General features: G+C 37.3%; 2 protein-coding genes across 3 annotated transcripts; one reads left to right on the top strand and one right to left on the bottom strand.

Moving 5' to 3' along the window:
* The first annotated feature begins 916 nt into the window (after positions 1–916).
* On the top strand, positions 917–1,783 carry LOC149558252 (uncharacterized). The gene is made up of 2 exons (XM_089786110.1): positions 917–1,429; positions 1,541–1,783. The coding sequence occupies exons 1-2, from the start codon at positions 1,208–1,210 to the stop codon at positions 1,727–1,729; spliced, it is 411 nt and encodes a 136-aa protein (XP_089642236.1). The 5' UTR covers positions 917–1,207; the 3' UTR covers positions 1,730–1,783.
* Positions 1,784–47,347: 45,564 nt separating this feature from the next.
* On the bottom strand, positions 47,348–56,493 carry LOC149558251 (uncharacterized). Of its 2 annotated transcripts, XM_089832552.1 has the most exons (12): positions 56,188–56,493; positions 55,350–55,432; positions 55,156–55,249; positions 54,730–54,863; positions 51,304–51,424; positions 51,156–51,212; positions 50,919–51,063; positions 50,256–50,327; positions 48,557–48,853; positions 48,321–48,445; positions 47,950–48,226; positions 47,348–47,842 (listed from the first exon to the last, which is right to left on the bottom strand). In XM_089832552.1, exons 9-12 carry the CDS (start codon positions 48,644–48,646, stop codon positions 47,456–47,458), a joined length of 879 nt encoding a protein of 292 aa, XP_089688678.1. In that variant the 5' UTR covers positions 48,647–48,853; positions 50,256–50,327; positions 50,919–51,063; positions 51,156–51,212; positions 51,304–51,424; positions 54,730–54,863; positions 55,156–55,249; positions 55,350–55,432; positions 56,188–56,493; the 3' UTR covers positions 47,348–47,455. The 2 variants fall into 2 exon arrangements, with proteins under 2 accessions (XP_089688678.1, XP_089688677.1); XM_089832551.1 differs by lacking the exons at positions 47,348–47,842; positions 47,950–48,226; positions 50,256–50,327; ... (5 more) ...; positions 55,350–55,432; positions 56,188–56,493 and adding an exon at positions 48,982–50,245 and having other exon boundaries at positions 48,365–48,853.
* Between the last annotated feature and the right edge of the window lie 15,596 nt (positions 56,494–72,089).

Below are 72,089 nucleotides of genomic sequence, written 5' to 3'. Positions count from 1 at the left end.
ATTTTTGCAACATACAACATAGAAGCTCCTATTCCCGAGTGAAACTACATTTTTTGGGCCCTGCGGGTGAAGGAATTCACATGTGTCAAGGTAGTGATAAGAAGGGATTACCAGCTGCACAAATAGCAGCATTAGAAAAAGAGCAAGATGATGCTGATAGAGCAGTTGCAAAAGCAAAACGTGGTGCTTCCCAAAAAACAAATATACCAACACCATCATTTGATCAAACAAACACAAGAACACATCCTTTTTTGCCTATGCCAACTACAAATGATGAAGATGAAGACCCATCTCCACTCACCCGCAAGAGAGGCCCACTAGATAGGGCATTCCAAATTGAAAAGAGAGACATTGCTGATCACAAAATTGGACGTTGTTTAATTGCAAATGGTGTTTCATTTAATTTTGCTAGATCACCTTATTTTAGGGAGATGGTGGAAGCAATAAATGATGCACCCCATGGTTACAAACCGCCTCGTTATGAGAAGTTGCGCACTACCATATTACATAATGAGAGGAAAAATGTAGAGGCTCAACTTCAACCAATAAGAGATTTTTGGGTTCAATCGGGTGTGTCTATTATTTCGGATGGTTGGAAAGATTGTAGAAACCATCCATTGATCAATGTTATTGCTGTATGCCCTAAGGGGGCAATGTTCTTGAAGGCAGTTGATTGTGAAGGGCAAGTGAAAGATGTAGAATTTATTTCACGCATTCTCATTGATGCCATAGAGTCAGTGGGTCCTGATAATGTTGTTCAAATGGTCACAGACAATGCAAAAGTTTGTAGGGCTGCAGGGATAATTGTAGAGTCTAGATATGATCATATCTTTTGGACACCATGCACCGTCCACTCTCTCAATTTAGTGATGAAAGCAATTGGCACCGAAATAGATTAGGTGAAAATGATATATGAGGAAGCTGAAGAGATTCAAATGTTTGTGACAAATCACCACATGTCACAAGCAATTTTTAGGAGTTTCTCGGACTTGGAGTTATTGAAGGTAAATTTTTATATTTAATATATAATTGAATATTATTGGATTCCACAATTATTAATTTTTGTTGTTGTTTACATTAACATGTTTTAATTTTTAAATGTTTTACTAACTTGAGTTTAACATGTTCTTAGGTTGCTGAAACCCGCTTTGCCTCTCACACAATCGTCTTGAGACGACTTGTGAAGGTAAAAGAAGCATTGAAGCATATGGTCATTAGCCCCCAATGGGGCATTTGGAAGAATTCCAATACAGCAAGGGCTTTAAATGTGAGAAGAATGATACTAGATGAGGATTGGTGGGGTCTTGTGAGTTATGTGTTGGAAATCACTGATCCAATAATGGCAATGCTTCGCTTCGCAGATAGTGATGAGCCATGCCTTGGGGATATTTATGATTCCATGGATAGTATGCTGGAAAAAATTAAAATGGTAAGTTTTACGCTCTTTTACAACAATTTTTTATTTGAGAGATATCTAGATTCTAAAGTTTAAATTGACATATTCACTAATTATAATTATTATTCATATTTCATATCTTAGGTCATACAGAGGAGGGAGAATGATCCTGAGGACACCCTTTACAAGAAGGTGGAAAAAATTGTTCATCATCGATGGAACAAGATGACCACACCTTTGCACCTCCTTGCATATGCTCTATCCCCGAGGTACTGTAGTTCTTATCAAATGTTTGTGCTTATTTTATCCAATGTTTGTGCTATTGATATTTGATAGTGTTCAATTGTCTTTTGTTATCCCCAGGTACTATAGTGCAGATGTACTTCGCCTTCCAGGTAGATTGCCACGATTTAGAGATGCAGAGGTTGCAGATGGGTATAAGAGGGCACTAGCTAAGATATTCCAAGATCCAGAGATTGGGGCAATTGTGAGGAGTGAATTTGTTGCTTTCAACTCAGGTGAGGATTTCGACCCTATTGCCATAGCAGACCAAAGCAGGATGGGTGCCATCAAATGGTGGTACCTTCATGGGCAAGCCTTCACGTACCTCCAACCTCTTGCCATAAAGGTCCTATCCCAAGTAAGTTTGTAAAATTAAGCTTAAGGTTAACATTCTCAATTCCTTGAATTTATTATTTAATTGATTTATCTTGATTGTTGTATTGATAATTTTTAATTTCTCTTTAGGTTGCCAGCTCTTCTGCCGCTGAGCGGAATTGGAGTACTTACTCCTTTATCCACTCAATCAAACGCAACCGGTTGGCTCCAAAAAAATCAGAAGACCTTGTGTTCATTCACAACAATTTGCGCTTGTTTTCACGGAAGGATCCTAAGTACAAGAAGGGGCCCAAAAATCTTTGGGATGTAGCACCCGAGACTCCTGATTTAGATATGACCATTCGAGATCTTGCTAGATCCACTTTGATTGATGTGGATGATGAGGAGGAGGATTATGAGTTAACAATCCCCTCTACTACTAGTGGTTTGGGTTCCTCTACTAATACAGATGCAGCACTTGCAGCTCACCAGTACCCCTCTGATGCGGATTTTCTTGAAAATCCATTTGATGATTAAATAAAAAACTTTAGTGTTGACTCTTGACTCTTTTATGAGTAAATCATGTTATAAACTTTAAGTTTAATGATCTATATTTTGAATGTTACAAGCTTTCACTTTCAGTAATTCAATGTGAATGTGTTGATTTTCTTTATAATCGTGAAAATAGATTAATTATCAATGTCATTGATCAAGTATACTAGATTCATACTATGAAATGATTTAGTTTTAGAATTATGTATATTTCTCTTTTTTTTAGTATATATAATGCATATATATATATATATATATATATATATATATATATATATATATATATATATATATATATATATATATATATATATATATATATATATATATATATGCACGAATCCTCCACGAATCATAATTGGGAAAAAAAAAATCTTGAATCCACGGATCCGATTCATGTGCCCGAATCGGATTCGTGTCACGAATCAGCAACTAAGCATTTAAGCCTTCAATGATGAGTCTGAAGTTTATATACCAAAATTATAAACCAAAAATCTGCAATAAATCCATAAATACACATGATATGGCACTGAGCCTCATTTGGTAGACTGAGTCTCTTAAATTGTCTCTTAAATTAGGACATTTTGAACTTGTATGATTGACTTACTAAGTAGCAAGCTTCCATAGACAACAACTCTGCATTAAGACAATTCCTATTCAAACAATTGAAATGAAATATTTTTGGGTGATGCAAGACTGCTCTTACACCCAGCATGCTCCTGCATCAAATAGCAAAAGGCTCTTCACCAAGGCTTCATATTCTGCAATGTTATTTGTACGAGGGAAGATCATCTTGTAAGCCTTGGAAATTTTATATCCTTGTGGAGTGATGAAAAATAACCTTCTCCTGATGGTTGTTGAGTAAAGGAGCCATCAGTGTACATCTTCCATGTGTGTTTCGTTAAATGCATGATTGTTGCCTCAAGAAACTTTTCATGCAATGGTTCATTATCTAGCATTGGTGACTCTACCAACTGATCTGCTAGCACTTCTCTTTTAATTTCTTTTCTCTCAACATATTCAATGTCAAATTCACTTAGGATAAGTGCCCACTATGCTAGTCTTTCTGTTAATATAGCTTTGAGTGGATCAATCTTTGCAATTTAATTTTCTTTTAAGAGCTAGCATGTAGTGCTTTAATCTTTGTGATGCAAACAAAGACAATCGCTAAGCATGCATTTTCTATCATGGAGTAGTTTAGCTCATCAGACATAAGAGTCATCCTTATATAATAAATTGCTCTTTCTTTGGTGGTGTTGGTGTTTCAAAACTACCAAGCAACAAAACACTTGATACTAGGATTATGAAGATAAAACTTAGTCTAAGGGTTAGCAACCTCGTATACTCAACTAAGAAAACTTCAGATCTAGACCCAACTTAAACAAAATCATAGGGATTCTCTACTCTTTAGGTTCTGCAAAACCAAGGTAGGTGCACCTGAGGGATATATGGACATATAACTGGTTTATGGTTCTTGATTTCAACATATTCTCATTAACATCATTTTTTATTTCACTTATATCACTCTTCATATTTATGCTTCATGTAGCTTCATGATTTCTTCAACATGCAACTGAATAAATGATCAATTGGCATTCGAAGTCTACCAAGCAATTTTGACCTAACTAATTTCCTTACAATCAATTATATTAGCAATTAACCCTAAACCCCATTTCTTATGAATATCCTTCCTGTGTAACTAAAAATCCTATCAATTGCTTCAACTCACTCAAGGTCAATTCTGACTTGTTTTCACATTTAGAGTCTACCAAGCAATTTTGAACTAATTAATTGCCTTACAATCAATTATATCAGCAATTAACCCTAAACCCCATTTCTTATGAATATCCTTCCTATGTAACTAGAAATCCTATCAATTGCTTCAACTCTCTCAGAGTCAATTCTGACTCCTTTTCCCACAAGGAGTCAATCCTATGTAACTTACCCTCTATGATAGAAAATGTGCATTTTCTGCAATTCAGAGATATACCAAATTTCAATGCTCTAATAAATACTTTTTCCAGATGCTTGCAATGATCATTTGCATCTTTTGAATAGGCAGTCAAGTCATCTTGGTATACTGCCAAAAACTTATCAATGATATCCATAGCCCTTTGAAAAGTAGCACCAGCATTTGTTAAGCCAAAAGGCATTCTTCCATAAACGTAGGTGCCCGAAGGTGTTGTGAATGTAGTCTTATATTCTTCAAATTCCTTAACAACCACTTGATTATAACTTGAGAACCCATCCATCATAGACATGAGTTCTAATCTAGTAACCCTTTGTAACATTGCTTCAATATTAGGTAGGCCATAGTTATCTTTCAATGAAGATATGTTTAGATTTCTAAAATCTACATACAACCTTATATCTCCATTCTTCTTTCTAATAGGGACTAGATTTGATACCCAAGATGAATGACCAAGTTTGATAGCCAAGATGAATGTCTTATGGGTTTGATGATGCCAGCATCTCTCAACTTTATTAGCTCTTCTTGCATCTTAGGTGCAAGAGTAGGGTTGATTGGCCTTTGCTTTTTTCTGAAAGGCTTGGCTCCCTCTTTCAGTGACACTTCATGCTGAAAGAGATCTTCTTTATATGCTTTTAGATTGTCATAAGACCAGGCAAAGACATGTTTGAATTTTCTTGGTAAACTAATCAACTCTTGTCTGATTTTAGGGGCTAATTTCTTTCCAATGAAAACTTTTATGGGTGCCTCATTAGTCCCTATATTTATTTCCTCCAGATCCTTGGCATTTGATTCTCTGCTTTCTATTTTAGATTTGTCCTGACTGTCAAAGACAGTCTCCAAAACTACTAGCCCCTCTTGGATCTTATTTGTTTTTAACTGGACAACTTCTTGTCCAAATACTATATCTTTTCCGTCTATATTCTCAACATAGGCTGCACAATCAAATTCTTGTCCACAAAATTTATCTTTACAATTCAGAAAATTTATGATATCCCTAACTTCTTCGAAGACTTTCCAATTTTGGACATTATCAAGAATTGATAGTCTATTCTACATTTCAATCTGTGAGATACCAGCAAAAGATATATCTTTAGGCTTAATGGTTGCATTAGCTAACAGATCAATCATCTTATTATTACTTCTTTCCATCCAAGATATGCCAAAGGCATCAAACAATTCAATTTGGTCCCAAACAACATTCTAGTACTGCTTCAACCTTTTATTCTTGGATGCATAAACCTCTCTTATCTGAGAAACAACTAACTCAGAATCACCAATAACATGCAACCTCCTTATTCCATGGCTAGTTGCAACTCTTAATCCTAGTAAGAGTGCTTCATATTGAGCTATGTTAATGGTACATGAAAAACTTAGGGTAAATGAGTATTTGAATGTATTATTTTCTGGAGATAGTCTAGAAATTCTGTGAATCCAGGCAACACTCTACTTCTTGTGCAATTACTAGTGGGAGTTTCTCAACTTCTTGAATAATCAATTATGCTCTAAATGCATTTACATTAGTGTCTAAGAAACAAGTAGCATCCTTGTCAATATTATCCCAAAAGATATAGTTAACCCTTGGCTCCTTGTCAACCATGATAGCCTTGTCACCTATATGAAAAGTGGCATAGGACAAGTCACATTGTAGGCTACCTCCCGTTGCATTTTCTGGAGAGTAGCATTTCATAGTGAGGAGGAATATCAACTACAAGAACTGACATGGTTAGCTCTACATCAGGATAAACAACTAGTTTGAAAGGTAAGACATTAATGGTACTTATAACAGGCACTTCTCTTGCATCCATGGCCCTACACCTACCTTTTTTGGTGTCTACCTCTAAACCCAAGGCTTCCAGACTTTGAAAAGCATTATGGTATTGGATGCCCCTGAATCTATCATGCAATTCTTTAGGGTTCTACCTTTTATAACTAGACTAAGGAAAAAATGATAAATATCCTACAAATAGGCTACAGATGAATTATCTAAAAACATTTGAGAAATTTAAGACATAATACCAATATCTTCTACTACAACAGGATTTTTTTCTATGGCCTTTCGTTCAACAATATTGTTGTTACCTATCCCACTCAACCATGATAAAGCCTTGTCTTTATGCTCCTCTATTCTAAACAATTCCGATAAAGGAACTTTCATAATTATTTGAGACAACATAGATATCATATTAATTGGATCACAGATAGTAGGTTTCACAAGAATACCTGGAGCTGAGACTGTTTGAAAAATAGGGCTTGCCACTTGGTTGGTGGGACTAAGCTCTGACTTCTTATCTTGTACATTAGTTTTCACTATCTGAAATTCTACTTTCTTCTTAGGCTCCCATTTCTTATTCTTACTGTCCTTGACCTTTGATGTTACTGTACTGTCCTTCTTACTATCATCCGTCATCTTGTGAATAATATCTTTTATGAAGAGGCCAGATGGCTTACTAGTATCATTGTTGACAGTCCTATTTCTCAAATTATAGTTACTATGAACTTGAGATACCATCTCTTCTATAATTATATCAATCTCTTCTTTAGAAGGCTTTCTCAGGTTTATATGACCAACATCTAAAGATGTAGTACATACCTTATCTTCAACACAATCTTCATTATCTGAGAATACTTGCTGATGATGTAATTGGTAAACATTTCTTTGATCAGCAACATCACTTTCTTCTAGATCAAAATCATCATAGTCATCACATAGACTCACCATGTTGCAACTAATATTCTCATGATCTTTTTCTTCTTCTCCCTCTTCATTTTCCACATTCTGATTTACAACAAATGATTGACCTCTTATGCAATAATCTGAGGAATGAGCTGACTAGCATATGATGCACAATGGTACATCATCTGTCATATTGATAGAATTTCTTTGCAGAGGGTCAGGGGTACCCTTTTATCCTTGGTATTTTGGGCCAGGTTGGTGATAGGCTTGCCATCTTTACTTTTTATTGTCCCTTGGGTTGAACAATTTGGGGTCATCTCTTCTTCCTAGCTTACTAGAGGCCTGTCTATTGTTTTCAATATTAACTGCCATCTTGTAAGCATCTCTTAAGGTTTTGGGATGTTACTATCAAAAGTATTGAAATATGTAGTAAGACATACGTCTTCGTTGAGTCTCATCACATGGAAGAGCTTATACATTCCCTTTTGAAATCTTACATTAAAGTCAAAAGTAGACTCATTAGGGCTCTTTTTTATGTTGTTGAAATCATTCAACATGAAAACAACATTAGTATTATCTCCATATTGTTCTTTAAATAACTTTTCCAAGTCATTCCATGAACTAATGTTGTCATCTGACAATCTCGTAAACTAGTCCCTTGCATCTTCAATCAATGAATGTACAAATAGCTTCATAACCACATCTTCATGCTCCACCTCAAAATCATTAAGCATGTCTACAAATATTCTTAAGTGTTCTTCACCTATAACAACATTATTTCCTAGGAAACTAGTATGCGGGAAACTAGGGATACCTGAGAATGACATCTGTCTATATTTCTCCATGTATGTAGGTTTTTTCCGAAAACCAACAGCATTTGATGTGCTTGTTGCATTTGTTTGGCTTTGGACAATGCTTTGAGGCTATTGTATTTGAACAGCAGGAATTTGAGTACTAATGGTAGATGATGATGCAAGGGTTGATTGAGACACATTTTGGCTTGGGATTATTGGTCCGCAAGTGGGCATAGAAGTTGTGGCTTGCATGGACATTGGCCATAAAGCTAAGGTAGAATTGGATTTAATGAATTGGATCTTCCTTCTAGTCTCTGTTGCATGTGCTTCATTCTCAACTTCTCAAGCTCCTTTGCTAAATCCTCCCTCTCCTTTCTAAATCCAAATCTAATTTAGACATAGGAGGATTTGCAGACTCGTTTGGGACAGTGGCTTTTATAGTCAAATCTACAAGGTCTGTCTAAACAAACTTGTAGGGTTAGACTTGAGATATAACAAGTTCCTGTCTCTGACTTTAGAGTTTTTCTTGTTCCTAGATCTTGGACCTTAAATTGTCTATATTTCCAAAAACATCAACATGCAGAACATAAGTTCTTTTTTTTGGTTTCTTGTTCTGCTCTTTCAAAGCAGCCATCCTTCTAAGCAAGTTGTCTCTCTCAATAAGAGCATTCATGATTGACTTGCTCTTTTTCCTTCTCCAAACGAATGCGTTTGGCCTCTTCTTCTGCAACCCACTTCTTAATGACTTCTATTTTTTAATACACTTCCTTTGGGTCTATAGAAGTTTCTTCTGAATCTACTGGATCATCAAGATCTATGAGGTTTGTTTCTACATAAGGAACTTGCCTAAGATTGAAAGCAGTGTCCATAGCATTCCTATATCCCAATCTATGATTCATTTCTTTTATCACATGTAGTCTACAAAGCACATCCCCTACTAAAGACACATTCTTATCATGATATGCTCTTTCTTCCTATAGTGGGGTGCTAAACATCCCTCCCAAAAGCCTTGTGGTTTCTGATTCAAAATTTTAAAAAGAAGATTCTCTACCACAGGTTGGTATTGAGAGTTTACTGACACACTACCTCTAGGTTTCCAAGTAGTATTTGGATCTACTTTCTTTTTGTTTTGATTCCTCCTTCTTGCTTGAGGTAAGTAAGTATATAATGGCACTTCTGGATTGGCTCTTGTATAGGCTCATGTATTTTTTCTCTTGTCTTCCATTTGTGGAAATCACTTGTAAATAAGCACTAGCTTCAAAACCTTAACCGAGTCCCCACCCTATTCTAGGGAAAATATAATATGAAATAGCTTTGGACTAAGAGAAAATATCGTAGTAGAATATAAAAATAGATCTAACACACAAAGGGGCCAATCAAAAAGACTTTTGGAACTGCAACTCTTGCTTGACAAATAAGACACTTTACAATGATGGTATACATCAGTATGCTCCTGTAGTATTGAGAAATTTATAAATTCTCAAGGTTTGTCACTAGAAAAATCAAATACAAACACGGGCAATATTATAAAGCAACAGAAAATAGATGTATAAAGAAAGCACCAGAGATTGCAGTACGTTTTACACAACTACATTTTTTGGACAACTCCCCAGCAGAGTCATCATTTTGTTAGTGTTTCAAAACTACCAACAAAACACTTGATAAGCATCCTGGTATCAAGTTTTACATCTTAATGATCCAATAGATTCAGAAGCAACTTTTGCAAACCCAAAGGAAGTGTATTCAGAAATAGAAGTCCTTAAGAAGTGGGTTGCAGAAGAAGAGGTCAAATGCATTCTTTTGGAGAAGGAAAAGAGCAAATCACCATGAATGCTCTCATTGAAAGAGACAACTTTCTTAGGAGGATGGTTGCATTGAAAGAGTAGAACAAGAAACTAGAAGAAAGAACTTTTGTTCTGCATGTTGATGTTTTTGGAGATATAGACAATTTAAGGTCCAAGGTTCAGGAACTTGTTATATTTCAAGTCCAACCCTACAAACCTATTCAGCCAGACCTTATAGATCTGACTATAAAACCCACTGATAAAGGAAAGCAAAAGGTTGTAGGGATTCAAATAAATGAACCTCAAGCTGTCCCAAACAAGTTTGCAAATCCTCCTATGTCTAAATTAGATTTGGATTTAGAAAAGGCTAGAAAGGAGAGGGAGGATTTAGCAAAGGAGCTTGAGAAAATGGAGAATGAAGGAAGCACAAGCAACAGAGACTAGAAGGAAGATCCAATTCTGCCTTAGCTTCATGGCATAATATGTCCACGCAAGCCACAACTTCTATGCCCACTTGTGGACCAATAATCCTAAGCCAAAATGTGTCTCAATTAGCTCCTGCATCATTATCTACCATCAGTACTCAGATCCCTGTTGTTCAAATACAACAGCCTCAAAGCATTGTCCAAAGCCAAACAAATGCAGCAAGCACATCAAATGCAGCTGGTTTTCAGAAGAAACCTATATACATGGAGAAATATAGATAGATGACATTCCTAGCTATCCCTGGTTTCCCACATCCTATATCCTTTGAACTTAGAGATAATGTTGTGAAGTTTTCAGGAAATAATGTTGTTATTGGTGAAGAACACTTAAAGATATTTGTAGACATGCTTAATGATTTTGAGGTGGAGCATGAAGATGTGATTATGAAGTTGTTTGTGCATTCATTGACTAAAGATGCAAGGGACTGGTTTAGGAAATTTCCAGATGACAGTTTAAAGAACAATATGGAAATAATACTGATGCTAGTTTCATGTTGAATGATTTTGACAACATAAAATATAGCCATCATGAGTCTACTTTTGACTTCAATGTAAGATTTCAAAAGGGAATGTATAAGCTCTTCCAAGTGATGAGACTCAACGAAGACGAATGTCTTACTACATATTTCAATGCTTTCAATAGTAAGATGTCTTATTCTTTGAGAGACAAAGATCTCAAAACCTTAAGAGATGCTTACAAGATGACAGTTAATATTGAAAACAATAGAAAGGCCTCTAGTAAGCTAGGAAGAAGAGATGACCTAAATTGTTCAACCTAAGGAACAATAAAAAGAAAAGTGTTAAATCTTCTAAAAAAAGATGAACCCACCAGCTTTCAATGCAAATAAGTCTAATGGTGGTGGGAAAGCTCCAGTGAATAATAATCATTTCATTAGGTAGCCTAGAATGTAAAATTATCCATATACTATTCAATGGAAAAATAGTAAGCCTATAACCAACCCGACCGAAAATACAAAGGATAAAGGTACCCCTGACCCTCTGCAAAGAAATTATGTTAATATGACAAATGATGTAACATAGTACATCATATGCCAGTCACCTTATTCCTCAGATTATTGCACAATAGCCCAATCATTTGCTACAAATCAAAATGTGCAAAATGAGGGAGAAGAAGAAAAAGATCTTGAGGATATCAGTTGCAACATGGTGAATCTATGTGATGATTATTAGGATTCTAATCTAGAAGAGCCTAAAAGTGATGTTGCTAATCAGAGAAATGTTTACAAATTACATCATCAGGTATTCTCAAATAATGAAGATTGTGATGAAGATAAGGTATGTACTACATCTTCAGATGTTGTTCATATAAATCTGGGAAAGCCTTCTAAAGAAGAGATTGATAAAATCATATTAGAGATGGTATCTCAAGTTCATAGTAACTATAACTTGAGAAATAGGATTGTAAACAATGATACTAGTAAGCCATCTGACATCTTTATAAAAGATATTAATCACAAGATGACAGATGATAGTAAGGACAGTACAGTAACATCAAAGGCCAAGGACAATAAGAATAAGAAATGGGAGCCCAAGAAGAAAGTAGAATTTCAAACAGTTTAGCTAGTGAACCATAAACCATAAACCATAAACCATAATCCAATTATATGTCCATATATCCCTTAGGTGCACCCGCCTTGGTTTTGCAGAACCTAAAGAGTAGAGAATTCTTGTGATTCTGTTGAAGTTGGTTTCAAATCTGAAGTTTTCTTAGTTGCTAACCCTTAGACCAAGTTTTATCTTCACAATCCTGGTATCAAGTGTTTTTTTGCTTGGTAGTTTTGAAACATCAATAGGTTGTTTCATCCCTCTGTGACTAATAAGATTCCCAAAGATGTGTTTGTAGCTGATATGTATAGAAGTAATGGTTTCCCTTGAATAGGAGCCATCAAAATTGGACAATATGCTATATAGTTCGTGATTTGGTTAAAATTCTTTGTTGTTTACTAGATGAATATATACAGTTGGTAAAGTTAAAATGATATACAACAAGAAATCTTTGAAAGAGAAAAGGATGGTGAATGGAGTTGTGCCCAAACACTATTGAAGTTTCCATTCAGCAATTGGATTAGATGAAAAACTAGCTAATAGAGAGCAGTTTGTGAGTGACAATAGTGTTATGAAATACATAAATTCATCTATGTTTTCTCTACAGAGGAACATAATATCAAGAGGACTCAATGCTTGAGTTGATTACATGTGTTGGAGTTTGTAGTTGCAATAGAAATCTTTATCTATGGATGTTTATTCCGATATAGTCACCTTTAGCTACAAAGGATGTTGATGATAATGGTAATATTAAACATAAAGACATGTTTCATTAAACTTGCATTAAGCCATGGAAATTTGAAGAGTTATATTTGTAATAAAGAGTTGTGTTTAGGAAATTGAAGAGACCTTTGAATAGAATATGGAGTGTCTCTCTTTATGTTATATATATATATATATATATATATATATATATATATATATATATATATATATATATATATATATATATATATATATATATATATATATATATATATATATATATATATATATATATATATATATATATATATATATATATATATATTGCATCATGTGAAAGACATTGTATACTTGAATTCATATTATCAATAAAATGAGCTTTTGTTGTGTGGCTGGGTTTTTCCCTTCATTTTCGAGGGTTTTTCCTAGGATATCTTCTGGCGTTGATTATACCTCTTTTTTGTTTTCTTTATTTTTGTTTATCATCTTATTTTATGTGCTCTATCTCTAACATGGTATCAAAGCTTTGGTTGGTTTGATAATGGTAATAAAGGAGAATGGGTGAAGATTTTTTTTACTCTACCCCAAAAGCAAAGGCAGGCAGATGTTTGCATTCATTAATGAGAACTAGTGAAAAGTAGTGTGATTCAAAGAATATGGTTAATAACAGTTTGATTTAGAGCGGAGCAAATGAGAAGCTAATGTGTTAGTGTTGTATGATCATGGAGATCACAATGCATTGTTACCCCTCTGTTGATCTCAACAACCAACTTTAGCTGAATTTTCTCAGCAAGTTGTTCGAGGCCCTAATCTGTAATCTTTCACGAGCTTTCCTAGCTTCAGGCCGTGTAAAGAATTCTCTCCCAGAAAGGATAGTAGGTGTTGTATCTAAGCATTGTCAAGATTCATATCTGCAGAAATTGATTGCCAGATCTAGTCGTGTCATCAATTTTTTTTAAGATGCTCAGTTTTTTGTTATTAAAAGTTGTTGCTTCTCATAATAATGCTTTTGATCGTCATTATGGATACTTCCATTCATTTTCAATTCATTTAAAGTTGATTTCATGTTATTTTGTTTAAGTTCTAGCCGCTGATGTCATTAATGTTTTCTGGCATTCTATTCCTGGCTGTAGAGTGAGCATGGGCTTAGTTCTCTTGACCAAAACTTTGATGCATAGTTTGAGTTTTTTGGATTTTGTTTAGCATTTTTGATAGATTTGGGCTTCAAACTTAGATTCTCGACTCTTTGGAGAGAGAAGCAGGTTTTGTCTCATTCTGTATCATGCCTTCTTATCATTATGCCTTCTTGTCAAAGTAAATTTGATTCTTCTGGCGTTGTGCTTTCTTTGCGTTGTGCTTTCTTTGCATTATGCACTCTTTCCAATATATGTTACGAGTTATACTTTCTTGGCTCTATTCAATCAAATTTATTTTATTGGGTTCCATTACTTCCTCTTCTCGTAAAGAAAGCATAGGTGGTCCTTCAATGCTCGTTCATCTCTACACTCAACTCTTCAAGTAGCTCTTATAGTTCATTGTCGACATTGTCCTCTGAGAATCGATCATTTCAATGCAAGGTAGGACATTCTTTTAACTAATAGAGCACTATTTGTGTGGATAGGGTCGACTCTTTTATGACTAGAAAAGTTGTTGTGTCGAGAGTAATTGATGCTCCATCATTAAGGAGTGATTTGTATTGACAAATAAATAAATGTGAGAATGGGCGTTATGGAAAACTAACAAATGATAAGGGATTCAAATGCTACTGTTGTCGAGCCATTATTCTATGTTAATGCGAATGACAAGCTGAGGTTGGAGAAAGGTAAGTACTTATTTATTCCGATAAGCATATACTTGATTTATATGCTTTAGTTAATGTATGCGTGAAGATGTGACTTCTGTTTAACACACACACTTCAACACGGTCATTGTATGCAGATTCATCCTGGAATGAACATGAGATTATTCACCCAAGAATAGTCCTGCAAGCCAACCTGTTGCCTTCTATCTAAAGGGATTTTTCTTATTAGATATCCTCAAATTCGAGGTGTAAGCAACCAGACCCTCTAAGAACGAAGGATTTAAAGAAATGCAACTAGTCTAGGTGAATGTGCAAAGTATTCTAAATGTGTTATGTAATTAAGCTAAGAACATGTAAAATGAACTAGATTAAGCATATACATAATTAAACTAAATGAGATCAAGCTAGGAATATAAATGTGTGCAAATATGTGAGTTAAGTGAGTATGAATTTCAACAACAATTCGATAGCAACAAGATTCAACCCCCTTGGTGAGAATTTATGAGTCCCTTAAATAGAATCCCTGGAATCCATCAACAGGTGAGATCAACTCGGATTGATGGTCAGGATTGAAGCAAAGATTCAGTTAAGATAGAAACTTCCTTGTGCAGGTGAAGTGAACTGTCTTTGATCTAAGTGTGATGAGCAGTCAACTGAACTTGTCGTGAGTGAGAGCAAGTTAACTAGATTGTTCCAATTTTGAGAAGTAGTTCAATCAAAGTTTCCATTTTGAATTGAAGAGTAGAATTAGGAAGAATATTTAATTTAATAAAATGAGATATGCTCTCATAAATACCTTTTCTATTTAATTAAATAATTTCATTTAATTAATTAGGAATGACTTCCTATTTAATTAAATAACTTCGTTTAATTAATTAAAATAAGCATATTTATTAAATTAAATAAATTTAACCCCGTAGTACATTAGCCTTAGGAGATAATTTAATTTAATAAAGTATGAATACTTTTGATTAAATTAAATTTAAATCAAATAGGTTTAATGTGGCTAATATAAGTGAGTACTATAGGGATAAAATAGGAAATATGATGAATGCAGATTAGGGTTTTTTGCATTTGACAATTAAGTCAATTAGCGAGTAGCAGAATAAGAATTGCCTATTAGAATAGGTCTTAGGATTGATCATAATAGACCAGAATTGGTATAATGGCAATGAGCCAATTTTGGGGCATTACATTTTGCCCCTCCTTGACTGAATGTGGGAGCAGCACGTTCGATTCAAAGAAAATTAGAAAGCATGATGCGAAGATGAGATTGGTTCTGAAGTTGATGATACGAAGACCAATTGATAAGCTTTTAAGGACTATCTCCAAAATAGAGCTTAATTCCAAGGAATCCAAGCAAGATACCTAGATACCCAAAATTGATAAGCATTTTAAAGGTTTCCTTCAGAACAAAGTTTAACCTTTAAGGATCCAGACAAAATGTCTAGATGCCTTAGAGTGATAAGCATTTAAAAGACTATCTCCAGAATGGAGCTTAATCTTTAAGGATCCAGATAGAACGCCTAGATACCTAAGAGTGATAAGCATTTAAAAGATTATCTCCAAAATGGAGCTTAACCTTTAAGGATCCAAACAGAATGTCTAGATACCCGAGATTGATAAGCATTTAAAAGATTATCTCCATAACGAAGCTTAACCTTTAACGAAGAAAACAGAATGTCTAGATACCCGAGATTGATAAGCATTTAAAAGATTATCTCCAGAACGGAGCTTAACCTTTAATGAAGAAAACAGAATGTCTAGATACCCGAGATTGATAAGCATTTAAAAGATTATCTCTAGAAGGGAGCTTAACCTTTAAGGATCCAAACAAAACGTCTAGATACCCGAGATTGATAAGCATTTAAAAGATTATCTCCAGAACGGAGCTTAACCTTTAAGGATCCAAACAAAATGTCTAGATACCTGAGATAGATAACATTTAAAAGATTATCTCCAAAACAGAGCTTAACCTTTAAGGATCCAGATAGAACACCTAGATACCTGAGATTGATAAGCATTTAAAAGATTATCTCCAGAATGGAGCTTACTCTTTAAGGATCCAGATAGAACACCTAGATACCTGAAATTGAAAAAAGATAGCAAGATCGAATTATGAGTCATAGAATCATCCCTAGAACGAGGCTTGATCCTTAGGAATCAAGGTTTAGATAGTCTCAATACCTGTAATCAAATGATGACAAGATGAAAAAGATGCCAAAAAGAGGGAAACAAGATGCCCCTAGTGGTGAGATGCCCCAAATGATGAGGACATAAGATGGAAACAAGATGCCCTGAGCAATAAGTATTAAATGATGTAATCATCCTGCCCCCTCGGGAGCGAAATTGAAAATTGACACACCAGAAATGTGACATAAAGAGTAGAAGAAATCTAAGATTAAACAGAATGTTTGAAGAAATTAGAAGAAGATTCAGAGTTAATTTGCAATGATTTTGAGGTCCCGAAGACCAAGTTTGACCAAAAGTTGACCATATTTGACCACAGTTGACTTGAGTTGACTTTTTCAAAAATAAATTTTGAAAATATGAAGAATTTTGAGTTGAAAAGATTCCAATAATCAGAAAGTTTCACAAAAATTTGGACTGCACAAGCGTTCGATCGCGTCAGTCCCAAAATTTAAAAATGCTTTTTTGAGGCACTAAGGTCTGTCAGATTTTGAATTGGATCCCGAAAATGGATTCAAAACAGTCAAATTAACCAGGGGACAATCAAATTAGCCAAGGGATGCCTTTCGCGCAAATCGGAGCACTTTGAAAAATTAGGTCAACAGCTATATAAGGGCCTAAGGGGTCATTTTCAAATCATTTGTGCATTTTGTCTTTTGTGAATAGTAGCTCTGAGAGGAAGATGGCAGTGAATGTGAGAGATCATCATTTTGAGCGCTCCCAACAACACAGCTGGCCAGTAGACTACGGACCTCCAATGAGTCATCGATTTCCCACCTCCGCACTTTCATTTGCACGCATTACGATGTCATTTGTTGCATTTTTAGCATGCTTTAGGACTTGGTCAATCGATCTTCGCACGAGATTGTCCTTTCTCACGTGAAGAAATAGGACCCGCTAGACCTGTTGTTTCTTCACGCTCACGGTGGGTGTTCTCGCGCAGAAGATACTCACTTTTCGCGCGAAGAGCAAAAAGTTTCTCTCAATCTTCGTGCAGTAGACTGTTGTTCTTCGCACAAAGAAATGAAACTTCGCGCGAGACCTTGACATCTTCGCACAAAAATCTGTGACAGCGGAGTTAAAATTTTCATTTTCGAGCATGAAATTTGCATTTTTGTTTGCATTGTTCTGCCATTTTGCCCTGGTACTGATCAATTGCTTATTGTTGTTGTTTGCGTGTGTGCAGGTCTTCGATGATGTGTCATTTAGATCGCACTATCCACCATATGGAGATTTGTTGCGGAGCCTCGATGATGCTAATAGGGCACATATCGCTCGATTGGGTTTTTCTTCTCTATGCTGCATCCCAGCAATGCTAGTGAATCACGGCCTACTCACAGCCTTGGTGGAGCATTTCCATTCGGAGACGAACACCTTTCACCTACCAATGGAGGAGATGACCATCACCCTAGAGGACATATGGAGGATACTCAAGATCTCATTCCATGGAGCACGTGTGATTTACGATGTGGTGCCTCGAGCAGGTATAGAGGCATTGTCTATAATGTTCGAGAGGGAGCTACCGAGAGGTCGAGCCATTAGTTGGGATGAGCTTGTGCACACCTATGGGTGGACACACAGATTGGCATCAATGTTGGCGATATTTCTGAGTTTCTTTTTAATGCTAGACAGGGGGCAGCACGGCTTGGAGTGTGGTTGGGGGGTCATGCTTTGCCGGATGGTAGAGGCCCCTGAGATATTTGGGTGGGGTCAGTGCATGCTAGCCAATATGTTCCATGAGATGCACGAGATAGTCTTCCATGGGAAGAAGACTATGGCAACAGGAGTGTACATTTTGCAGATCTGGGCATGGGAGCATCTTCTCGTATGTAGGCCCATTCACGAGGAGGCCCGAGAGCCTATGGAGCCGTATATCTGCAAGTATCGGGGTCACACTACCCAGGTCTTCCTGGGTAAGACAGAGCCCTGGCAGACACGTCTTGATGACCTTGTCTCCATCGTATGGCTGCCTTGGCGAGAGACAGAGGATTGGGATGATTCCTCGAGGGAGCTAGGCTGGATGTTCTTCTCATGACCATTGTTGGGCCGGACATCACAGATTATAGAGCGGTTTGTGATTTCACGGTGTGGCGGTAGTATGGTCGACCACAGGACATTTCACAGGAGTACTGTGCATATGCCAGACTGGCGAGGGATGTAGAGCGAGGGTGGCCCCCATGACTGGACCCAAGCCGATCCATGATAGATGTGCGCAACTTGGTTGTGACATAGTGGGACTATCTCCCGGAGATAGCAGATGCAAGGGTGACGCCTGCATATCAGGCTCATTTGATTAGTCACCCATTTCCGAGGTTCACAAATCCTTTAGGGAGAGCAGGGCTAGTTTCAAAGCAAGTACCAGTGCAGCAGTAGCAAGCTTCGCCACCGCAAGGACCACAGGATCCATTACCAAAGGTGCAGCATAGGGTGAGGCAAGTAGAGATCCTTGCACGACAGATAAGATCATACCCAGGGGTTGGAGGTAGCGGGGTAGAGCATGGTCGGCAACGGAGGCCGAGGACTAAGGAGCAAACACCACAGCAGCAGGCACCGCTAAAGTAGCAAGCACCACCGCAGCAGCAGGCTCCACCACAGCAGCAAGCACCTGAGATACTGGATGAGGATATGCCTGATCAACCCGCCGCTGGGACACAGGACATAGTGCGACGCTACCGAAAGTGGATTCGTTAGGCCTCCCGGCAGTTGGGAAATTTGCAAATACAAGTAGCTATCTGAGATGCACAGCTTGTGGAGCGGCAGCAGGAGATCGATAGATGGAGAGAGTGAGCCGAGACTACTGAGCGGAGAGCAGAGACGCTGCAGGATGAGGTTTGCTTACAGTCGGCCCGGGCAACGTACTATTTTGTTGCATATTCGATAGTGGTGCCTGATGAGGCTCTGCAAGTACAACAATTTTCTCAGTATGCGCAAGAGTCGGGAGGTGCACAACCTCCTGTGAGACCTGACATGCCACCACCTACTCCTCTACTTGCTACTCCTGCTCCTGCTCCTACCGGAGATGAGAGTACAGGACAGAGTTAGATGTTGTGTGCTTGGCTCTTGATTTTTTTATCTCTGGCTATGTGTTGATTGGTGTGCCAGCACTATTTTGTATCATTTTGATCGATAGCACTCGAGTAGTGCCCATTTTTGTACTGACCCATCATTGTGTACACATCGTTGTCTGTGTCTGCTTCCGTTTAATGTACATGAGATGTCAATATGATGATTATGAGATGTATGTTTTGCTTTGATATGAATGCATATGTATTTTGATGTGATGTGATGTGATTATGAGCATGTAGAGTAGATATTATGAGTATATGGATGCAATGCATATGGAAATGGATTGACATCTCATGTGGTGTTGCGTGTTTCGCTTGACAGTGACAGGTATTCCATTGAGGAGTGTGAATCAACTAACCAAATGCTTGTGCAGCCGTGGAGAAACATGATATGTGTGAAGATGCCCCCAATCCTTCCTCACACCGGGGAGAAATAAAATCACAACCGAATTGCATGCTTATGCATGTGAAGCATGTAATGCAAGACTTATGTTATATGCAATCCTAGGTCTGGTTATGTAATGTCCCCTCTTTAGTTCGACATGGCATTGATCATGGATTTGCCTATTTCAGACTCTCGTAGGCAAATGGTGTGGAAAGAGAGTCAATTCTGCGGATCAGATAGTCATATCTTGCTCTTGAAGAAGTGTTAAGAGGTTATATTTTATCATTATGTGATATTGGGGCCCACATGTTATAATTTTAATTTGAGTTGCACTTTTTATTTTATAAAATTACTTTATTATAAAAAGTGCATTATAATGAGAAATTATAAAGGATGTTTCTAGAAGTTCTAGCAACTTCTTAGAAAAGTGAATAAATAGAGGGCTGGGCCTCTCATTTGGACATGCTTGGATTGGAGAACTCTTCTACTTCTTCATTGTGAAGACATTTGTGGACTTTGGATCTGCAAATTATTCGATCTTTGGGAACGAATCACTCCCTTGGATTGGCGACTTTGAGGGTGTGAAATATCACCTGAATTGTTGCATAATTGGAGTTGGTATTCAGCCATCTCATTGGAGCTTATTGAGAATTCGTTGTTAGGGTTTGTTTTTGGTTGGAATAAGGATTTCAGATTTGCCCTATCATTGGAGAAGCATTTGACAAGAGTTTGAAGACAGAATAAGTGCATTTTCAGAATTGGCAAAGCAGGGTTCGGAACCACATAATTGCTCATATCTCCTCAACCCCTTGGAGTTATTTTTTATGGTTTTACAGGGTTACTACCTAACCCTAGGTGCCCATTTTCCTTGCATTTGGGGGTCCCAAAACCCTAATATTATTTTATTTCAGCAGACGTACAAGTACGGCTTGGTACGGCCCTGCTAGTTTGGGCAGCAGCAGCAAATTGAGGATAGTTTGGGGGTGCGGTTGGAGGTCTTCATCAACGATCTGCAGCAAAACATGGTGTTCTTCCATAGTTCTTCAAACCAGGTTCTTGCATTCTGAAATATATGTCAATTTTTGGGTAAATTTTCTGTCATACAGTCATTGTAATAATTAGACTAGAATTGGTAATAAAATAATTTCAAAATTTATGGCATTGTAATTGAAATATAGTTCAATGGCTTTATATATATTGTAATTCTGTGATTATATTCTAAAAGTATCAAATCTGAAATTACCATATTCTGAATATTGTTACTGTTACACGCCAAGTGTTTGACAAAATTCCTAAGTTCAGTTTGAGGGTTTCTGTGGCCTTTATAGAGAGGGTCATTACAGTGGTATCAGAGCTATAAGTCATGCCATCCTGTGGAGGTCTTATAGGGAATTTGGAACAGCTAGATAGGAGGGAAAGTGTTTGACGAAATGTCAAAACACTAAAATCAGAGCATGCGACAAAGGCCTTATAATTTCCGCAATACCAAAGCAAGACAAGATAGGATTTCTGACCTGCAGAGCGAACAGTCTAGCTCATCTATCCAGGTGGACATAGAATCTAGTCATACATACACAGGGGAGGTATTTTTTGATCAAGACTACGACTACAATATGGATAGAGGCAGGAATGCCGGTCCAGATCCACAAGAGGAAATATTTTTACAGTTATTAGACACCCTGGCACAGGGACAGCGATTAGCCGAACAAAGAGCACAAGAACAGAATCAGAGAATGGAGCTTATGATGCAGATGATGGCTCGACAAATGGGGTTGAACGCTAACATAGGTGGAGGAAATAATCAGAATGGTCACAATCAGAATGGGAATAATCAGTATGAGAGACATAATGTAGGCGAACAAATTGGGAACAATTTCGGTCGTGCGCCCCATCAAGCTCGGACAGTAAGTTTGAGGCCTATGATTCCTACGTTCCTTCCTAGAGCTCCAGAGCAGCCGGTACCAGAACCCCAGATCACTGACATACAGGATCAGCTGAGGAGAGATTGGGAAGCAGGAGGACCAGATTTTACAGCTGCAATCACCTTTAGAGAGTATATGGATGTGCGGATGAAGCATATGCCCCGTGGACAAGACAGGACTCAGAACTATGAGCTACGAAAGAAAGTAGGAAAACTACAGTTACCATATTATGATGGCTCGGGGAAGTCTACAGCAAGAGCTTGGGTTCAAAAGCTTGACACATACTTTCAATTGAATCCTATGTCTGAGGAAGAAGCTATTAAGTATGCAGCAATTCACCTGGATGGGTTAGCACACGAATGGTGGCATCATGGTATGATCACTATGGGTCATGCACACATTACCTCATATGTGGAGTTTATGGAGAGACTGATTGAACGTTTTGATAAGAAAGATCCAGAACTCCATTTCAAGGAATTAGCCCAGCTTAAACAGTGGGGCTCATTGGAAACATACATTTCAGAGTTTCAAAAACTTGCAGTGTTAGTAACAGATGTATCTGAACGAAGGCTATTGGTTTTATTTATGGATGGGTTAGTTGATCCGTTGAGAGGGTGGATTAAAGCTCTCAACCTTCCCACTTTGCAGGAAGCCATTAAGAAAGCTCGTGACATGGATTCCTCTTCAGCTTCTAAAAATAAATTTCAGGCAAAGAGTTTCCCTTCAGGAAAAGATAAGGACAGGAAACCCTTTCATAGAGAGGCACAGCTACCTAAGGAAGAAAGTAAGAGGTTGGACAAGGAGACACTTAATGACTTGCGTAGGAAGAAGCTATGCTTCTATTGCAAAGGCCCGTATGAGTACGGCCATGACTATCCTATGAGGCCAAAAGGGAAGGCCAACCGGGCAATGTGGGCTTATTACGAAGCCTCAGATTTAGATGGTTCAGAACATCATGATGAGGATCCTGATGAAGTAGAGGGAGAGCAGGAGATAGACAGTGCAGGGCAAAGGCAGGAAACAGAGCTACATTGATGGGGGACACAACCCAACAACCAGAATAGACACAATAGAAAGGGGAAATTATATTAACTGAGAAAATAAGCTGGTACAAACAGTGCAGAGAAAATAAACTCAAAACATGCCCTGCGGGCTTACAATAGCATAAATCTGGAGAATATTTCTCCTTTTTGCACCTCCTCTCAAGCTCCAATCCGAACTGCCTTTTACAATGCCAGAAATCTCCTTAAATAGACCCCGGAGGGTTAAGGACTAGGAGTACATTCTAGAAAGTGCTAGTAGGCATCCACCGACAAAATAGAAGGTTCCGGAAGCTGCGTTAGAAGTCGGTGCAATTCTAAAAGAATCCAGAAACGGTAGCTGAACTTTCGGGAGGCATAACTTTTGAACCGTAACTCCGATTGACGAACCGTTTACATTTTCGGAAAGCTCTCGAAGCGCTCTATAGCCCTATGACCAGCTTCGCTCGTCCCCCATTTTTTGACCCTTTTCGAGGTCATTTAATGCCCCAAACCTGACTTTGAAGCATTCTTAGGGGGTCTCCAAAACCCGAAAAACTGCAATAACTTTCAAACCGTGGGGCCTTTTGACCTGATTCTTTTTCTGGAATGCTCTAAATCTCGATTACATTCATCTGGCCAAGTCACACCTTCTAGGTCACCAAAATGATGGTCAAATTGCATGCTCCTATTTTTTCGAGATTTTTAAATGCACTGATAGTTGAACTATGAGAGTTGGAACCTTTATTTGAGCCAAATGGGTATCCAAAAATGTAAAGACATAAAATAGAAACTAAGTCTAAGTACATTTTTTTGGGTGACACAGGATTGCCCTTATACCTCTGGATGCTCTTGCATCAGACACCCAGGGTAGATTGAAAAGTGACCCTGTCACTTTATGGATGGTAGAGGAAATCCCAAATGGGAAACCTTAGCTGCTGAAATCCAAGTTGAGTCTTCGATCGGTCGTCCTTTCCATTTGACCAAATACTCTTCATACTGCCTGTTTCTGGTACTCCTACCCACACGATGATCTAGAATGTCTTCTATCACCTCCTTCTTAGAAGCAGGAATTGGACATGGCTCTAAAACCAGCTCCTCATCAGCACCATCATCATGATACTCTGTCAAATCTGCAATGTTGAAAATGGGAGAAATGTGAATACCATCTGGCAGCTCCACCTCATATGCATTTCCTGAGTTATGTTTCTTCAAAATTTTGCAGGGGCCAAATTTCTTCATTTTCAGCTTGTTGTAAGTACCAACTGGAAATCTTTCTTTTCGTAAGTGCACCATGACAAGATCCCCTACTTGGAATTCCTTATGTCTTCTCCTTGCATCAGCCCTAGCTTTATACTCTTGATTCATCTTGATAATGTGTGTTTGAACCTCCTCATGTAGACACTTGATGTGTTCAGCAAATTCCTCAGCTTCAGCACTTGTTCTCTCCCCTTGTTCTATCTTCCTCAATTCTGGTGCAGTCCTTGGGCTATTTCCATATACAATTTGAAATGGTGATTTTCCAGTACTCCTATTTACAGAGTTATTATAAGCAAACTCTGCTTGTGGTAGAATCAAATCCCATCCCTTAGGCTTATCTCCAACTAAACATCTCAGCAAATTGCCCAAACTTCTATTTACCACTTCTGTTTGGCCATCAGTCTGTGGGTGATGCGTGGAACTGAATTTCAAGTCTGTTCTCAACTTCTTCCACAATGTCCTCCAGAAATACCCCACAAATTTAGTATCTCGGTCAGAAACTATACTCCTTGGAAGACCATGTAGTCTTACCACCTCTTTGAAAAACAAGTCTGCAATATGGACAGCATCATGAGTTTTGTGGCATGGAATGAAATGTGCCATTTTGGAGAACCTATCAACCACCACGAATACTGAGTCATTACCCCTTTGGGTCCTTGGCAATCCAAGAACAAAATCCATACTTATGTCCTCCCATGGCCTTGATGGAACAGGCAATGGCTGATATAGGCCAGTATTTTGACTAAACCCCTTGGCCACTTGACAAACCTGGCAACTCTGTACAAACTTCTTCACATCCTGTGTAATTTGAGGCCAAAAATAATGTTCTCTAAGAATGGCAATGATCTTATCCCGACCAAAATGTCCTGCCATCCCTCCACTGTGTTTCTCCTTAATCAGATTTTCCCTCATGGAACTCCTTGGAATGCACAATTGACTACCTTTGAACAACATGCCATCCTGAATCAAATAGTCTAACCACTTGGTTCTATCTACAACAACAGGTTCTTTACAAGCTTTCCATGCTTCAGCAAAATCAGGATCCTCAGGGTACAAATTCATGAGTTCATCAAACCCAACTACTTCAACCTGCATTGTTGTAAGCAATAGTTGTCTCCTACTTAATGCATCTGCAACCCTGTTAGATTTTCCACTTCTATGCTTCAACACAAATGTATAACTCTGCAAGAATTCTACCCACTTCATATGCCTCTGATTCAATTTACCTTGGCTATTTAGGTACTGTAATGCCTGATGATCAGTATACAAAACAAATTCCTTTGGCAATAAATAATGCCTCCATTTCTTTAAGGCTTGAACTATTGCATAGAACTCTTGATCATAAACAGAATACTTCTTCTTTGCATCATTCAATTTTTCACTAAAATATGCAATAGGCTTACCTTCTTGGCTTAATACAGCCCCAATAGCGCTACCACTAGCATCACAATCCACCTGGAATACTTTTCTAAAATCTGGAAGTGCCAACACAGGCTGTTCAGTCACCTTCTTCTTCAGCAATTCAAAACTTCTCGCAGCTGCTGCAGTCCATTTGAACTCTTTTCTATCCCCTCTTATTGTATCAGTTAGAGGTGCACATATGCCACTGAAATTCTTAATAAACTTCCTGTAAAAACTAACCAGACCATGAAATGATCTTACCTCAGTAGCAGACCTTGGAGTAGGCCATTCCAAGATGGCTTTTACCTTCTCTGGATCCATTTTGAGACCTTCAGGTGATATAACAAATCCCAAATAGACTAACTCCCTTTTTACAAAGACGCACTTCTTTAGATTAATTAACAGTTTCTCTTCCCTTAGCCTTTCAAGGACACTACGAATATGCAGTAAATGTTCTTCCAAAGTCTTGCTGAAAATTAAAATATCATCCAAATAGACAATAACAAATTTTCCCAAGAACTTCTTAAGTACCTCATTTATGAGCCGCATGAAGGTGCTTGGGGCGTTCGTCAATCCAAAGGGCATGACTAACCACTCATAAAGACCCTCCTTGGTCTTGAAGGCTGTTTTCCACTCATCTCCTTCTCGAATCCGTATTTGATGATAGCCACTCTTCAGATCTATCTTTGTGAAGTACTGAGCTCCACTCAAGCAGTCCATAAGATCATCCATCCTTGGTAAAGGAAACCGGTACTTGATGGTTATCCTATTTATAGCTCGAGAATCTATACACATCCTCCACTCTCCATCCTTCTTTGGTGCAAGTACTGCAAGTACTGCACATGGACTCAGGCTCTCTCGAATCAAGCCCTTCCTCAACAGCTCCTGAACCTGTCTATTTAGCTCCTCTGTTTCAGTAGGAGTCATCCTGTGAGCAGCCTTGTTAGGCAAACTAGCTCCTAGAATCAGATCTATCTGATGACTGATTTGCCTTACTGGTGGTAATCCATCTGGAACATTATCAGAGATAATATCTCCAAATTCTCCTAGTAAATCTGAAACTTCAAATGGTATTTCACTAATACCTTCTTTATCTTTCCTAGGAATCAAAGCATAGCACATACGCTAATGTTTCATGCCATCTAAAAACTTCCTTCCATCAACAAGACAAATCCTAGGACTGCTACATACCTTTTCACCTTCCTTTTTCATGGGCTTCAATTTGTGGCGAACTCCATCCTTTATCAGAGAGTATGTGTTTGCATGTCCATCATGTATTGCATGTCTATCAAACTGCCATGGTCTACCCAACAATAGATGGCAAACATCCATCGAAATAACATCACAAAGAACTTCATCATGGTAACGCCCAATTTTGAATTTTACTAAACATTGTTCACTTACCAGGACCTTATGATCATCTTTTACCCAAGAAATCCGATAGGGCTGGGGATGTTTCTCCCTCTTGAGCTTCAGCTTAGAGACCATCTCTTCGGATACCAAGTTATCAGTGCTACCACCATCAATGATCACATCACAACATTTATCCTCACACTTGCATCTGGTACGGAACAAACTCCTTCGTTGCCCTGGTTCATTCTCACCACTTAATAGGACTCTTTCATTTACCAAGGCCTCTCCTCTTTCTGCATCTTCTGAATGTGATGATTGTGCATCCTCATCCACATGAGCAACCCTAGCTTAGCCCTCAGCTCTCCTATCTGTCCTTCCTTGTCATTGAGGGCATTCAAAGGCACGATGACCTTCTTCATTGCAATGGAAATAGGTACCACGGAAGCCTCCTCTTCCCTGTCCACGTCCTCTACCTCTTCCTCTTTGGTTTCCAAAATCTTGATCACAGAAGCGGTTGAAACCCTCATTCCTCTGGTTCCTGCTAGTACCCTCATCTTCATTTTTCTTTTGAGTTTCATTGCGGCCTCCAGATGATCTACCGCTTCCCCTTCCTCCTTGACCGCGCCCTCTTTGTCTTCCTTCAAACCTTTTACTCAGCTTCTCTTCAACTCGTAGGGCAAACTGGTATGCTTCTTCAACGCTGGTCATTCTTACCAGACTTAATTCCTCCTAAATGCTAGGTCAAGGACTAAGAGTCAAGGTAGCTGATGGATACACTCTTCGTTGTGACAGGATGGTACGAGACTTACCTTTGCGCTTGAACAACTATGAGTTTAAGGCGGATTATAATGTGGTCAACATGGGTGACATGGACATAGTACTTGGGATGCAGTGGCTACATTCATTGAAGGTGGTTACCCTGAGATTAGAGGATATGGAGATACAATTCGAAATGAATGGTAGGATTCATGTGCTAAAGGCTATCCGTAATGGAGACATCAGGACTATCTCATTTAGGCGGCTGGAGAGATTAACTAGGCATAATGATATAGAGTGGGCAGCAGTTTGTACTTTGATACCTACACAGGAGGAGCAACATAAGGTGGAATATCATCCTGATATTCAGAAGTTGAGGATTAAGTACGAAAAGGTATTCAGTGAGATTCCACCAGGCAGGCCACCGGACAGAGGTATTGAGCATATTATTGAACTGGAGGAAGGTGCTAAACCTATCATGATCACACCATATCGACATCCAAAGCGACTCAAGGATGAGATCGAAAAGACCATTGAGGAGTTGCTAGCTATGGGGCACATCTGACCTAGTAAGTCACGTTTTGCATCTTCTGTTGTTTTGGTAAAAAAGAAGGATGGAACGCTTCGGATGTGTATTGATTACAGGGCATTAAATAAGAGAACCATTAAGAACAGGTATCCTATTCCTCGCATTGATGAGTTGATAGATGAATTGCATGGGGCCTGTTATTTCACGAAAATTGATTTGAGATCAGGATATCACCAGATCAGAGTCCGTGAACAGGATATTGAGAAAACTGCTTTCAGATGTCATTGTGGGCACTTTGAGTTTGTAGTCATGCCTTTCGGTCTGACCAATGCACCTGCCACTTTCCAATCCACTATGAACAGAGTTTTCCACCATCAGTTGAGGAAATTCGTGCTGGTGTTTTTTGATGACATTTTGATCTATAGCCGATCATGGCAGGAGCATATAGAGCATTTGGAGACGGTGTTGAGCATTCTACAGAAGGAGTCCTTGTATGCAAAGGAGTCCAAATGTGACTTAGGGATGACCGAGCTGTTATATTTAGGACACATCATTAGTGCAGAGGGAGTGCGGATGGATCCTGAAAAGATTCGCGCTATTGTTGATTGGCCTCCACCAGAGAACCTTACACAGTTGAGGGGGTCCCTTGGTTTATGTGGTTTTTATCGCAGGTTTGTCAGTGGCTACTCACGACATGCAGCTCCCATGACAGATTTACTGAAAAAAGGGGAATTTGTGTGGACTCAGAAGGCACAGGACTGTTTTATGAGATTTAAGGAGATAATGACTACGTGCCCAGTTCTAGCATTACCTGATTTCATGAAGCCATTTGAGCTTCAATGTGATGCATCTAGAGAGGGAGTAGGTGTTGTACTTATGCAGAATAAGCACCCCATAGCTTATGAGAGCAGGAAGCTAAGAGGCCCTGAGCATTCATTCAGTATATATGATAAGGAGATGTTGGCCATCATGCATGCTTTGGCCAAATTCAAACAATATCTTGTGGGTAGCAAGTTTTGTATTAAAACCGATCATAACAGTCTGAGGCATTTCTTGGGACAGCAGGACCTGAATGATTGCCAACAAAAGTGGGTAAGTAAGTTGCAGGCATATGATTTTGACATCTCATATGTCAAGGGAACTCAGAATGTTGTTGCAGATGCTCTATCTCGAAGGCCACACCTCACTCTTATGGTTCAGATATCAGAGGATTGGCGACACTTGATTATAGCAGAGTATGCCAGGGATACATGGGCCTCCAATATAGTAGAGGGAACAGTGATTGATACCAGATACACACTTGTGGATGATTTGATCATTTACAAGAACAGGATTTACCTGGTCCTAGGATCGAAGGTTAAGCAACTGATTATGAGAGCACTTCACGACTCACCGACAGCAGGCCATCCCGGGTACTTCAAGACTTACAAGTCAGTTCGAGAGCGGTTCACTTGGAAAGGGCTGAAAGCTGATGTTTTGCAGTATGTTCGAGAGTGTCTTGTTTGCCAGCAAAACAAACAAGAACACAGCTATCTGGCAGGGCTCCTACAGCCACTTTCGATTCCCGACAGGAAGTGGGAATACATCTCCATGGACTTTATCACAGGTTTTCCCAAGGTACAAGGACGAGATTGTATTTATGTGGTGGTAGATAGATTAACGAAATATGCTCATTTCTTTCCTATCACCACTACACATTTAGCAGCTCAGGTGGCAGAGGTTTTCTTTCGGGAGGTTTTCAGATTGCACGGCTTGCTTCAGAACATTGTGAGTGATAGGGATAGCCATTTCATGAGTCACTTTTGGCAGGAGGTATTCCGGTTATGTGGCACGGAGCTTACACCCAGCACTAGCTATCACCCACAAACCGATGGTCAGACAAAAATTGTGAACAAATGGGTGGAAGGGTATTTAAGGAATTATGCGGCAGCTCAGCAGCGAGCTTGGGTCAGATGGATATATCTCTGTGAGTATTGTTACAATACTACATATCATATGACTATACAGATGACACCCTTCATGGCACTTTACGGTTATGAAGCACCTAGTTTCTTGGATTTATTGTTGAGCGAAAGCCGGGTACCCAGTGCAGGTGAATTATTACAGGAGAGTAAGGATATAGTTGCTACCCTCAAAGATAATATTGCAAGAGCTCAGAACCAGCAGAAGCAGTATGCAGACCAGAAGAGAACTGAGTGTAGTTTTGAGGTAGATGATATGGTTTACCTCATGTTGCAGCCATACAGGCAATCTACTCTTAAGAAGAGTGGGGCAGAGAAACTTAAGCCACGCTATTATGGACCATTCAGGATTATCAGGCGAGTTGGTGAAGTGGCTTATGAGTTGGAGCTTTCCGCAGACAGCAGAGTGCACAATGTGTTTCATGTGTCACGCCTCAAGAAGGCGTTGGGTCAGAATGTGGTGCCTTCTGCAGTATTACCTCCTTTAGACGATGAGGGAAAATTGATTTTAGTACCAGAATCCATCCTGGAGAGCAGAGAAAAGCAGCTTCGTAGAAGGGTGATCAGAGAATACTTGGTTAAGTGGAAAGATTTACCTGTTGAGGATGCTACTTGGGAGGGGGAGGCTATTTTGCAGCACCCGACGTTGAGATTGCTTGAGGCCAAGCAATTTCAGGAGGGGCGGACTGTAATGTCCCCTCTTTAGTTCGACATGGCATTGATCATGAATTTGCCTATTCCAGACTCTCGCAGGCAAATGGTGTGGAAAGAGAGTCAATTCTGCGGATCAGATAGTCATATCTTGCTCTTGAAGAAGTGTTAAGAGGTTATATTTTATCATTATGTGATATTGGGGCCCACATGTTATAATTTTAATTTGAGTTGCACTTTTTATTTTATAAAATTACTTTATTATAAAAAGTGCATTATAATGAGAAATTATAAAGGATGTTTCTAGAAGTTCTAGCAACTTCTTAGAAAAGTGAATAAATAGAGGGCTGGGCCTCTCATTTGGACATGCTTGGATTGGAGAACTCTTCTACTTCTTCATTGTGAAGACATTTGTGGACTTTGGATCTGCAAATTATTCGATCTTTGGGAACGAATCACTCCCTTGGATTGGCGACTTTGAGGGTGTGAAATACACCTGAATTGTTGCATAATTGGAGTTGGTATTCAGCCATCTCATTGGAGCTTATTGAGAATTCGTTGTTAGGGTTTGTTTTTGGTTGGAATAAGGATTTCAGATTTGCCCTATCATTGGAGAAGCATTTGACAAGAGTTTGAAGACAGAATAAGTGCATTTTCAGAATTGGCAAAGTAGGGTTCGGAACCACATAATTGCTCATATCTCCTCAACCCCTTGGAGTTATTTTTTATGGTTTTACAGGGTTACTACCTAACCCTAGGCGCCCATTTTCCTTGCATTTGGGGGTCCCAAAACCCTAATATTATTTTATTTCAGCAGCCGTACAGGTACGTCCTGGTACGGCCCTGCTAGTTTGGGCAGCAGCAGCAAATTGAGGATAGTTTGGGGGTGCGGTTGGAGGTCTTCATCAACGATCTGCAGCAAAACATGGTGTTCTTCCATAGTTTTTCAAACCAAGTTCTTGCATTCTGAAATATATGTCAATTTTTGGGTAAATTTGCTGTCATACAGTCATTGTAATAATCAGACCAGAATTGGTAATAAAATAATTTCAGAATTTATGGCATTGTAATTGGAATATAGTTCAATGGCTTTATATATATTGTAATTCTGTGATTATATTCTGAAAGTATCAAATCTGAAATTACCATATTCTGAATATTGTTACTGTTACACGCCAAGTGTTTGACAAAATTCCTAAGTTCAGTTTGAGGGTTTCTGTGGCCTTTATAGAGAGGGTCATTATAGGTTACGAAGCCTCGACAATTTATCATCACTGGATATAGAACAAAGCTTGTATGTTATACAATTCCTACTGAAATTGCAATCATGGGAATATGAATAGACCATACGTCATAGGCTTGTCAGGATTAAATGTAAGCATTCGAGGCACAAGAAGTCAGGATGACCAGAACATTTGTCCCTTTTAATGTAGCAAGTTAACATAAGTATCAAAGCATAAACACTAGGATGACCTAAATGTTGCTTGCATGATAGGCACACCAAACACATGGAAGATCCTTCTTATGCTAAGCAATCAATAAATAGTATGTCCACAACGACCTTTGCATCCGTATCCTAGGACAACATTCGTAATTTGTACTCGCAGTGTCCTGTACGTTCACTTAGTAGGATGAGTATTAGATATTACTAAAGCATGAAGAATTCACTCAACTAGACAGGGAGAAGAACCAACATTATTGATGTATTCATATAAAAGAAGTCGAGGTACACCCGACCATCCAATACGAGATGGAGGCTCTTATAGTGGACACCCCTCTTATAGGAATTTGTCAACTAATTGGAACTAAACCATAGACAGAAAGAAAAGAAAAGATCATGCCCCCAGTCATTACTTCTCTAATCAGAAATGACATCATCGAGCTGCTCGAAGTGACATGATAAAGCGAAAACAAAACAAACAAAGAAAATGCTCAACATATCCAAACAAGTATATCACTTTTGAGTTCAATATTTTTGGGATTGATGTGAAGTGTCAATGTCTAGAACATGTTTGAAAGAAATCTCTTCAGTACGGTGACAACAGTAGGCAAACATAGTCAGAACGACTGGTGACTGAGGTCAAAGGGGAATCTTCACGATGAAGAACCTAAGAAGGACTGAGCGACAGTAGACAGACACAGCCAAGAAGACTGGTGATTGACGCAAGAGAGATCTTCCATAAAAGAATCTGGAGACGTGACCCAAGCAACAGTAGATAGACACAGCTAAAACAACTGGTGACTATTGCGAAAGAGATTCTATGAGGAGAATCTTTCAAAACGAGGGACACTGGCGATAGTAGGCAGACGTAGTGAGGAGCACTGGTGACTATCGCGAAGGAGATTCTATGAGGAGAATCTCAAAAACAATGACACTGGCGAGAGTAGGCAGACACAGTGAGTAGCACTGGTGACTATTGCGAAGGAGATTCTATGAGGAGAATCTCAAAACCAGTGACACTGGCGACAGTAGGCAGACACAGTGAGGAGCACTTGTGACTATCGCGAAGGAGATTCTATGAGAAGAATCTCAAAAATAGTGACACTGGCGACAGTAGGCAAACATAGTGAGGACCACTGGTGACTATCACGAAGGAGATTCTATGAGGAGAATCTCAAAAATAGTGATATTGGAGGGGAATGCCCCCGAGCTATGACAAGACTCAATCCATGGATACATGAGCGGAAAGCAAGAAACTTAGGAAAGCGAAAGCATGAAAGCAACTTTACAGAATAGCCAGAAGATGCGTTGCAAGATGGAGCATTGGGAACAAGAGATGCTTGTTTACCAGGTTTTCACCTTCTTGGCAGAATTTTCCTTTTTTTGCTACCATGAAGCCTGTTTCTAGGTTTTCACCAATGGCACTTTTCTTGTTTTTCAATTTTTTTGGTATTTTTCTTTTTTTATTTTATTTTTGTATTTTTGAGATTTTTCACTTTTTTTGGTGTTACGAAGGTGCCTATTGCTAGGTTTTCACCAGGGTAACAATTTTTTTCAGAACTTTTTTTGATTTTTAGGATTATTTTTCAGGACATATAGATATGTACAAAGAGCTTACTGATATTAGATCAACTATAAAACCACTTCAGGTGGAGAGTGTTGACAGGTTCTTTAAGCACTTCTCCTTCGGTTGTGGAAAGCTGATAGGCGCCAGATCCATATACTATAGTAATGATGTAAGGGTCGGGCCAGTTTGGTTCAAACTTTCCTTTTTGGACTCACTGTTGTTGATTCTTAGGGTTCTCTTGCAGGACAAGATCACCCAGTTGGAAATTACGTGGCTTGACCCTCCGATTGTAGCTTTTTGCCATTCATTGTTGATATGCTCGCAGATGATCACATGCCACTTGTCGTCGTTCATCCAGCAACACAAGCTCTTGAAGCTGAGCTATCTTGTAGTCATCATTAGTAATAAGGCCCTTCATAGATATTCTCAAGGTAGGAATCTCGACCTCTATTGGAAGCACAGCATCCACGCTATACACCAAAGCAAAGGCAGTCGTGCTTGTTGGGGTCTTGATGCTTCTCCTATACGCCCACAGGGCTAGATTGATCTGGAGATGCTAGTCTCTCCCTGATTTGTTGACTGTGCGATGAAGGATTTTGAGGATCGTCTTATTGGATGCTTCAGCCTAGCCATTACCCTGGGGGTAATAAATGGAAGACCAATGTTGTGTGATTTTGAATTTCTTGCATAGTTCCTTGAGGTCTTTGTTCTTGAATTGTCCTCCATTGCCAGTAATGATTGAGGACGGTACACCATATCTGCAAATGATGTAGTTTGTGATAAAAAGTGTTACAATTTTCCCATCGGCAACTGTGAGAGGTACTGCCTCTACCCACTTTGTGAAGTAATTTGTAGCCGTGATAATGAACTTATGTCCATTAGAGGAGGTTGGGTGGATCTATCCCACCAAGTTGAAGGCCTCTTGTTGAAATGGCCATGTTGTAGTAGAGGGAATCAGCTCTCTGGCTGGAGCGTGGATTAGATTCCCATGTAGCTGACACTGCTTTTAGGACCTAGCATACTTGATAGCTTCTTGCTCCATTTTGGGCCAATAGTAACCAGCTCTAAGGAGTTTGCGAGCTAGTGTCAGGCCATTGGAATGAGATTTGCAAATGCCCTCGTGAACGTCAATTAGTGCGCGTTTGGACTCTTCGAGTTCTAAACACCTAAGGAGTGTTTCGTTGAAACCTCTCCTATACAGATCGTCAGCAATAATGACATAATGCGAAGCATTACGGATTAGGTAACGTTTCTCATTCCGAGTCAGACCTTCCAAAATGGTTTGATTGCAAAGGTAGGAATAAATGTGATCGCAGCGGGATGATTCTTGTCCTATAACAGAACAGATCATCTTAGAATCAGGGGTGTCATAGGCTGGGTAGTGTAACACTTCCACCACGAACTCATGTCGGAGATCATTTTCAGGCATTTGTAGCAAGGAGGCCAAAGTGGCCATGGCATCAGCCGCTTTATTATCTGCTCGTAGAACTTGCTGGAAGGTGATGTGTGCAAAATACTTCTTTAAGTCATCAACCATGCGCTTGTAAGGAATTAGTTTCTCATCCTTTATTTGGTACACATCATTAACCTAGTTGATGACACACTGAGAATCACCAAAGATGTCTAACTGATCCACTCTCCATTCGGCCACAATTTTCTTGCCATTGATCAAAGCCTCATATTCAGCAATGTTGTTTGTACAAGGAAATAGAATCTTATACGCTTTGGGCAATGAGTATCTCTATGGTGTAATAAAGAGTAATCCAGCACTTGATCCTTGTTGTGTGAAGGACCCATCAAAGAACATAACCCATGTGTGGTGCATCAATGTCAGAATCGACTCATCTAGGAAATCAATGTTCATTGGCAGAAGACTATATGGGTGCATCAGCCAGCTGGTCTACAATTGCCTGTCCCTTTATAGCTTTGCGTTCAACATATTGAATGTCAAACTCACTGAGTATCATAACCCATTTAGCCAATCTTCCTGTGAGAGCTGCCTTACTGAGCAAGTACTTTAGTGGATCTATTTTAGCCACGAGCCGCGTAGTTTGGGCAAGCACGTAGTGTCTCAACTTCTGGGAGGCAAAGACAACTGCCAAGCAAGCTTTCTCAATAATGCTATAGTTCTTCTCATAAGAGATCAATGTCCGACTTAAGTAATAAATAGCCCTTTCTTTGTTGTTATTGTCTTCCTAAGCCAACAGTATTCCCAGAGACGTTTCAGTGGCTGAAATGTATAAAAACAAAGGCTTCCTATGAATAGGAGGCATCAAGATTGGCAGATTGACAAGATATTGTTTGATCTATGTTAAGCTTTGCTCACAATCCTGGCTCCAATTAAATTTTACACCCTTATGTAAGGTCTTTGTGAAGGGTTGTGATCTATCTGCCAATTGTGAGGTAAAACTACGGATAGATTGGAGCCTTCCCTGTAGTCCTCTCATCTGGCTGATGTTCTGAGGTGGTGGCATGTCCATTATTGCTTGTACTTTCTCCGAATCTACCTCAATTCCTTTTGTAGAAACGATGTATCCCAGCAACTTCCCTGATGTGACACCAAATGCGCATTTCTTAGGATTGAGCCAAAGATTGAATTTTTCTATACGATCTAGGATGGGCCCCAAATCTTGCAGATGAGTATTGCGTTTAGCACTTTTGACCAAGGTATCATCAACATAGTCTTCCATGGTCTTATGCATCATATCATGGAAAATTGTAGTAACAACCCGCTGATATGTAGCACCAGCATTCTTCAAGCCAAATGGCATCACATTCCAACAAAAGGTTTCCCATGCACATGTGAAAGCCTTTTTCTCTTGGTCTTCTGGCACAATTTTTATCTGATTGTATTCAGAAAAACCATCCATAAGTGTGTACATCTCATAGCTAGCCATCATGTCCACTATCATATCAATATTAGGAAGCGGAAAATCATCTTTCAGACATGCCAAGTTGAGATCACGGAAGTCAGTACAAACCCTAATAGATTTATCGTGCTTGGAAATTGGAACAATATTGGATATCCATTCAACATAATCAATTGCAAATATGAAACCAGCTTTTAGAAGTTTCTCCAATTCTGCTTTGACAAGCAATGCAACGTGAGGATGCATTTTTCGAAGCTTCTATTTAACTGATTTGATGGCTGGTGCTATGGACAAGTGATGCATGATAAGATCAGGATCCAATCTTGGCATGTCAGAGTATGTCCAAGCAAAATTTATTTTCTTTTCTTTGAAAAAGGCAATGAATTCTTCCTTTTCTTCCAGTGACAGGGACTGTGCTAGATGTTGATATCATATGACGATGTTCTTCTGTGCCCAGATTAATTGGCTGTGTTGGCTCTATCAACATTGATGATCTCTTCTGAAAGTGATTGGGAAGTGCATCAAATATCTCATCCGCGGGCGCCTCAGAGAGGTTTTCACCCTTGGATACATATTTTGTTTTTACTTTTTTGGATTCTGACATTGCCACAATGTGGTTTTCACCATCGGACCTTTTGCATTTTTTCTTTTTAATTGTATGACTGAGATATTTGATGTCAGCCTCAGTCATGTTGACACTCTGCTCATTGGTGGAAGACGTTATAGGTTCGATAGTGTTTAGGTAACAGGCGAGAGCATAGTCATTCTGGAATGTAGAGAATTCACTAGATGCATTAGGGTTCCAGTCTATAAGCTCAGGATGTGTGAGTGAGAGAGTAATGGTTGGTTCAATTGCATTCACAATATAGTCATTAAGTGCTTGGACCAGCAATCCGAGACCTACAGTGACTTCGTCCACAAATGTGTTCGAATGCCTCTGAATACAAACGTCAGCAATTGGCGACTCTAGGACACTAGTTGGATTAGACCCATGCGACCTAACCCTAGACGTTTCACCCCCTTTGATTTGGTTTTCATAGACAGGCACTTGATCAATGTCTTTATCAATAGTTGCTTCTGAAAGAGAGTCAAACTCATATTCCTTAGAGTCAGTGCTGCATGGCGAGAGATTATAGAACTCCCCCACAGTGATAGGGGCATACTCGCCTTCATCCTCTGGGTTCTTACACAAATACTCAATACGGAATGACTGACTAGATTCTCCCTTTTCTGAATGATATTTGAGTTGCTTAGTATTGTCCTCAGAAGAATCACTAGTATCATCCATAGTGCTAACATGTGGCACAAAGTCATCTGGCTCAGTGAAGAATTTAGCGAGATCATGAGGAATAGGATGAGGATAGGAATCCTCATCATCAGATTCTTCCTCTCGAGTATCTAACTCAGCTGGTGACTCGTTTCCAGATGAACTCTCAGGTTCTGGTATGAATTTATTTGGTCCCAAATGGAAAGGAACCTTCTTAAATCCTAGGCCAGTTGTATCACTGTTGCTTCGAGTTGTTGCTTTGATGGGATCAATTAGGCCATTATTATTGCATCCAATAGGGCCAGTTCCCTTGTAACCAAAACGCTTCATAAGCCTAAGACCAGGCCCATATTTCTTAAGAGTTATTTCTCTGTAAAGCCATGCAACAATGGCTCTGTTTTCACTTTCATCTTCTAAGGGAACTATAGCCTTGACAAAAGTGCCATTATCGTTGGTTTGGGGTGTCAGCACAAACGACTTCTTTGCCTCTGAGGGTCTCCCATAATGACAAGGAGATTCTGGAAGAGATGTCAATGACAGCATTGGTTCAATGTGATACTCTCCCATGCCAGTTTCTTTCAGTTTGAATGATTGCTCGATTTGTTTCAGCTTATTGTCATGATAATCAGTGGATTCACGGTTAGCAGGGACGAAAGTTTCAGCAGCCTTGAGCATATTGCAAGTGTAGCTAGTAGTGACAGGAATAGTAACTTCGGAGCCATGAAATGGGAACTTGATGCATTGGTGGTATGTGGATGGTACAGCACGCATCTCATGTATCCATGGCCGTCCTAACAAAATCTTGTAAGCCAAGGGAATGTCAAGCACTTGACAAGTGACATCCCTTTCTACAGGACCGACGCGAATGGGTAAAACCACAAGACCTAGAGACTTTCATTCCACTTCGTCATACACTTTGATAGTGATCTTTCGTTGAGGATCAATAAGGTCCTCAGAATAATTCAATTGTCTAAGGAGAGCAGCAGAGACAATATTTAGACCAGCGCCGTTATTGATGAGTACCCGACAAACACATGTCTGATGGATCATAACCTCGATGTGTAGAGGTTGATTGTGTGGGTGACTCAGCAAGTTATCATCCTCCTCAGAGAAGGTCATAAGATAAGGCGAGGTCAGGTGACCTACCATGGATTGGAATCGCTCAAGATCAAGAACTTGAGGAACATTTGCCTTAGTGAGGGCTTTGTCCAAAATCTGCCTGTGAGCAGGCAAGATTTTAAGCAGCTCAAAGATGAAAATTTAAGCATTAGTTCGTTTCAATTGATCGAGAACACTATAACTAGTTGTCGTCGAGTTCGTTGTGGGTTTTCCACCTTTACTAGATGGAGCAACAAGGGCTTTGTCTTTGTGTTGTTCAAGATCGGAAGTAGAAGGCACAGGGCCTTTGAGCACCAACTTGGCGTGAGAGCGAGTGACAGCGTTAGCACAGTGTTGCAAGGGCGTATTATCCATTACATTGAGAGTAGGGGCCCTCAAGACAAATGATGTCTTAGGCTTGTTGTTATCTTGTTTTCCCTTAATGGTAATAACGTCATAATATTCAGAATCCATAGGTTCAATCATGTTGATGACATTGTCATTATTGGATAATTGACCTTGTTGTTGGATTGTGGTTTCGAAGTCTCTCCTTTTTCATAAGCTGGGAAAGGCTCTTTGAACGCCTTGTGGTCCGAGTTTTTGTTATGTCCATCTACCACAAGATCACCAGCGTCAATCATGTCCTGGACTTTATGGCGCAAGTTTATGCAATTGCTAGTTTTGTGTCCCTTATTTTGGTCATACTCACAGAATGAGGTTTCATTCCACCATGGTGGATGTGGTTGTGGATCATAGGGATGAGGATTGTCCATTAGAGAAATAAGCTTGTGTTGTAGCAATGTTGTGTAAACCACATCCAGAGGTTCACCTAAGGGTGTGTATTCTCACTTAGGGTGTGTGGCCCAGGAATTTCTCAATTTCTTCTCGGATGTCTTGTTGTCAGGAGGAGGTTTCTTAGTGTTTTTGGCCGCTTTGAGGCCATCTGTGAGATTAAAAGCCACTTTAGCAGATTTGGGAGTAACATTGCCAACGACTCCATCGTGTACAATTTCTCAGTTCTTGTTGACATATTTGGTTTTATCCCTATTGGAAGTAGAACCTTGTTTTGCGTCCTTCTGAAGAGTAAGTTCCTTTCTTGACCATAAATTCCTCGATGCAGATAGCCTGTGTGATCATGTCTTCAAAGGTACATGGACCTTGAAGTTGGACTCTATATCCGAAATTAGGTATGAGGTTATCAATGAAAATGTCAAGCTTCTCCATTTTTGGAATTTTACGGGAATACTTAGTGTATAGTTGTCTCCATCGTTGGAGGAATGTGAGAAAAGGTTCTCCAACTTTCTGTTTACGGTTAAATAGATCTCGAATATTGACAGGGTGTTGTATGTTATGAGAATACTGCTAAACAAATAGATTGGCAATTTCGTCAAACGTCTTGATACCAAAAGGCAAGTGTGAGAACCATTCCAAAGCCTGACCACCTAGGCTTTTAGGGAATAAACGCATGAGGTATGTTTGATCGTGTATAAACTCCATAGACAAAGCGCCAAATTCCCGCAAGTGATCTTGGGGATCGGTGGCACCAAAGTACTTGTCATACTTGGGTAGCTCTACGCCTCGTGGGAAAGGCGGCATGTTTATGCTTTTGTTAAATGGAAATGGACAAAGAGCATCTAATGTATATGTTTTCGTGGGTTTCTCTTTCTCATGCATCATCTGAGCCAGTTGGTCTTGCATAATTTTCAATTGTTTTTGGAGTTTAGAAGTCTCAGTTTCTTCTTCAGGCGTGATAATGGTTTCCACATTGAAATGAGAGGACAGCTTAGCTCCCTCTTGGGCAAGTTTGAGAAAGTACTTTTCTTTCTCTTCGTTGAGTAGGATTCCCATGACCTTTTGAAAGTTTTTGTCTCTTCGACATTTTGCTATGTGTTCAAGGAGTATTTCCACCTCTTCCTGTTCCTCATCGATGTCGTGGTCTTTCTCTTTCTCTTTATCATTCCTGGGTGGTTCTTGATGTCGACTATAACTACCATATTCAAGTTCACGATTAGTCATTGTAAGAACGTGTTCAGTTTCAGTGTGTTGTGTTTGGAAAGGTCCTTTGAAAAAGGAGTCAGACATCGTATTTGGTGATACAGGACCTCTACATGTCTCAGTGTCCTCTTGGTACAAAGGATTCTTAATTTGTTGCAGATTTATGGAAAATGTTCGCTGAATTCGAGGTGACCTAACAGGTGAGGGAGATTGTGAAGATGCCTCACTAGCCGAACTAGATATAGATTGTGTAACGAAAGGTAAGTGACCTCTGCCACGATTACGACCCCTACCACGAACTCGCCTAAGTCTAAGAGGATAAAACATGTTTCCACTCCTAGTTGCGACAATCATAGACAAGGCCAAGAAGCAAGAACCTGGACAAGGACTGCACTAAACTGAGTCTCAACAGGGTAAGACAAGAATGCTATATACTAAGGCACGAGTAGTCTGATTTGAAGGCTAGAATAGCCAAAGGTTATGACTATCGTAACATGAAGTATGACAAGCATTAAGGAACAAGAATTCGAAGAAGTAATAGATAAGACTAGTCAAAATGCGGATCACAAATCTTTGGTTCAGCTAAATGCCACTATTTAGGACTATGTACAGACAGAAAAGGACAACTCAGTGCAGGAAACTGACTGGACGAAGATTGCAGATTGGTCAAACTAATTGGACGAAGATCACAGATTGGTCAAACTGACTGATTTGACAATTTTAGAGCAAGATTTTGTGTGAAGATTCTCTGGAAGCCGCGCGAGGAAGTTCACCAGGTTGCATGAAGACTCATGACAGTAGGTTAATTTTGTGCGATGACTCTCTATGGCTCACGCGAAGAAGTTGCAGGATAGCTAAGACAGTGACAAGATCTTGCACGGGTATACACAAGATCTTGTGCGAAGACTTGAACTGGCTTGCATGAAAAGATGAATTCTCGTGTGAGAAAGTACAAGTTTGTGCGCAAAAATCAGGACCAGATTAACAACAGCGTTGGATTTCGAAGAGATTTTCAAACTGTTCGGACAGATTGGACAGATTTGTCAGACAAATTTGATTGGACAAACAGTGAGGTTAACAGTAAGACATTTGAATAATGTTTCAGGATTCAATCAAGGCAATGTGTTTGAACAAGACAGTGGGAAGCAAGTAGTAGTCGAAAACAGTCCTGCCGAGGGCAAAGCAACTCGACAAGATAGGGGAGTCTTGACCTTGTTTGTTGTAGACAATTTTGGACTTGTTTATGACTCGACAACAAACACACTTTTATCCCTAAAAACAGAAATTGGTAGAGAAGGCAAAACCTTTGTCCCACATCTTATGCGCATGCATGTACCTCAGACAGTCGTGTCACCCCCTAGAGGGCACTCGTGTTTTTGGTATATTAAAAGGACTCAATAGTATACGTTGAACGAGCGCCCTTGTGGCAAGGGATGAGTGCATATACATCCAGTAGCATGCCTATGGTGAGTTCTATAGGAGAGATTCTTCCCCCTCCTTGCAAAAAGATTATGCCTCCTTTCGAAGGTGAACCGGGTGGCTTCTAACTACAAGGTTTTTACTTGGCTTCCATTCGTATTAATTCGTAGTGGCTCCGCAAGCGGAGTTGAGACCAGCAACCGACACCAGCATCTAATGCACACACTTGCTTAGCAAGACTGGGGCCAGCGTCGGCCAGTGCAACAGAGAGAGCTTCTCCTTAATATGCGATGTCAAGAATCAAGGGAAAGAAATTAATCCGGCTTTGGAGTCTTTCACTCTACAAAGCATCTTGATTATAGTGAGTTGGAATCTCCGGCGAAAGGAGTGTGCTCACTTGGGTCATTCTTGCAGGTTGGATCGCTCCAGCAGGCCCTCTAAAGGATTGACTCGGATTGGTGGTTTGATCGCAAGGGTCAAAGTTTTTGATTTCGCCCAAGGGGAAAGAGCATACTCCTCTACCTTACTTTCTCGCCCAAACACACAAAACAAGTTGATTTACCGACTTAGCTTAATCAATCCAGACTTGTCCTTTCTCAAGATTTTGATTCCCTAAAAGGAAATCATCATCTCTTCATAGAAAAGGACCCGTACTAGAGAACCACTAAGTTGCTTGCCTTCTTCGGAATGTCATTTTTCAGAAGTGTCTAGGTTACTGATTCACCCTTGGTCATGACCTCCAAGTGGTGAAGAGCATAATCCCCTATTCTTCTGTCTTGCACCCTAGGAAGTTCACAAGCCCCTAATTAATCTATGTTTGGAAAGCAATAAATAAGACACGCTGTTTCGTGGGTTTTAAAATTGGTCTTCGTCAAACGTATCTTTGGCAATCGTCCTGCAGGCAAACCGTTAGTCCATGTTTGAGTGGGTTGTATAAGGAATCTTCGACAAATCATCCTACAGACAATAGTTAAGCTGCAAAAGATCAGAGAAACAGAGCAAAATAGATTCCAAGAAAAGTACGTTAAGGAAATTGAGTAAATTGCAAAGTGAAAATGCTTGAAACAAAGCCTGTTGTTACAAGATCTCGCGCAAGATCTCTAGCAGAGCCGTGCGAAATCTTTTTACGGCCTGCGTGAAGAAATAAGGAGCCGCATGAAGACTCATGCGCTCGGGCACTTTCTCGTGCGAACCGAAAAGAATCTTCGCACAAAGATTTAGAATCCTCACGCGAAAATGAATTATCTCGCGAGAACATTCAAGAATCTGTACAAAACTGTATGGACAGAGAGCTTGAAAATTAATTTTAAAATGCAGAGAAGGCCTGAGGCCTGAGAAATTGATTTTTTCAGCCCCACGGTGGGCGCAAGAAATGTATGCGTGAATATGTGGCCTCTGTTTAACACACACACTTCAACACGGTCATTGTATGCGGATTCATCCTGGACTGAACATGAGATTGTTCACCCAAGAATAGTCCTGCAAGCCGACCTGTTGCCTTCTATCTAAAGGGATTTTGCTTATTAGATATCTTCAGATTTGAGGTGTAAGCAAGCAAACCCTCTAAGAACGAAGGATTTAAAGAAATGCAGCTAGTCTAGATGAATGTGCAAAGTATTTTAAATGTGTTATGTAATTAAGCTAAGAACATGTAAAATGAACTAGATTAAGCATATGCATAATTAAACTGAATGAGATCAAGCTAGGAATATAAATGTGTGCAAATATGTGAGCTAAGTGAGTATGAATTTCAACAGCAATTCGATAGCAACAAGATTCAACCCCCTTGATGAGAAATTATGAGAATAAATAGAATCCCTGGAATCCATCAACGGGTGAGATCAACTCGGATCGATGGTCAAGATTGAAGCAAAGATTCAGTTAAGATAGAAACTTCCTTGTGCAGGTGAAGTGAACTGTCTCTAATCTGAGTGTGATGAGCAGTCAACTGAACTTGCCATGAGTGAGAGCAAGTTAACTAGATTGTTTCCGATTTCGAGAAGTAGTTCACTCAAAGTTTCCATTTTGAACTGAAGAGTAGAATTAGGAAGAATATTTAATTTAATAAAATAAGATATGCTCTCATAAATACCTTTTCTATTTAATTAAATAATTTCATTTAATTAATTAGGAATTACTTCCTATTTAATTAAATAACTTCGTTTAATTAATTAAAATAAGCATATTTATTAAATTAAATAAATTTAACCCCATAGTACATTAGCCTTAGGAGATAATTTAATTTAATAAAGTATGAATACTTTTGATTAAATTAAATTTAAATCAAATAGGTTTAATGTGGCTAATATGAGTGAGTACTATAGGGATTAAATAAGAAATATGATGAATGCAGATTAGGGTTTTCTACATCTGACAATTAAGTCAAGTAGCGAGTAGCAGAATAAGAATTGCCTATTAGAATAGGTCTTACGATTGATTAGAATAGACCAGAATTAGTATAATGGCAATGAGCCAATTTTGGGGTATTACAGTTAGATTCTTAAATTTTTTTTTTTTGCAATATGTCTTTTAATTAATCAGGAAATCTGAAGATAACTATTATTGCACTATTTTCTTTGAGCATTACATTGATTATAGAGGCTCAAATCAGCATCCCTTTTGTGTGTATATATGGTGAGAAAAGTTATAATGATATATCTTGAGACGCCAACAATTGTAGCATAGATGGCTACAACCGTTGTTGAATGGACTATGGGTTGTCAATAAGTATTTTATTTATTGTGGATAGATCATGAGTCTTTTATTGAAAATAGTATACCTTTAGCACTAATTTTGATAATAAGTTTATCACTCTTAATTGTAGGATGTCACAAGATGCAGTAAGATAAGGATGTTGCTTTGAAATGAGATTCAGAGAGAGCTTATGATGCAGCTGGAGATGATCAGCCTCAGAGGGAGGTAACGTCATGTATTTGAATATGGATGCAACAAGAAAAGCAATGATTAAGACGAAGATGTTTTAGCTTTAGAGGGAGGCTTCATAATTAAGAGAGAGTGCTTATGGAATCCCTTTCATTATCATATATGCTTGTAAAACTTGTGGTATTTGTAAAAATTTGTGACTTAAATGGAACTAAGTCTTTTTTTTGTTCTTGTGTGAATAAATAAGATTGTAAGAATTAGCTATTATAACTCTTCCACTCTGGGAGTTCATCATGTGGAGAGAATCCATGATGACATCACGTGGAGAGAATCCATGATGGGAGTTGGATGTCATGTTGAGTGATTCCATGATAGTTCACGTGGTGATAATCCATGATTAAAGGCTTAGCTGTGATTCTTACAAATCTATGTTGAGTGATTCCATGAGTAAATTTTCCTCTTAGTGTCATAACAGAATATGGTTGTGTTTCTAGTAGGATTTTCATGTTGAGTGATTCCATGAAATTTTATAGGATCTATGTGATTAGATTTTATCATTGACATTTTGATTGTAGACTTGTGTGACTACCCAACTAAAGATTTCTCTCTCGCTAAGAGGGAATATTGGAGGTTGCTGTTACAATGGAAATCTTTATCTCTGAATGACGTTGTTGACAATTGTAGTATTAAACATAAACACGAGTCATTTAAAATAAAGAGTTATATTTAGAGTTAAAGAGTTAAGCCATGGAAATTCAACGAGTTGTATTTGAAATAAAGAGTTATGTTTAGGAAATTGAAGAGACCTTTAGGTGGAATATGAAGTGTCTCTCTTTATATTATATATTTTGCATGGAAAGACATTGTACACTTGAATTCATATTATCAATAAAATGATCTTTTGTTGTGTGGCTTGGTTTTTTCCCTTCATTTTCAAAGGGTTTTCCCAAGATATCTTCTAGTGTTGATTATATCTCTTTTATGGTTTCTTTTTGTTGTTTATCATCTTATTTTTTGTGCTCTATCTCTAACAACATGGACTCAGTATTGACTGAAGGAGAAGTCTATTTTCACTTGAACTTATTGGTTTGAAGTTTAAAATATTGATTCACCCCCTCCCCCTCTCAATATTTTTGTGTTTTTAGTGAGAGGAATGGAAAGTCAAGAGTGAATCCTAGTTCGCGATACGTACACACTATGCACCTATATGGCAAGAGTGGTTAGGACTAGGTGGGCATAGATAGTCACAAGCCAGTAAAGCCCTTTCCAAAACCCAGAGCTATAATGAAGCACTTGCCCTATTATCTAAAGTCCTTTCCAAAGCCCAAAACTATAATAAAGAACTTGCCTTATTATTCTCTGGTAATTATTATTCTTGAACAATCGAAGTTTTGAACTCGGTGAGTTTTTCATAAAAATTCTGCAAGTTTTTTCAAAACTTCCTACAAGTTTTTAGGCAAGTATAAGTTGCGACTTGACATCTATAACACTAGGTATAAAAACATCTATTACATGATTATTTATCAATAAAACTTCATAATTAACATTTAATTTAAAATATTTGTATCATAAACATTTAGGACATCAAATGATTGAATTTTGAATTTTGAATTTTTTACATACAGTATTTTGATGCTTAGTTGCCGATTCGTGACACGAATCCGATTCGGGCACGTGAATCGGATCCGTGGATTCGGGATTTTTTTTTTTTTTCCAATTATGATTCGTGGAGGATTCGTGCATATATATATATATATATATATATATATATATATATATATATATATATATATATATATATATATATATATATATATATATATATATATATATATATATATATATATATATATATACTAAAAAAAAGAGAAATATACATAATTCTAAAACTAAATCATTTCATAGTATGAATCTAGTATACTTGATCAATGACATTGATAATTAATCTATTTTCACGATTATAAAGAAAATCAACACATTCACATTGAATTACTGAAAGTGAAAGCTTATAACATTCAAAATATAGATCATTAAACTTAAAGTTTATAACATGATTTGCTCATAAAAGAGTCAAGAGTCAACACTAAAGTTTTTTATTTAATCATCAAATGGATTTTCAAGAAAATCCGCATCAGAGGGGTACTGGTGAGCTGCAAGTGCTGCATCTGTATTAGTAGAGGAACCCAAACCACTAGTAGTAGAGGGGATTGTTAACTCATAATCCTCCTCCTCATCATCCACATCAATCAAAGTGGATCTAGCAAGATCTCGGATGGTCATATCTAAATCAGGAGTCTCGGGTGCTACATCCCAAAGCTTTTCGGGCCCCTTCTTGTACTTAGGATCCTTCCGTGACAACAAGCGCAAATTGTTGTGAATGAACACAAGGTCTTCTGATTTTTTTGGAGCCAACCGGTTGCGTTTGATTGAGTGGATAAAGGAGTAAGTACTCCAATTCTGCTCAGCGGCAGAAGAGCTGGCAACCTAAAGAGAAATTAAAAATTATCAATACAATAATCAAGATAAATAAATTAAATAATAAATTCAAGGAATTGAGAATGTTAACCTTAAGCTTAATTTTGCGAACTTACTTGGGATAGGACCTTTATGGCAAGAGGTTGGAGGTACGTGAAGGCTTGCCCATGAAGGTACCACCATTTGATGGCACCCATCCTGCTTTGGTCTGCTATGGCAATAGGGTAGAAATCCTCACCTGAGTTGAAAGCAGCAAATTCACTCCTCACAATTGCCCCAATCTCTGGATCTTGGAATATCTTAGCTAGTGCCCTCTTATACCCATCTGCAACCTCTGCATCTCTAAATGGTGGCACTCTACCTGGAACGCGAAGTACATCTGCACTATAGTACCTGGGGATAACAAAAGACAATTGAACACTATCAAATATCAATAGCACAAACATTGGATAAAATAAGCACAAACATTTGATAAGAACTACAGTACCTCGAGGATAGAGCATATGCAAGGAGGTGCAAAGGTGTGGTCATCTTGTTCCATCGATGATGAACAATTTTTTCCACCTTCTTGTAAAGGGTGTCCTCAAGATCATTCTCCCTCCTCTGTATGACCTAAGATATGAAATATGAATAATAATTATAATTAGTGAATATGTCAATTTAAACTTTAGAATCTAGATATCTCTCAAATAAAAAATTGTTGTAAAAGAGCGTAAAACTTACCATTTTAATTTTTTCCAGCATACTATCTATGGAATCATAAATATCCCCAAGGCATGGCTCATCACTATCTGCGAAGCGAAGCATTGCCATTATTGGATCGGTGATTTCCAACACATAACTCACAAGACCTCACCAATCCTCATCTAGTATCATTCTTCTCACATTTAAAGCCCTTGCTGTATTGGAATTCTTCCAAATGCCCCATTGGGGGCTAATGACCATATGCTTCAATGCTTCTTTTACCTTCACAAGTCGTCTCAAGACGATTGTGTGAGAGGCAAAGCGGGTTTCAGCAACCTAAGAACATGTTAAACTCAAGTTAGTAAAACATTTAAAAATTAAAACATGTTAATGTAAACAACAACAAAAATTAATAATTGTGGAATCCAATAATATTCAATTATATATTAAATATAAAAATTTACCTTCAATAACTCCAAGTCCGAGAAACTCCTAAAAATTGCTTGTGACATGTGGTGATTTGTCACAAACATTTGAATCTCTTCAGCTTCCTCATATATCATTTTCACCCAATCTATTTCGGTGCCAATTGCTTTCATCACTAAATTGAGAGAGTGGATGGTGCATGGTGTCCAAAAGATATGATCATATCTAGACTCTACAATTATCCCTGCAGCCCTGCAAACTTTTGCATTGTCCGTGACCACTTGAACAACATTATCAGGACCCACTAACTCTATGGCATCAATGAGAATGTGTGAAATAAATTCTGCATCTTTCACTTGCCCTTCACAATCAACTGCCTTCAAGAACATTGCCCCCTTAGGGCATACAGCAATAACATTGATCAATGGACGGTTTCTACAATCTTTCCAACCATCCGAAATAATAGACACACCCGATTGAACCCAAAAATCTCTTATTGGTTGAAGTTGAGCCTCTACATTTTTCCTCTCATCATGTAATATGGTAGTGCGCAACTTCTCATAACCAGGCGGTTTGTAACCATGGGGTGCATCATTTATTGCTTCCACCATCTCCCTAAAATAAGGTGATCTAGCAAAATTAAATGAAACACCATTTGCAATTAAACAACGTCCAATTTTGTGATCAGCAATGTCTCTCTTTTCAATTTGGAATGCCCTATCTAGTGGGCCTCTCTTGCGGGTGAGTGGAGATGGGTCTTCATCTTCATCATTTGTAGTTGGCATAGGCAAAAAAGGATGTGTTCTTGTGTTTGTTTGATCAAATGATGGTGTTGGTATATTTGTTTTTTGGGAAGCACCACGTTTTGCTTTTGCAACTGCTCTATCAGCATCATCTTGCTCTTTTGCTAATGCTGCTATTTGTGCAGCTGGTAATCCCTTCTTATCACTACCTTGACACATGTGAATTCCTTCACCCGCAGGGCCCAAAAAATGTAGTTTCACTCGGGAATAGGAGCTTCTATGTTGTATGTTGCAAAAATTACATTTCCATATGTATGCCCCACCCCCAGGACATTGTGCAACTCTTGTTGTGTGTCTCCATAAAGGAGACCCCTTATCAATTTTGAAGCTTGGTGATGCAGCCCCACCCCCACCCACTGAGCCTTGACTACTCATTGTTCTATTCTTGCAATCTAGAAAAAGTGAAAGAAAACCATACTTCACACTTGCACAAAAACTTGAAAATTTGGAAAACTAAAAATAAATCAATAATCTATGAAAGAATTCAAGAATATGGTTGAAATGCATACCTTAAACACTTCTTGCAAGGTATTTGAAGCTCCACAACCGATCTCCTTCGAATCCAAGCACTTCACTTCGAACTAGCAAGTATGAGAGAGCAAAATGAGAGAGCAAAATAGAGAGCAAATGAACTTGCATTGTGATTTAGAGGGTCGTTTTTAGGGTTTAGGGCCTTTAGGGCAAAAAAAAAACATTAAAAAATGATAATGGGCCCACGTTTTTGCATTCTCCTCCTTCATTGCCGCGGATTCACGCGGATCCGTGCGTGGATCCTCGAGGATCCGGGCAGGATTCGTAATCCTGCCTGTGGATCCGTAAGGATCCGCAGGCCGCGGATCCTTACGGATCCACAGGCAGGATTACGAATCCTGCCCGGATCCTCACGGATCCATACGTGGATCCGGATCCGAATCAGACCCGAGCCCGGATCCGGCCTTTTCCAGGCGAATCCGGTAACTAAGTTTTGATGGACTAAAAAGTATATAAAATGGAGGAGTCTATAATCATTTATTCATCTTAAAAAATGATTTTTTGTAAAGAAATATTTGATCTCAACATAGGAAGATAAATGAAGACAAAATGGCATAAGGTTTTATCTCCTATATCAAAATATACACATTGAATATTCTTAATTCAAATGTAAAATTTAAATGACAATGACAAGTAGATACCTGGTGTCTTCGCTCTATGTTAGTCTGGGCATCCATGTGACTGTTTATAGCATGCATTGGTGCGCATCTCCATGAACAACCACAAGATTAGAGTCATGGTGTATGGTGTGTAGACAGCTTAACCATTCCCTCAACAATTTCATATCTGCTCACCCAGCCAACATCACTCTTCCTATTATTAATAAATTCATACAAAAGTAACAATGAAGCTGATGTTCGAAGGCTTGTGTAGATCACCAGATACTTAAAGCTAAGTTGTGATTCAAGGAGTTGAACAGAACAGCTCCATAGGATCTGTGCTTGACAAAAAATTCAAATTGATTAGCTGTGCAAAAGAAGATCAAGTGATTCCCTGAGAATATAGAGAATTCAAACATGGGGTTACCTGTTTTGAAAATATGATTTCCTTCTAGAGAAGCTGCTTGTAATTTATGAAGCAAGTTATAACAAATAATCTCTTCTCTGAATTGGTTATATGAACTCTTGTCGGATTCTGCATCTCATGCCTGCATTGAAATCTTAGTTCATCAGTCAACTCAAGCCAGAAGGATTAAAAATGAGAATGAGTGAAAATAAACCATAACATTCAATCCAAAGAAAATCAAAAGACAGTGTGGGAACTGAAAAATTAAAAGAAAAATGGCCATCTACATCTGAAATGTTTTATCTGTAGTCTTACATCCCAATGGCACAGAAACTTAATCAGAATTAGATGAAATTGTATTAATTCCAATATTAAAGCATTAAATTATCTCCAAAATAAAAAGTGTCATGCTGACCTATGTCATTGTAAGGCAAGCAATAGAAAAGTCTTCAAGGATAATAATATTAAGGGTAAATAACCAGGGCTTATGGCTCTAAAGGATAGATGGTAATAATACTAAGGATGTCTAAAACTTATTTAAGGGTTGTATGTGAATATTATTGTCAGATTTGTATGGAGTGGAATGCGGAACACTATTGCTTAGCACATGAACTCTTTGACAGAATTTCTCTAAAGGACTGTGGAAACATATAGACTGTGCCTGAACTGTTTGACAGAATTCCTCAAAGAAATATGGTCTCATGTCATGCCACAATCTCTAAGTGGATGAGAAATGGACATATGAAAAGACCAATTCCAGGTGATCTGTATAAATCTTGTAGGTGGCTGATTGACCATTTCCTCCAGATAATGAAACTGAAGTCATTCAAATGGAGAGTACAAATGTAGTAACAATGAAGTAACCAAATGTGTTTGGGTTTTCATACATACATTAATAATAAAGTATATAAAGTATTTCCTGGAAGAAGAGTTTACCACTCGTTCCTCTTCCTCTGCTCAGCCACAAAAATGTAACACCAAAAAACAAAATAGACAAACAGAGCAGCATGCACACTGTACACAAAAACAATGAAAATTTGAAACATAGCATGTACAATGAAAAGAATTTGAACAAAACAGAGAGAAAGATCAGAACATTGACAAAAAGAATATAAAAATGACAGAAAAGACAGAACATTGACCGAATTGTTATAACTTACAACTGACAATTTGTTATAACTGCAGTGCTTAATGTCGACAATATCAAGAGAAGCTCTGAGCAATTTGATTGCTTTTCAGAGAATTTGTGAGCCTTTTACTCACCATCTGCTTTATAGATGTTGGGTAAGACCCTTTGTAGATGGAATACATGAACCTTCAGGGAGTATGCAGGCCAACAGTCTATATCATATTTTTATTATAACATGTGTATGACTGTTTTTTTGGGGTAAAAGTGTGTTTTCTTTAAATTAATATTTCAGATTTTTTTCTTTTTGACAATAGATCAAAAATATATTCTTTTAAAACTAAAAATAATCATAGACAAGCTCATACTTTGTGAAAACTAATACCAAAATATATTATAAAACAAATCATTCATCATTTTTCTTTGAATGTGTTACGAGCCAAATTCAAAACAAGTGCTCTCTAAGAAACACTTGATCTCCATGAGAATCACACTGGTTTAAACCACTTGGTGCTTAGAGTGATACTAATGTAGCCTCTTTGTCTCTAATGAAAAAATGCCATTTAGTGGCATGGTCTAGAATTCATAACTTATTTAAGTCCTATTCAATTTATGAAAAGCACATGTAGAAAAGCTTCATGGAATAATTTGTAACTCCCACTCTCTAGTTTATCGAAAGCTGAGATAATTGACCAAATATTGTAATTCATCAACAAAAAGTTAGAAAAAAGGGTTCAGACATTAAATGTTCCCTGTAGATCTTTACTTCAGCAGAATGTGATAAAACTATGCTGTGAGCAACTACGTAACCATCTCTCAAGAAGTTCCTTACATTGCACACAAGGTCATAACCATTGCTAGAAAGTCCACTGGGATCCTTAAATGTGATCCAATGCTTCTGTGTCTCCAAAGCAGGTCTTCACATACTTTGAAAATTCGTCACTGCAGATGGTATCATATAGCTGTAATGGAATGGCTGCTCGAAATAATTATCATGGGTGAGATCATTTGCAATAATTATAAGCTGAAGTGTGGTTAATCCACAAACTGAGGACTCAATCACCCACAATAAGTATCTTGAAGAACTTGAGGAAGGCTCACCTCCGATACGAGAAAAGGAACCCAATCAACTTTCATTTCAGTTGGCTTAAAAGACTAGTATTCCTGGATAACTAGGAACCATATGTTCGAACTCATGTTTTTCAACATGAGCATCCATGAAAGTGTTGCAATAATCCGATGCTGCTTTCTTGAAAACGAACTCTAAAATTCTAACAAGGATTTTTTCTGAGTCCTTACTGGGATACAATCATGACCAAGAGATTGAAAATATATAGGTATCCACTTAAATAAACCATAAAATCAATGTCCTATATATCAAACTTGAATACTTAGTCTTCTTCAAAGCTAAAACTTACATTTTACCTTCTATGAATGTGTTGGGACTTGGAACTACTTAGTCTTCTTCAAAGCTAAAACTTACATTTTACCTTCTATAAATGTGTTGGGACTTGGAACTATATGACAGGTAGTTGAGATGATTGTTATCCCTTGAAACGATGGGACTAATCAACAGTTTTATCTGTAGAAGATTATAATTGCAATAGGGATCTTTATCTCTGATTTTATGAAATAGAAATTTCATCATTATGGTCATCTTCGGCTGAAGAAGATATTTATGATAATATTTGAGATAATATTATATGCAGAAACATGTGTCATGTGAAGAGGCGTGCATATGGAAATAGGAAGACTTTTTTATTTGGAAATTGAAGAGATATTCAGTTGTGTAATGAAGAGTCTCTATTCTTTATATTATATATATTGTATCAAGCATTGTACAAGAAAATTTCATTATCAATAAAAGTGATGTTTTCATGGTGTTGAGCTTTTCCTTCAAGTGGAAGGGTTTTGGATAAATATTTTACATCTTTTGTTCCTATTTCTGTTGTTCCTTATTACCGTTTATCATTTATTTCTGGGCAAAACTTTAAAATATCCAAAATTGCTAAAGTTCAGACCTCACTCTGTCTAAAAGAAAACATCTTAATTATTATAGATTTTGATAATTTATATTGCTAACTATTATTTTCAGATTTTATTGTATGATATCCCCTTATCCACTCTTGTCATACAGTCATCCTAATAATAGATTAGGAATGTATCAAAACGTTGGAAAAAAAACCTTGACATAATTATATTCAAATACAATAACAATCAAGAATTAACCTGCTTAATCATCAAATAAGAACCCAATATATCAAAATATACACATTGAATTTTCCAAATCCACATATCGATCACAAATGATAAGTAAATACCTGGTGAAATGTACGGGCTGTAACACATGGTGGCTTTCCTCTGCATGAGTTTCGTTAACCAAAATCTGCCATTAGAGCCTCCATATGACTCTCCATTAGTACATCGGTGCACATCCACAACATTACATCATTATCTGCTTACCCATCCAAAATCTTTCTTCGTATTATTAATCAATTCTTACAGAAGTAACAGTGAACCTAATGTGCGAAGGTTTGTGCTGATAACTAGATACTTTTAAAAAGCCTATCATACATTACATCATATCTGCTCACCGATCTAAAAATCACTCTTCGTATTATTAATGAATTTTTACAGAAGTAACAGTGCCTAATGTGTTTGTGCTGATAACTAAATACTAAAAAGAAGCCTACCACACTAGGAGATGTTCCTTTGTGCTGATAACTAGATACTTAAAAAAAGCCTACCACACTAGGAGTTGAACAGAACATCTACGTGGGATCTGTGCATGATAGGAAATCCAAATCTCTTAAGCTCTGCAAGGAAATGTCAATTCGTTTCCTGAAAACACAGACAATTCAAACACTGTGTTAGTTGTTTCAAAAGTATGGCTCCCTTCTAGAAAAGCTACTCATGAGCTAAGAAACAGAACATAAGGAACCTCCCATCTTTTCTTCTCTAAACTGGTTATCTGAAATCTTGCCAGATCATGTTTGCATGCATTGGAATCCCACGTCACCAGTTCTTTACACAAGCAAACAGAATAAAAAAAATAAAGATGAGCGAAAAACCAAAACAATTATTCCAAACAAAATCAAAACAATGTGGAAACTGAAAAATTAAGTGAAAATTTCTCGTCCAAATGTGAGTTGTTTTATCTACATTTCTAAACCCCAAATGAGTAAAAACAACAAATATTAGATGAAATAGTATTAACTGCATTAGAACATTAAATTATCTCCAAAACAAACATGCCAAACCCACTACTGTCATATTAATTCAAGCAACAGAAAAAGCTTCGAGGGTAATAATACCAAGGGTAAATAACCAGGGCTTGCAGCTTAAAAGGTAGACGGTAAAATTACTAATGGGGTATAAAACTTATTTAATTTTTTCAAGTGAAAATTATTGTCTCAGATGGTATAATTGGGATTCCGACAGATATGTATGCAAAGGAATGTGAAGCGTAGGTTTACCGTGTGAAATATTTGACAAAATTCCTCTAAAGGAATGTGAAGCCATAGACACTGGGCGTGTATTGTTTGACAGAATTCCCCAAGAAAATGTAGTCTCATGGCGAGCGATGATCTCTAAATGCACAATATGCACATGTGAAAAGATCAATACCAAAATTAAAGGTTATTTGTATTATTCTGGCTCATGACAGGTGTAGCATTTTCTCTACCTGACGAAGGAAACACATGTCGGCTAGGTTTACTGACATACAATAACAACAATTAAAAATGAAATCCATTCAAATGGAGTCTATGAAGAATTACCTGAGAGAAGATTTTTCCCTCCGTTGTTCTCCCTCTTCCTCTGCTCTGCCAGAAAAATGTAAAATAAAATAGGCAAAGAAGCCAGCTTGCACGCTGTACGAAAAATAAAAATAACGCAAGCACTCGAAAATAATAGGAAACAACATTGACGAAATATACAGTGACAAAACAAAAAGGAAGAACAAAACATTGATACAACAGAACGTCAGAAAGGGACAATCAGAGAGAAAAGGAATGCTGCGATGGACTGAATTTATCTTAATTTCATGCTTTTTTTTGGCCGGTCTACATCGACAGCTTTTTAAAATTTCTTTCCCGTTACCAGTCTCTCAACGGCTAGTCTTAGGGTCTCCATATTGCATCTGGTCCTCGACTTCTTGATTTGTTATTTTGTTAGGATTTTATTTAGGTTAATTCGTTTCATTTTTCCTACGTAAGCTTTTAATTTGTTTATGTTCTTTTCATATTATTTTAATATTCTTAACTTACAATTTTTATTCTTATTTTCTTGTAATGTTTTTTAATTAGTTTTTCAAAGTCCACTCTATTTTTTTCATTCTTCAATGGTTCTTTTTTTTTTCTTTATTTCTAACTTTTAGATTTAATTTGTTTTTAAATATTCTTTCTCATTTCTTTTCTAATTTTCACATTTTTGATTTTTTTATTATACTTATTAAGTATTTTAAAGTGAATATCTTATTTCCTTTTATTTATTTTTAGAAGAAGACTTATATTTTAGGTGGTGCCTCATTACCAAGTTTCGTATATATTATTATAATAATTATATTTTTTATTTTATTATATTATTTAGTATATTATAATATTATATATTTATTACCGATATAATAATTATATTTTTAGTTATCATAATACATGATATAATTATTATGTTGACAGTAATTATATTATCACAGTCTCTAGGCCATTATAACGGAATCCAACTATAATTACAATAACATCAGCATTGCCTCATAGCTATGGAGGAATCTATTTAAGTTGTGTCAAACTGACTATCCTTCAATAAGTAGATTAAACGGATTTTTTTAATAATAGATAGATATTGGATAAGTCATAGTAAAATAATTGATTATTTAATTTATTTATATTATGTCTAAGACATCGTTGTGAATTTGATATGTAAGCCTCCTAAAGCTACCTTCACACACCCTCCTACCATGATTTGTTCTTGAGGAACCTTGGCCAAGGGAAATATCCAGTGGGGATTGAACTCGTAAGATAATGCACTAGTGTTAATTTGTCATTGTTGGGAGACACGACCCTGTTAAGAGTTGATATAATATGTCCAGTACACAAGTCCTTATTAAAAGACTAAACCCATTTAAAGGTCTTCAACCCTATTAGGAGTTGTGAGAACAAAAAGGATCCCTCTATTCAAAGATGAAGGTTAAAGAAACCTTCAAGGACTCATTATCCTTTACAATAGAATATTACATCAAAAATTCAGTAGATTGTACATAGAACCACAATGCTTGATTAGTTCCAATGAAGATTGCATCTACTATGTTCTCACATATTGCATTAAGGCTTGCACATCATATCATTATCATCCATAGTCTCACATACCAAAGTGTTACATCATTTATATATCACTTCAATTCTTTATTCGAATTGGCTTTAATAAGGATTTACCAAACATGTCCACACCCATACCAAATTAAAAAATCAAACCATGCTATCCAAGAGTTAAGATCTTGGATGTCATCCCTTCAATGCTAAGTAATTGAATTGGTGAATTAATTCAATTTACTAAGCCAATTTATTCAATTACCGAAATGTATCCTATATTACTGTCTTCTCAGACATATATTACTTCATGCTACCATATCTTATGTTGGATCACATAATAACATTAGTTGTTTGTTGATCTTAGATTGGTTTTGACAAGTGATTGTCAACACACTTAAGCCATTTACTCAATTCTTGCTGAACTAGTAATACACGCCGAGCACAACATGCAGATATTAGACCATGCTGAGTTGCAATGAGTGTCGAGTCACTCATGTGCCGAGTCACTCAAGTCTCGAGTAGATAGACCATGTCGAGTGATTTAGGAGCCGAGTAAATAGTGAATGTCGAGCAATGTAGGTGCCAAGTCATGGTATAAAGATCAATGCATGTCGAGCATCAGAGGCTTTATATGCCGAGTGACAAAGTTTTGACATATTTGCTTGTAATGGCACAAACAACTATGTAAACCATTTTTGAGCCGACTTAAGGTTATATTTTGATATTTTGGAGATAAGGACAAATCTCTATTTGGATTCCCTATCCAATTACATGCAGCCAATTAGAAAATGGGAAGGATTAAGTAGCAAAAAGGATGAATCTCAGTCGTAGATTCATACCTAACCCTAAGCTACCAAAGTCTTCTTAAGGAGGATGAAGACCTAAACTCTTTATGGAATGTTTAAGGAATTGAAGGAGTGAACAAGATAGTTTGCATGCCGAGCATTCATAGTGACTTAGAAGTTATGAAGAAAGAGTGAATTACAGAATCAGTTAGAGAAGAACAAAGGATAGAGAAAAGGATACATCATTGAGACATCTGATCATGAAGGATCAAGAAGACATTTCTTAGAGGTGATCTGTTATCAAGCAAGCAAGTGCCAACCACAAGATCTATGTTGACACATTTTAACAGGTGATTTCAATCAAATCTCTTAATAAAGTAGTCCTAACATGCTTTATGAAATCCTTTAACGAGGTGCTTACTTAGTTGTAAGTTGAAGTGCTCTAACAAGGCACACTTCTAACAGGGTGTTGAAATCCTCTAACAAGGTGAGACCTAACAGTCTTTGTAAGCCTTTAACAAGACAGACCTTTCACATAGTAGATCATGTTTCATGGTCAAAACATTGTAACCTTCATTAGATACACTTTATTACTGCAGTAGTGAAGATTTGTGGGTGTCATCCCAACCCCAATTTTACCTTCTCACTTGGAGGGTTTCTAGGTAATCATATCTGGTGTTATGTGTGTGAATGCTTACATGGTTATATGATTTAGATGTATATTTTTTATATGTTAATTTAGGTTACTTATTGAATGCATGTGATGAATGTATGGTGAAATTTTTATGGATCCAAGTTTAAACCACTGATTCATCCACCCCCCCACTCATAAGTTTACTTTTCCTCTTGTAATTCCAACAATTGGTATCAGAGCCTTGTTCTCTAAAAGAGAAGCTTTACAACTTTGAGGAAAGATCTTGAAATGGAAATCTACAAGTTCGAGAAAGACTATTGAAAAGCAGGAGATTGAAATACATATTATACTATGTCAACTAAATGAAGCAAGAGAGGAACTAAAGAAGTCCTTGAAGAGAAGGGAAGAGATTGCTATTATGGAGAATGATACACTATACAAAGAGATAGACACTACTAAGCTATTTGTAGATGGTGACTCTAATGAATTTGATGCATTAGTTGTAGATCTAATGGAAAATAATAGAGTCCAAGCTGGAGAAATAAAAAATGTCAAGATAGAACAAGAATCACAAGCTATATAGCTATGTCAGGTGACTGAAAAAAAAGAAGAAAGCTATGGAAGACAAAGCCATGATTGAAGAAAATAAAAGAATTATGGCCAACAGATTGGAAGAGAAATCAATAGAGCTAACCAAGATTTCCAACATGCAATTGGATACCCTAAGTCAAATGATGAATGCCAACTATGAATTGAATGTCAAGAACATTGAGATAACTACATTGAAGTTGTAGAATGAACAACTGTAGAGTGACCTAAAGAGAGAAAATGAATTTGTTAAAAGTTTCAACAAGCCAAATGAAGCCATCAAATACTTTGAGCAATTATTGAGATCCCCTAGATCCAACAATGATACATCAGGACTAGGCTACACAATCACTAAAGAAGGAGAATCATCCAAAGATGTACAAGAAAGGAACATCAAGGTAAGAAATCCAAACCTAATTGTCATAATTGTGGTAAGAAAGGACATACTACTAATGTGTGTAGGAGCAAAACTACAAATCAAATTGTCAAGCCTAAGAACATGACTCATTGTCATAAGTGCAACAAGCAAGGTCATCAGGCACATGAGTGCAAAACTAGGACCATGCATAGACAAAGATTTGAAGGATATTGCTACAATTATCAGAAGTATGGACATAGAGCTTTTGAATGTAGAGACAAATCCATGTGGTCATCAAACAAGCAAATAAAAGTAAGAAATAATGGGAACTCCTATAATTGGGATTATAATACAATATATAGTTGTCATTATTGTCAAGAATATGGACATGTTCTTGAGAATTGTATTAGGACACACTTCAATGGCAATTACAAAAGATGGTTAAGTCAAACTACATGTTTTAGCTATTTAAAGACTAATCACATTAGTAAATATTGTCCAACTAAGTCAAAAGCACCAAGTTGTGAATTTGATAAAGGTAAAGGCATGGAAAATGCTGAACACATTAGAGATGAGATGAAAAAGACATGGAAAATTAAAGATGTTTGTAGCACATCAAATGGAGAAGGGATCACTTCACCCAATGGGTCAGGTGATCATACCTCATCAAACTAGGCAAACAAGAGGTACGCAGAACTGATATTTAAAGGTTATATCATGCATCAGTTCCAAAAGGAGATAGTACTAAAAAGAATAAATTAGCATGAATAAAGATGCAAAATGTTATTAGAAATTAAAGACATATCTTTAATTTTTTCATGTTGTTAATGAGTACGAAAAGTTTCCTATATGTATCAAGTGGAATGTTAGTTAATGTCAAGCTATTAGACTAGGTAGTTGATGTCAAGATCATAGTAGCTGCTGAGTGATGGAAATATCAATGGATGCTGAGTGAACCCAAAATTAGTTATTTTTAAGCTTACAGCTGTGTAAGCACTTAGCATTAGATCGATTTGAGCTCATTTTTCATCATTTCAAATTCAAGAAAGAGTGAGAAGAGCTAGAAGTGACCTAGATATTCATCAGAAGTGATTGCAAAAGATTTGTGCAGCGATTCATTACCAATTTGTTATATTTTCTAAGGTATTTATCAAGAGCTAAGCTAAGTAGTTTAAATTTTCATAAACCCTAGCTTGACAAAATGGCATCAAGTTCAAAAAATGTTGAAGAGAAGGAAGTTTTAAATGTTCAACTAGTTAGTAATGAAGTTAAGTAGTCTGTATTTAAAGCCATTCCTGACATCGCTTATAAACAAGACCCTTCTAGTGCATTATCTATGATCCCACAAAATGTGATAATGATGCAAGATGTGAAGAAATGCTACAATTGCAAGATAGGAAGCATTGGTGACATGGAAATAAGAGGTGCATACAACAGGTTGTGTGAAAACAATGTTTTCAAAGAAGAATTCAAAATTGTTGAGAAAAAGGGTTTAACACAAGCCCTAGATTTTCCTAATGTGTTTAAAATAGAGTGGATATGAATTGTGCTAAGCCAAATTCATGGTGGTTCCTTGTGGCTAGAAGGAGGACCAATCAAAATAACTAAGAGAATAATTCATAAGGTTACTAGCTACCCAAACCTAAATTAGCCTAAGACACTTAGAACTGATTCCAAGGAAATGATTGAGAAGACTACTAGAGCAGTATGGAATAAGAGAGGTATGACTATAGATACAATCATGGGTCCTCTTATCAATTTTTCTATAAGGGTAATCTCACATAAATTCTATCAATCTGATAGACTAAATAGTGTACCCTACATAGTTGTGGATGTTGGTTATAAAATTGTTAAGAAAGATCATACATATGATCTAGCATAACTTCAATTGCAAAAACTAATGGAAAACCTTGGAGCAATAAGGAAAACCAAGAGTGCACAATGCAAGTTTGGTTCTATATTGATTTTCATATTCTTTTATGTGTAGAACACATTTCCCTCATTTGGAACAATAGGATGGAAGACTTATAGATCAGTTGTAGTATAGATAGGTGAATACATTGAGCAACTAGGAGAAAAATTTGAATCCTTAATGACTAGCTACTTTGAAGATTTCAAAAAGTTGATTAAGCAGAGACTCGAAATACTAGTTTCCTTAGTTGAGAAACACGATAATGACATATGTTTTCTTGTTGATACTGACTACACATTTGTGTAAGCTACCGCACCAAGGGTAAGATGGTTGAGACCCTTATGGTATGAGGTAATGTAGATGAAGCCTCTACAACAATAACAACTCTACTTGCAGAAGAAGTAGATAAGACTACACAAGTTTTTGGAAACTATGAGATAGTAAAATCCAAAATTACCATGGATTTGAAAACTGCCTCTACCATGAAGAAAAAGGAAAAGATAGTAAAGAAATTGAAAGCAAAATTTGGAGAGAGTGCCAAGGAGGAAGATGAAGAAGAAGAAGAGGATGAAGAGGAAGAAAAAACTCAAGCTCAAGAACCTCTAACATTTACATAGGGCATGGGAGAAGACAAAGAAGAGGAGGAGACTAAAGGTGTCAAGGGAGAAGAAGTCAAGGAAGCACCATCTCGTACCGAGAAAAAGAAAAGAAAGGAAAAGGCATAGCAAGTGAAAGGGACAAAGAAACTTGTCAAACCAAGTCAACCAAATCCCACTGTACCTACAACTAGAGCTAGAACATGTGCTACAACACAAAAGGCTAAGGAAAAGAAACAAAAAATAGAGCAACGAGGATAGGAACAGAAAAGAAAAAGAATGAAGTATGTGGCTCAACCAGATTCTAATGAAGAGAAGACAGAATCATATGACAACATCCAATTCAAAGTGGTGAGTCACAATCCTCTCTCAGATCTTGAGAATCTATGTGAAAATCTTAAAAATAATGCAAATTTATCAAGTTTTAGTCATGTTGATTTTGATAAATTGGGTAAAGAAGGGAAAATTCAAGTGGAAGAGGCATTATATGCCATGATGTCAAATTTCAAGAACACACCACTACAATTTTCCAACTTAGTACCTAAGAGTCAATATGACATTATTGAGCAAAAAAGGCATTATTGTCTGAATTTAGAAAGACAAATTAGGGAGACAACACTAGCCCAAGTAATGTCTGAGTTGACTAAGGGGCAAATTTTTGAGGAAATCAAAAAATATGTAGTTAGGTTCACACCTAAATATAGATCCTTTATCATTCTCCAAAATAATATTGAAGATGTTGTTAAGAAATCAACACAGATATGTAAACTTATTTATGGGTTAACCACTATTAAGAAAGGAGAAGTTGACCCTTTAGAGGGTAAAGATGATGATAAAGATGATGACAAAGATAACATAGTTGGAGGAGAGACATAAAAGCAAGAAGATGACAAGGAAAAAATTGAGTAACAACAATAAAAATAAAGTGTACATGACACACAATTGCCGAGTGTTAGTCCTCCCATGACACAACCAAAACTATTGAAACTATAACTATCAAGGATGCCTTTGATCTATCAGCTCAAAACATCAATCCTCTTATTGTAGAAGATTTAAGGAAGATCTTAGATCAATCTACATTGCAAGCCAAACTATGTGGCAATCTAGTTTTGGTTAGTGTAGGAGAACTACAAAAGGCAGTAACTAATGTCACAAGAGAAAAGGTGAATCCACAAGAACCACCTTCCATCATCCCTTTAGTTACTAATGTACAACCTTTGATCCAAATGATAGTAGATACATCTACCAAGGTTGATATAATTATCATGGTTAATACAAATTGAGAAGAAAACAACAGAAGAGAAAGACACCACTACAAGACAATAGAGGGAAATAGGAAAAATAGATTGATCTGTACCTACAACACAAGAACAAGTTGCAAACCAAGTCATCGTGATAGACTAGGATAAGCATAAAGAGATAGAACCAAAGGTGAAGGAACAAGTGGCCATCCATGCACTTGTAGCTTTACCAACATCTAGCACTCCTTCTACACAAGCTCTTCAGAAGTTGAGCATAGATGCTACTCCATTGTAGATCTCAGTGCCAAGTCCAAGCTCATCAAAGGATGAAAAGGTAATACATTATGGAGATATAAACCTTGATGAAGAAATTGTTATTTAAAAGTATGATTATGATACTATGACATTGGAACAAATAGGCATTTTACAACAAGTCTTAGAAAAGAAAAAGCATCAAGAAATGTTTAGGAGAGAACATAGGTAGAAGCAAGCACTTCAAGATATTAAGGAAATCTTTCTAGATGCATGTAGTACACCAACTCCTAAAGAGACCAAGCCACTAATAGAAAAATTGACAGATATAGTGGAGAAGGTCAGTAATGAAGACCTTGATACATATGCAAAACTATTAGAATGGTTAGAAAAGAAGTTTCAAAGCAAGGTAAATGAGAAAATATCTAGTGAGATAGAACTATAACAAGTTGCATTGGAAACAAAGGTTGAAGATGTGAAGAAGGTACTTGAGAATATATTCTCATTGTACACAAAACTATGCAATCCTACACTCTTCACCCAAGAGACTAGAAGTCACATTTTGAGCCTAGAAAGCTAAATATCTGCATCAGGTGCAAGTCTACCTACAAATCTAGCTCAGAGTGAGAAGCATTTTAGGACATTGCTTTAGACATAGAGTCAATTAGTTGTCTCAACAATAGATGAGGCTAACATTAGAGCCAAACTGACAAGCATACAAGCTACCTTTACCCCACATATAGAGATATTGCACAAGGAGTAGGCTATGTTAAAACTCTACTAAAGGAAGACCCCAATCTTTCTACTTTAGATGGTCTAGTACACCTTTTTGTTGAGCTTGTAATCCAAATTAAGTCATTGGATGTTTCATGTGATAACTGGGATGTAGCCTTCAAGATCATAATGGATGTCCATAAATTCTTTTTGGAGAAACACATTATAAGTGTATAGCTCATTTGACATAAGTGTTAAAAAGGGGGAGAACAATAAAATAGAGGAGAATAAGAACAAAGGGGGAGATATATCATTGGGGAGATATGCCTTTTTGGGAGAGAAAGTAGCAAAAGGGACAGATATCAACTAAGGGAGAGCATATCAGATGAAAGAGTATCAGTAGTGTAATGTATTAAAGTCAAAGTGTATTAACAAAGACATATATACTCAAAAGGAGCACAAAATTTTTGATACAATACAGACATATTAACTTAGGGAGAGTTATTAGATTTTTAGGTATGCAAGTTATTGCAAATTTTTGGAATTTTGAAATTTTATATATAAGTCGAGTCATGGATATGTTATGCTTGAGAGATTAAAGAATAATAATGTATATTCATGTGTTTTTGACACTCATGTCAAAGGGGGAGATTGTTGATCTCGAATTGGTTTTGACAAGTGAGTGTTAATACACTTAAGCCATTTACTTAGTTCATGTCGAACTAGTAATACATGCTAAGCACAACATGTAAATATTAGACTATGCCGAGTTGCAATGAGTGCCAAGTCACTCATCTGCCAAGTCACTCAAGTGTCGAGTAGATAGACCATGCTAAGTGATTCAGAAGCAAATTAAATAGTGGATGCTAAGAAATGCAGGTGCTGAGTCACAATATAAAGATCAGTGCATGTCGAGCATTAAAGACTTCATATGTCGAGTGACACAGTTTTGACATATTTTTTTGTAATGGCACAAACAACTATGTAAACCATTTTTTAGTCGAATTAAGATTATATTTTGATATTTTAGAGATAAGTACAAATCTCTATTTGGATTCACTATGCAATTGCATGCAGCCAATCAAAAAATGGGAAGGATTAAGCAACAAAATGGATGAATCTCAGCCATAGATTCATACCTAACGCTAAGCCACCAAAGTATTCTTAAGGAGGATGAAGCCCTAAACTCTATATGGAATGTTTAAGGAATTGAAGGAGTGAAAAAGATCGTTTGCATGCAAAACATTCATGGTGACTTAGAAGTTACGAAGAAAAAGTGAATTGCAAAATCGGTTAGAGAAGAATAGAGGATAGAGAAAAGGATACAACATTGAGACATATGATCATAAAGGATCAAGAAGACATTTTTTAGAGGTGATCTCTTATTAGGCAAGCAAGTGCCAACCACAGGATCTATGCTGAGACATTTTAATAGGTGATTTCACTCAAATCTCTTAACAAAGTAGTCCTAACAGCTGCATGAAATCCTTTAATAGGGTGCTTAATTAGTTGTAAGCTAAAGTCCTCTAACAAGGCACACTTCTAACATGGTGTTGAAATCCTCTAACAAGGTGATACCTAACAGTCTTTGTAAACCTTTAACAAGGTAGATCGTTCATAGGGTAGATCATGCTTCATGGTCAAAGCATTGCAACTGTCATTGGATACACTTTATTACTTTGGTACTAAAGATTTATGGTGGTCATCACCACCCCAATTTTACCTTCTCACTTGGAGGGTTTCTGGGTAATCATATTTGGTGTTATGTGTGTGAATGTTTACATGGTTATATGATTTAGATGTATATGCTTTACATGTTAATTCAATTTACTTATTGAATGCATGTGATGAACATATGGTGAAAGTTTAATGGGTCCAAGTTTAAAATACTGATTTGAAACCCCCCCCCCCCCCCCCAACGCGCCCCCCTTCAGAAGTTTACTTTTCATCTTGTAATTCCAACATGGTCATGGTCATAGAAGTAGACCATATGCATCCCATATAACATATTCTTGAAGTTATAGATTGATCTAATAAATCCTCTATCATTGTTGACCAAAACTCTGTAATTGTACTTTGTGTACCATTCTTGTATTGAGTCATTTTGTACTTAGCTTCCCAACCAAAAATTTTCATCAACACTAGTAGTCATACCAAAAGGATGTGTTTCCAAGAGTGAAATCATCTATATAGTCACTTGCCAATAATCTCCTCCTTGGGCATTGATGGAAAAACTTAGTGAAAAACGACCAAGTGTCCAATACCAAAAGCAAAAAGCTCTAAGTAATTGATCTAACAAAATTCCCCCTTACTCATGATCTATATACATTAACATATTGTATCTCCTAATTTTTAAATATATTTCTCCCTCTTTAAAATTGATGACAAAGGTGAGATGCCCAAAAAATTTAATGTGTGTGTGTGTGTGTGTGTGTGTGTGTGTGTGTGTGTGTGTGTGTGTGTGTATGCAACTACTTTTGGTTCCTCAAGGTCTGTTGGAATGAATATATCATAAAAGTATTTTTTAGTCTCCAACAACTCAAGATTCTTCTACATCACCTCAATTTCTGGATTAATAAGACTCTTTAACTCTACAAACCTCTTAAGTGTCCTACCATTCTCAAATGAATTACATTATCTTGTCCATTAACTTGGATACCTCCTTGTCAAAATCTGATATAGCTTGGTTTGATGTTTCATAACCCTTTTCAAGCTTCTCCAAGATTTCCTTATCATCTCTTATGAGCTTCTTCAAGTTTACTACATAGTTGGTTATTCTTATGCATTAATGTGATGAGGGAAAAACTCAAGACACAAATGAAAACAAAAAAGAAGGAAATTGCTACTATCTTAAATAAAAGTTAATTTACATGAAATCCAATCTAAATAGACCCAACTATATTCTGTATAGGCTACAATATTATTAGATTCTGAAGAAAATTCTTTCCCTAGCACCTTCTCCCAAAACTCTTCTAAAATTATCTTTTTAAAACAAGAATGGACCTTAAATAGACTATTTTAGGATTAGGAGAAAGAATGAAATTTACATGATGAAATTCAGCAGTTGTGCACCAAAATATAAGATCTAGAACTCAAATTTGAAGTACATGCAAAAAGAGAAGGTTATAGAAAAAGTGATCCTTCTTCTAGGAAGCATAAATGTTGATCTAGGACTCTAATTGATGAATTTCTTTTATCGATAGACATCTCTCTAAGTTTTTTATAGAACTATGGAAATATGAGAGTTGGAATCTCTAATTTTCCCAAATAGGTATCCAGAAATGAAAAAAAATCACTAGAAATATTTTTAGGTGATACAAAATTTCCCTAATAGCATTAGATGCTCTTGCATTAGAAACCTAGGGTAAATTATGAACTGACCTCATCACATCTTATTTGGTTGAGGAAATCCCAAATGGTCAACCTCCACCTTGGATAACTAAGTTGAGTTTTTCATAGGTTGCACTTTCCACTTCACTGAGTACTCCTCATACTATTTATTTTGAGTACTCTATCCCACATGACTATCTAAGATTTATTCAATCTCCCCCTTCTCAGAGGTAGGAATAAGACATTTCTCAAGTACCAATTTCTCCTTTATGCCACCTTCTAGATACTTTGTTAATTATGCAATGTTGAAAGTAGGAAAAATATAGATTCCATCTAGAAAATCCATCTCATATGCACTCCTTGAATCAGGTTTCTTTAAAATCTTGTGGGGACCAAATTTATTCATCTTTAGCTTATTGTAGGAGCTCATTATAAACCATTATTTTCTGAATTACATCATAACCCCATCCCCAAATCTCCTCTTTTCATATTCCTTGGCCTTATACTGCATGTTCATCATGGTGATATGTTCACATACTTCCTCATGTAGGTTCTTAATATGTTTAACAAAGTCTTATTCCTTGACACTAGTCTTACCTCCATCTTTCTCAAATTTGGTATAATCCTTGGAATACTCCCATACACAATCTAGAATAGTGACCTACTAGTAATTTTGTTTACAAAATTATAATAAGAAAATTTTTCACGTGGTAGAATCAAGTTCAATCCCTTGGGATTATCACCTACTCAAGATGTTAGCAAGTTACCCAAACTTTTTTCTTACTATTCCAATCTTTGGGCATCATTTTTTGGATGATGTGTCAAACTAAACTTCAACTTTATCTTTTAATTCTTCCACAAGGATCTCCAAAAATACCCAAAAAACTTGTATCATGGTTTGAAAGTCTACTCTTTGGAAGATGATGTAGCCTCTCTACTTCCTCAAAGAACAAATTAGAAATGTGAACCGCATCATGGATCTTGTGGCAATGAATCAAATGATTAATGTTTAAAAACATGTCAATCACTACAAGTATTGAATCATCTCCCCTTTGTGTACTTGGCAAATAAAGAATGAAATCCATACTTATATCTTTCTAGGGCCTTGATGGAACATGCAATTGCTAATAAAGTCTTATATTCTAACCGACTCCTTTACCTATCTAACACACTCAACAACTCTACACAAATTTCTTCACATCTTGTGATAACTAAGGCTGAAAATAATGCTAACTAATAATGGATATGGTCTTGTCTCAACCTAAGTGTCCTATCATTCCTCTACTATATATATATCTTTGATCAAATTCTCCCTTATGGTACTCCTCAAAATGTGCAACTAACTCCCTTTGAATAACATACCATCTTGGATCACGTAGTCTAGCCACCTTGTCCTATCAAAAGTAATAGGTTTCTTACAAGACTGCCAAGCCTCTGCAAAATTAGGACCCTTGGGGTACATAGAATGGTGGGTTTATTAAACCCAACCACATCATTTTTTGTTTCTATCAGTATTATTTGCCTCCTACTTAAGGCATTTGAAACTCTATCGGATCATCCACATCTATGCTTCAATACAACTATATAGCTCTGTAATAACTCTACATATTTCAAGTGCCTCTGATTTAATTTACCCTATCTATTTAGGTATTGTAATCCTTGATTATTAGTATACAAAATAAATTCTTTTGGTAACATATAATGCCTCCATTTCTTTAATTCATGAATTGTTTCATAGAACTCTTGGTCATAAATATGATACTTCTTCTTTGCATCATTTAATTTCTCACCAAAATATGTAATAGGCTTTCCTTCTTTGCACAATTCAACTCCAATGACACTACCACTTGTATAACAATTCACCTAGAATGCCTTATTTAAATAAGGGAGTGATAACACAATTTTCTCTTTCACTTTTTTCTCAAACAATTCAAAACTCTTTTCAACTCTTTTAGTCTATTTGAACTCTTTTCTATCCCCCCTCATTGTCTCACTTAGGGGTCCATAGATACTAATAAAGTTTTTAATGAACTTCCTATAGAAACTAAACAAGCCATGGAAAGACCCTACCTTAGTATCAAACCTTTGGGTAGGACATTCTAAGATGACCATTACCTTCTCTAGGTCTATTTTGATACCATTAGGTTGATTGAAGTTTAATTGGGAAACTAGGATATTGAGAGGGTGGGTTGAATAAGGATCTATAAAGATTTTATCCTTCAAAACAAATTTATTGCATTCACCACATTGGCCTTCTCATATCTAGTTTATGTATGGAATAACTTGTAAAATCAAATGTTATAATAAATAGATCTAGAAATCAATCGCATCCATGAAATTTAAACACATGACACAGAATATTTGGTTACCCAGAAACCCTCCAAGGTGAAGGTAAAATTAGGGTGGGGATGACACCTACAAATATTCACTACTATAGTAACAAAGTTAACCTATTAGGGTTACAATTTTGATCACTTATGATGATCTACCCTATGAGGGGACTACCCTTCTAAAAGTGTTTAAGACTATTAGGTCTTACCTTGTTAAAGGATTTTAGACTTACAATGAAGTAAGGACTCTGTTAGGAGATTTACAAAGTTTTGTTACAACCACTCCACTAAAAGATTTTCCCTGATTCAATCTATTAAAAATAACTTAGCATCTAATCCTTTAGTCGATACTTAATTTCTGACATGGATCTCTCCCTTCCAATCTCTGATCTGATCTCCAATCTAATATAGTTTTACTCTGTCCTTCACTGCTTCATAAGGTCACTAACCTCTATTCTTCACAACTCTCTCTTGCATGCAACATCTAAAACTTAACTTCTTTTCTCCCTTCGTACACTTTGTAATCTCTTTTTTTATAACACACTTTTCTTATATAAAAAAGGTTTGGATCTTCCTATTTAAAGACTCTTGGGGAGTCTTCTAGAAACTTTCCTTTTTGCCTCTTCATGTGATTGGTTGTTCTTTCCTCATAGGGATTGGTGATCCATGTTAGAATGTGTAACAACCTCTGTAACAAACTCTATGATTATTAAATGTCATGTTTATGTTGACACAAAATGGTTTACCTCAAATTGTGTAGCATTTTTGACATTTATGTTCACTTTGTGTTACTTGACACATATTGTTTCTGATGCTCAATCGTAACTGTTCTTTCTATTGTCACTCTAACTGTACTCAACATCTTCTATATAACTTGACATCTATGTGCTATGTGTACTCTACATTCACTAGGCTTGACTTATACTAAAAATAATTGGTGAACAAGACTTGATCAGCTCATATAGAGCTTGGCATATACATGATTATTTACAAGTATTTACATGATTTGACCTATATAGAGTAGCTCGATCACAATGATGAACATCTAACTTTGCCTTATATATGATGAAGTGTTTGAAACTAATAGACAAAAGTGTTAGATTAGGTGAAAAACTAATCTCCCAAGAACACCTGCATGCATAAACCTGTCACATGGATGAAGCAAAGAACAGAGGCAAGGAAAAATCAAGGAGGCCAAAAGGCCAGATCCATCTTATGGACATGCAAAGAGCAATATCTCATATAATCCAATAAGTGAATGAATAAAATACAAAGAGGTGAATCCTTATAAAGGAATCACGAAACCCGAAAAGGGAAACTAAAGCCTAAAAAAGCTAGGGTTGCACAATATAATTAATAGAATATTAATTATATGCACCTACAAGATAGCTTAAGAAAACTAGAGTAATAGGAAACTTAATTAATTAAATCAAAGTGATTTAATTAATAAGTTAGAACAAATAATTACTCTAACACCCCCCCTTAAGCGAAGCTTGGGAGGAAGCTAACCTAGCACAGCTATGAAAGAGAATTGGGTCCCGGCAACAAGGCCAAATCAGGTACCCAATCACAACAAAATCTCTATAAAGAGGAGAAATAGAGAAAACCACATGGGAAAAACCCTACTCCAAAAAG

The sequence above is a fragment of the Cupressus sempervirens genome, chromosome 5 (genome assembly GCF_028749045.1).
Source record: "Cupressus sempervirens isolate cs-2001-9-10 chromosome 5, ASM2874904v1, whole genome shotgun sequence".
Classification (NCBI taxonomy): Eukaryota; Viridiplantae; Streptophyta; class Pinopsida; order Cupressales; family Cupressaceae; genus Cupressus; species Cupressus sempervirens.
Note: the sequence above shows the minus strand (reverse complement) of the source record. Positions and strands in the feature narration are given on the sequence as shown.

Excerpts from the sequence above, each read along its gene's own strand:
- LOC149558252 (XM_089786110.1), top strand. The coding sequence starts at position 1,208 with ATGGTCATTAGCCCCCAATGGGGCATTTGGAAGAATTCCAATACAGCA. Across the intron at positions 1,430-1,540 it reads TGCTGGAAAAAATTAAAATG|GTCATACAGAGGAGGGAGAA; the intron begins GTAAGTTTTACG and ends TTCATATCTTAG.
- LOC149558251 (XM_089832551.1), bottom strand. The coding sequence starts at position 50,121 with ATGAGTAGTCAAGGCTCAGTGGGTGGGGGTGGGGCTGCATCACCAAGC. Across the intron at positions 48,854-48,981 it reads CGGACTTGGAGTTATTGAAG|GTTGCTGAAACCCGCTTTGC; the intron begins GTAAATTTTTAT and ends ACATGTTCTTAG.